The 72,089-nt window shown below is 36.8% G+C and overlaps 1 protein-coding gene and 1 pseudogene across 7 annotated transcripts; both read left to right on the top strand.

The window, feature by feature from the left end:
* The first annotated feature begins 6,236 nt into the window (after positions 1 to 6,236).
* Positions 6,237 to 7,501, top strand: LOC103552791 (E3 ubiquitin-protein ligase RNF220 pseudogene; annotated as a pseudogene).
* Positions 7,502 to 20,701: 13,200 nt separating this feature from the next.
* Positions 20,702 to 56,403, top strand: YTHDC1 (YTH N6-methyladenosine RNA binding protein C1). Of its 7 annotated transcripts, none has more exons than XM_070614766.1 (18): positions 20,738 to 21,138; positions 25,736 to 25,770; positions 31,651 to 31,752; positions 32,137 to 32,465; positions 32,588 to 33,020; positions 37,488 to 37,577; positions 38,047 to 38,100; positions 38,663 to 38,757; positions 40,249 to 40,357; positions 40,440 to 40,557; positions 46,144 to 46,228; positions 47,234 to 47,400; positions 49,911 to 49,993; positions 51,267 to 51,303; positions 51,400 to 51,439; positions 51,550 to 51,612; positions 53,093 to 53,227; positions 55,411 to 56,403. In XM_070614766.1, exons 4-18 carry the CDS (start codon positions 32,160 to 32,162, stop codon positions 55,633 to 55,635), a joined length of 2,040 nt encoding a protein of 679 aa, XP_070470867.1. In that variant the 5' UTR covers positions 20,738 to 21,138; positions 25,736 to 25,770; positions 31,651 to 31,752; positions 32,137 to 32,159; the 3' UTR covers positions 55,636 to 56,403. The 7 variants fall into 7 exon arrangements, with proteins under 7 accessions (XP_008521229.1, XP_008521228.1, XP_070470866.1 ...); XM_008523009.2 differs by having other exon boundaries at positions 51,376 to 51,439; XM_008523007.2 differs by lacking the exon at positions 25,736 to 25,770 and having other exon boundaries at positions 20,702 to 21,138.
* The last annotated feature ends 15,686 nt before the right edge of the window (positions 56,404 to 72,089 follow it).

Raw genomic sequence — 72,089 nt, 5'->3', positions numbered from 1 at the left:
TTGCTCTGCTAATTCTTGGGAAAGAAAGGGAAGGTGGGAGGGTGGCTTCAATCTTTTTCTGAACAATCTAGTGGTCTTCTGCTTGTTGTCCCCATTATTTAAAAGAGGAGAAGGGAACGGTGCAGAATTTTTTTCCCTCTGATACAAATTTGTGAAAGATGACGTGAGTGGAGCCATATTAAAATAGAGCAGGAGCAGCCATTTCAGAGGAATTGCCTTGCACACCTTGTTTTCTTTATCTTCCACTCTGGACCAAACCACCAACATTCCAAGAAGTCAGTAAGGACAAGAACACCCCGTTTGTAAGGACTGATGAAACTGGACTTTGCTGATGACCCCGCTAACCAATCTATGAAGTACAAACCTAGCCTTACCTCTTCCAGCACCCGTGAACTCTCCCTCAATACAACTTACCTCATCTTCCTCTTTTTCCCACGAAAACCCTGAGCCTTTCCATAATTGGGACACTATTTGGGTTTCTACCTGAGTCTGTGCTCCCTAAATTGCAATTCTCTAATCCCAAATAAACACTTTGCCTCTTAAACTGGTTTCTATTTTTGTAGGTTGACAAATTATTCCACTTCCCTTAACAGTGTTAAATTAAACAAGGATGCCGTTAGACTGAGGTGGCTCTAATGCTGCTTCAGCCTATGTAAGCAAACCCAAATCTGAGCCTGTAAATGCCTCAAGTTTACCAAAGAGAAAACTAAGGACAACCAATCACAAACAGCCAACTGAGCTTTAAGCTATAGCCAATCAAATAATTTCCTTGCTTTGCTTCCACATATGCTTTGCTTTCCCCTAGCTCCTCTTTGAGGAAGGCTCCTCACTACTTCTGGTTTGTCACCACACAAGTCGAATGGATTTTTGCTGAAATAAACTCTTAAAATGTTTAACATGCCTCAGTTTATCTCCTTAACAGCAGATAAAAGCAGCAGAGCCAACTTTAGTTTTAAATGATTCTTTCTAGCTTCATTTCACAAGCCTTCTGAGTCATCACATTTTCATTTGAAAACACGTTTGTTTGTAAATCTGAGAACACACCAATATGTTCTGTGTATGTTTGTGGTCACCTTTGAGATAAAGAACATGCAATGTGCATCAAAGGTAAGGTCAGTCATTCAGAAGAAGAAGTAAAAGACAGTTTCTGAAAATGCCCTTTTAAGGAAAATCTCTGTACCTTCCTCTCAAGTTTGCTGCAAACCTAAAACTGCTCTAAAAAAAATTGTCTTAAAAAAATATCTTTAAGAGACTTTTTACTTGGGTAAATTTGGATTTAAATTGTGCCAGACTTTCTGAAACAGCTTCTAAACCAAATTTCCAGGAACATTTTAGGAATTTTGTGAACTAAGTGAAACACAGATGTGCAGCCACTGCTTTTGTGCATGTGTGACTATGCATGCCTCTGAAGGACCCCAGCACAAGCTGTGCTCCTATAAATGAATGCTTCCATCCAAGCTGACTCACTCAACCAGAACAACCAGTTCACAGGCCAGTGCAAGTAGAGAAAGGTGTAATAAAAAGTGAGAAAGAATGAAAGAGATTTAAAAGCCGAGTAGTTAAATCTACACATAGTTAATCACTACATTTATTTTTCAAGAGCTATCTATCCTTTTGGAAAAAGAAAAAGAAGGCAGAAAGCAGAGTGAAGTTTGAAATTAATATGTGCAGGATTTCTGTAGGGTATCTAGTCTATCTTCCTTAATTCCATCTCAAGCCTTGATTTCCTCCCCTCCCTGTCTCCTCAGTTTTTTTCCCACAAATCTTTATTGAACATCTACTACATGGCAGGCACCGCCTGAGAAATTGGTTTTCATGCCAAAATAAGGAGTTTGAATTTGATCCTCTTGATCTGGAGTTCTCGAACTACACTGTGCATAAGATTCTTAAGGAAAATTTGTTGAAAATACAGATTCCCAGAGATCAGATTCAGGGGCTTGTTATTGGTCTGGGAATCTGCCATTTTAACCAGCATCTCAAATGATTCGAGGGAGTAAATAACATGATTGGATTTACATTTTAAAATAATAACTCTTTCAACCTCTGTGCATCTAGTAATTTGGTTTATGGGCAGCCTGGTGCTGCAAATTTTTCTCTCTTCTTAAGAACTCTGGAATCAGGCTCTGTTCTAATCCAGACTCTGTCATTTAGGAGCTATTGATGAAAATAACCTCTTTCTACTCTTTATCCTAATCCATAAGGGTATGTGGGAATCAGAATACCTACTTTAGAGAATTACTGTGCAGGTTTTAGCAAGTAAAGCATGGCACATAGCAGTAAGTGCTCAAAAAATGGAAGTTATTATTATTGGTGGTGGTGTTGGTAGTAGTTTTACCATGGCTTCATTTTTCAGAGGGAAGAGGAGTGGGACATAAAGTTTTGTCCAAAATAAGTGGTCAGGCTCTTAGGGCATGACTAGATAGATGATTGCTTCAAAAGAGAGAAGGGTTCTAACTGCTTGTATTATCTAGCAGTAAGGCAGAGATCATTGTGTTAGTAGTAATCATTTTATTTTACACTCTTCATGCTTTTACTTATGAAATCCCTGGGTAGAGTGTTCTGCCATTATTGTTGCTCTGAAATTTTCTTCTCATTGCGTATTTTAAAAGAACTAAAATTATCTGTTCTTGACAAGCATCTAAAAGATGTCATTAACAGAGAGAGGGAATATAGAAGAAGAATCAGGATTGTAAGGAAGATTAGTAGTTCAATTTGGGTCAATTTCTTCACCACTTATAGGTAGAGCCTTACACTCTTAAATGCTAAAATTTAATTGCATACATCATCTCATTGACTCTTCATAATAACTGATGCAGAGTTGGTGAGCCGAGGAGTTGAAAGAAAGATTTCTTAGACTCTCAAGATCTGGCAGTAATGCTCTTTTATTTAGAGAATAGTGTGGAATAGCATGGGGACAGGACCCATGGGCAGTCAGAGCTGCTGCCGCCGCCGCTTCTGCTGCCCCCGCTTGCATGGGGACAGGACCCATGGGCAGGCAGAGCCACTGCTGCTGCCTCGAGTTGAGGGTTAGGGCTAATTTTATAAGGCATAGATATGTGAGTCATCTCTTTACAAGACAAAGCAAAGAACATGAAAAAAAGTTAAAATGGTATCAGTGCAGGTGGGGTCTGCTCATTGGGTGATCTCATGACTTTTAGACAAGAATCAAATCAGCTTAAGTAAAGGTTAGAAAGGTTAGAAGCCACCACCCTAAATCAGTTACACGAGATTGCCAGACAGCAACCAGCTTAAGTTCTTGCCTTTCCCATTAAGAGTTTCTAGGGACAAGGTCATCTCCCTTCTTCTTCCTGGTACAGAGAGGGAGGCATCTTTTACAGATAGAGATTTACCTTACAAATGTAAATGTGTCCCAACAAGGGCAAGTTCCATTCCCCAGAGCCTCCCTCCCTGTCCCTGTTATCAAAAGCAATCAGCCCCAAACAGTCCCGATGCCAAAGAGACATATCCTGGGGTGGCCAATTTCAGGTCGCTACAAGGTCATCCCCCCCTTCCTTCACAAATGCAAATATCTCTCCAAGGGCAAGCAAATTCCAGTCCTCAGAGCCTGCTTCTCATCTGCAGTTTTTAAAAATTAACCAGCCTAAAATCCTCATCAATAACCATATGAGGAAGATATTAATATAATCTCCATTTTTAAAGATGAAGAAGTTGAAATTTAGGTTAACACATTTGGCCAAAGGAAAGTATGTGGAAGATCTCAAAACTAGAACCCAGAACTAATGGATCTTAAACCCTGTATTAATCTGCATACCACACTGTTCTCAGCTTCTCTGCTGTTCATGGGTCTTAAGTGGGTGTGGTACCCTGGGAAGACTAAGTAGGGCAACAAAGGTGACTCACAAAATTAGCTCTTAACTCTGTTCAGTTCTAGAGTTAAATACTTTTCTAAAGTCCGGAAGAAAAAAATAAAAGAAAACATTTTCAGAAACTGTCTTGTAGTTCTTCCTCCGAATGGCTGACCTTTGATCCACACTGCATATTCTTTATCCCAAATGTGTCTATAACAAATGCAGAACCTATTGGTGTGTTCTTAGGCTTACAAAAGTGTTTTCAAATGAAAATGTGATGACTCAATAGGCTTGTGAAATGAAGGTAAAAAAATCATTTAAAACTAAAAATGACTCTGCTGCTTCTATCTGGTATTAACAAAATAAACTGAAACATATTAAAAATTTTAAGAGTTTGTTTGAGCAGAAATCCATTTGACCTGGGTGGCGACAAACCGGAAGTGGTTAGGAGCCTTCCTCAAAGAAGAGCTAGAGGAAAGCAAAGCATATGTAGAAGCAAAGCAAGGAAATTATGTGATTGGCTATAGCCTAATGCTCAGTTGGCTGTTTGAGATTGGTTGTCCTCATGTTTCTCTTTGGTAAACTTGAGGCATTTGCAGGCTTAGATTTTGGTTTGCTTATGTAGGTCGACATGGCATTAGAGCCATCTCAGTCTGATGGTCTCCTTGTTTAATTAACTTAACAGGAGATAAGGTTATCTGTCCAAGTCAAAGGCTAAAATGCAGCCAGGGCTCAGGAAGAAATGCAGCTGAAAACTAGAATTCTGACAACCCAGAGGTGTATTTTCCCACCTCTCCTTTTCCCTTTACATTTCTTCTTTGTTCTTTACCAGAAGGTCAATCTTACCTGCTACTCAGTCCACATCATGGTCCAAAAAGTGATTATCTTCAAAAACTCACATGTTAGTTATAGCTTCAGCCATGCAGAGAAAATAATTCCCTGTCTGATTCCATTTCTAAATCCTGAGGGAAGTGACTTGGAACTTAGTCCTATTCCTACTTTATTCTCATCTGCTGTGGGCAGGAGATTCTACAACATTATACAAATATGGCTACTGGGAACATCTGAGGGGCAATTAAGAGCAGTGGAGTGCTTGAGGTGGTTCCAATACAATTGTTTCTTCTACAGCTTTTGATGTTCTAATCAAGTTATAAAAAAGCTGAGTGTGTACACTGGTTATCGTGATTAGAATTTAATTGTTCATGTAACTTCAAAGATACCCACATACAAGTGTATTACTTATGGCAAAATTTGTTCTTCAAATGATTGACGTGACATTTTTCTAATCTTATCATCAGTGGCAGTAAATCATAAGGTTAAGTGCACAGACCCTGAATCAGAAAAGGCAGCTTCAAACTCTAGTTCTGCAATATACTAGCCATGAGCTTCTATCTAGCAATCTGTAAAATGAGGGTTCAATGAGACTACACATAAGCACTTTTCACAGTGCTTGGAACTTAATAATTACTCAGTAAATATTGAATAACTACCTTAGGAACTTATTGTCCATGTATCTGTTTCCTTCAAATAATTTCCGTAACTCTCCACAAACATATACATCTATAAAACTCTCACCTATGTATTCTTATAGCCTTAATATAGTGGGTCTGCATTCAATTTAGATTTTGAAGTTAGAATCTCAAGTATTTACCAAAACAATGCATTTTTCATTCAGTTTTCCTGTTGGCATTCAACAAATATTTCTTGAACTGCTATCACCTGTTTAGTACTCAGGGAGAATAAAACAATAGATAGTATAAGGATCATACATTTCTCACTTTTCAAAAGATTTAAATAATTTTTTCTCATAAACACATTATAGGAAATTATATCATTTTGGCTCTCAAATCATATGCCTCCCAATTTTGATTCAAAAAATAGGATGGTGGTTTTAAAGGTAAGTTACTGCTTACCAAGAGATGATTGTGAGTTTGGAAAGATAGATATCATTTTGGATAGCTGTGTACATATGCAGCTCTAAGAAGAGCAAGTGTCATGGTACCACAGAGGAGGCAGTGGTCACTTGAGGCAGGCCAGACGATAGCTTAAAAAATACACATGTACAAATGAATAACATAGTTTTCCTTTATACAAGATATACATACTTATAAAACATTGATTAAAATTAAAGTCAATTAAAGAAAAGTAGAAAGATAACTTCATAGTTAGGAAGCGTGTTGGACTCCTTGTAGGGAGCAGTGAGGTACCCAATTCACAGCCTTTTAGGCAAGTGCTACAAAAAAATAAAGAACTGGAGGGCCAACATGGCCGCCGCCGCCGCTGGGAGCTGAGGTGCCGCCGCTGCCGGGCAGCTGGGGGGAATCCGCCCGCATCGCCCCCTTCGCCGGCCGGGCGGCCGCGGGGCCCGGAGCGCCGGAGGCCGGGGCTGGGGCGGCACCGCGCCGCGGCCACGGGGTCCCGTTAGAGCATCCCCCGGCGGCCATGCCGAGGGCCCGGAGCGGCCGGCGGAGCAGGGGGGCCGGCGGGAGGGAGGAAGTAGACGTCCCTGCGAGTGCGAGCCAACCGGCAGACCCGACTGAATGCTCGGATTGGGAAAATGAAACGGAGGAAGCAAGATGATGGGCAGAGGGAAGGTTCCTGCATGGCTGAGGATGATGCCATGGACATCGAGCATGAGAACAGCAACCGCTTTGAGGAGTATGAGTGGTGCGGCCAGAAGCGGATACGGGCCACCACTCTCCTGGAAGGTGGCTTCCGAGGCTCTGGCTTCGTCATGTGCAGCGGCAAAGAGAATCCGGACAGTGATGCTGACTTGGATGTGGATGGGGATGACACTCTGGAATATGGGTAACCACAATACACGGAGGCTGACGTCATCCCCTGCACAGGCGAGGAGCCTGGTGAAGCCAAGGAGAGAGAGGCACTCCGGGGCGCAGGTCTAAATGGCGGCCCTCCCAGCACACGCATCACACCTGAGTTCTCTAAATGGGCCAGTGATGAGATGCCATCTACCAGCAACGGTGAAAGCAGCAAGCAGGAGGCCATGCAGAAGACCTGCAAGAATAGCGACATCGAGAAAATCACCCAGGATTCAGCTGTGACCACGTTTGAGGCCCTGAAGGCTCAGGTCAGGGAACTTGAACGGCAGCTATCCCGTGGGGACCGTTACAAATGCCTCATCTGCATGGACTCATACTCGATGCCCCTAACGTCCATCCAGTGTTGGCATGTGCACTGCGAGGAGTGCTGGCTACAGACCCTGGGTGCCAAGAATCTCTGCCCTCGGTGCAACACCATCACAGCGCCCGGAGACCTGCGGAGAATCTACTTGTGAGCTAGCCACCCCAGGCAGGCCTGGCCTCCAGCAGCCTGCCTGCCCCGCCTCTGTGACGTGACCCTCCCCCTTGTACATACTTGCACACAGGTTCCCCGTGTACATACATGCACACACACGCGCACACTGGAGCCAGAGTGGAGGCTGAGGCCCAGGCCCTGCCTGCTGGCTCCCACCAAGACTGGGGACCATACCTGTTCCGGGTTCTGTTCTCATGGTGGGGCAGGGAGGTGGGGGTGGGGGGAGTAGCAGCAAGGCTCCTGAGATCCAGCCCCCAGACTGACAGACGGACAGACAGACATGCAAACACCAGACTGAAGCACATGTAATATAGACCGTGTATGTTTACAATGTTGTGTATAAATGGGACAACTCCTTGCCCTCTACCCCGTACCTTCCCCTTTGGTTGTATGATTTTCTTTTTTTTTAAGAACACCTGCAAGCAGGGCCTCCTTCAGGGCTAGCTGGGAGCTCGGCCCATCCACCTCTTGGGGTGCCTGCCTCGCCCTCTCCCATGGTGTCCCTTCCCTCTCCCATGTGCTCGGTGTTCAGTGGTGTATATTTCTTCTCCCAGACATGGGGCACATGCCCCACGGGACATGATCCTCTCCTTAGTCTTAGCTCCTGGGGCTCTTTATAAGGAGTTGGGGGAGGGGGGAGGCACAGGAAATGGGAACCGAGCTGTCGCAGGGGCTGAAATCGGGGCTGGGTGAGGGTGCTCTTGGTTGCCCAGCCTTCTGCCAAGAACCTTTCCTGGGATTAGAGCTGCTGTTCCCAGGGAGAAGTGTTGTCTCCCCAGCCCCTCCCGTGGGCCCCATGGTGTGATGCTGTGTCTGTATATTCTATACAAAGGTACTTGTCCTTTCCCTTTGTAAACTACGTTTGACATGGATTAAAGCAATATAAACAGCTAAAAATTAATAAACAAAGAACTGGAAGATAATTTAGGACACAAAAATAGCTCTGATTGTTTCACAAGTTTTACTGATCTAATTGGAACTCTAGCAAATACTTCTCAGAAGTGGGAATTTCTTATTTCCTTCTCCTGGAATTAATCCATCATTTTGGTGAATCAGCTTTGATTCATTTTTCATCTCAACTACCCTTTATGCCACTACAGCACTTTAGCCTTCTGCTCTTCACCCATTGCTTTTTTTTATTCATAGTCCCTAGCTTCTCTTTCTGTTTCTCTTCATTTCTGCCTACTTTACTATTTTTTTAAATTGAGATATAATTGACATATAACATTGTAATCGTTTTAGGTGTACATCATAATGATTTGATATATATGTATTGTGAAATGATCACCACAGTAAGTTTAGTTAACATCCATCACCACAGCTAGTTACAAATTATTTTTTCTTGTGATGAGAACTTTTAAGCTTTACTCTCTTAGTAACTTTCAAATATGCAATACAGTATTATTAACTATAGTCACCAGGCTGTGTATTATAACCTCAGGACTTATTTATCTTCAAACTGGAAGTTTGTATCTTTTGACCACCTTCCCCCATTTTGCCCACTCCTACACCTCCTGTCTTTGGCAATCACCAATCTCTTTTCTGTATTTATAAGTTCAGGGTTTTTTTTTTTAAGATTTCACATATAAGTAATACCATACAGTATTTGTCTTTCTCTGTATGACATCCCTCTTAGCATAGTGCCTTCAAGGTCCATTCATGTTTCACTAATGGCAGGATGTCCTTCTTTTTTATGGCTGAGTAATATTCATTGCACATAGACATAACATGTTTCTTTATCCATTCACCCATTATTGAACACTTATGTTTTTTCCATATCTTGGCTATTATAAATAATGCTGCAATGAACATGGGGGTGCAGACATCTTTTCAAGAAAGCGTTTTCATTTCCTTTGGTAAATACCCAGAAGTGGAATTGCATGATCATATGTTAGTTCTATTTTTAATTTTTTGAGGAACCTCTATACTGTTTTCCATAGTGGCTACACCAGTTTACATTCCCTCTAACAGTGCACAAGCGTTGTCTTTTCTGCATATCCACTCCAACACTTGTTATTTCTTGTTTATTTTTGCTTTTGTTGCCAAATCCAAAAAATGATTGCTAAGAGCGATGTCAAGGAGCTTACCCACTATGTTTTCTTCCAGGAATTTTATGGTTCAGGTTATTTTCAAGTCTTTAATACACTTTAAGTTGATTTTTGTGTATGACATAAGATAGGAGTCCAGTTTTATTCTTTTGCATGTCGATATCCAGTTTTCCCAACACCTTGTATTACAGAAACTACCCTTTCCCATGTTTTTTTTAGGGGTAACAAATGTTTATTCAGAAATGGATAAGTAACACATAGTCTCCTCCATCCCTTAATACCTCTTCCTCTCCTTCTGAACAAAAGAGACCCAGACGGGGAATGTAGGAGACTGGGAGGTGGAGAGGGACACAAGGATTGGCTCACCACCTTCCCTTCCCTGTTTCCCATGATGACAGCCTGTAGAGCAGGGGAAGCAAACAGGCTCCACCCCAAAATGTATCATATAGCTGACCAGAGGACAGTGTCCAGATGGCCAGGTGGCTGCAGCTGGGCTCAGTGAAACTGTGATAATTAGAAGAAAGGGCATGGAAATAGGAGGCAAGTGGGGAGGGTAAAGCCATGTAGGCAGGATATTTACCATCTCTACTCAAAGCAGAGTCCAAGCAGTGACTGACTGTCCCTAGTACGTGAGAAATCAGGTCCTACTGCCTTGTGGGTACTCTCTTGGGCCAAGAAGAGAAAAGTGTAAGAGGAATGTCTTCCAGCTGCTGAAAAGAACTGAGTTTGTACCCATTTAAAGGTGGGGACAGGAACAAAAGCAGCATTCTTTAAAGAATCAGAAAGTAGAGCACCATCAGGCACATTCATTGGACTTCCCAGCCCTGGGCAACCTCAGAGCTGGAGGACTAAGAAGGGTTCAAACCCTGGGTTCTCCCTGCTTGACAGATTTAACTCTGTGGAAACATGAGTTTCTGGGTTTTCTTCTTCACTAGGCTAGCCCCAAGCAGGTCATGAGAGGCTCTTAGTGCCTCAGGTCCCCTTTATATTTTAGGCTTCTGCCTTTCACAGCACTTGATAATGGTTTTGTAAAGCTCCCAGAATCCTGCTCCCCAACTCCCTCTAGCTCTGCCAGGCTGGATTCCCATTACAGTCCATACAAACCAGCAGCAGACTAAGAATGACACTGAAACAATGCTGTCCTGGTATTCAGGGGCTGCCCTGGGTTCAACAGGCCCTATCTCCAAATACAGTCACAGTAGGAGTTCCAGCTTCGACATATAAGTTTTGGGGAAACACAATTCAGTTCATAGCACTACCCTAGGCCAGAAGGAGCAAATGAAGGGAGGGGTTACCAGAACCCAGACATGATAGCTGTATAGATAATGTTGACTGCTAGGAATTGGGGCCAAGGAGAGAGGGACAAAGTCAACCTCTGGTAACCCTACATGGAGGGAGTCACAAAAATAAATAGTTCGATCCTTACTCTCTTCCTACCCTTAGATCTTCTGCTTGTGCCTCCCGTTGTCTGAACTCAACCAAAACCAAGGAAGGGAACCAATTGAGCAGTCTACACAGATCAGCTTTCTAAGGTACAGAGGAGGATGGAGAGTGTGAAAAATGAATCAGGACAGCCAGAGATAACAGCACAGCCTTGTACCAAGATGCTACCAAGAAAAAGAGAAGAGGAAAGGAGGAAAAACCCTAAAAGACTAAGCATTTGCTCAAAAGAAACTTACCTTCTCAGTAAAATAAAGATAACAATAATGCCTCATGGGGTTATTAGACAGATTAAGTCATGCAAAACATAGGCAGCACTCAGAGCAGAGTTGGCACAGAGTCAGTATTCAGTAAATGTCAGCTATCAGTATTACTGAAAAGTAAGGAGAACAACTTTGAATTCCGGAATTCTTTAAATATCCCAGGAGTAGATAATTATTTTTTTTAAAGCTGTGCAAAATTCTGTTCTTTTTTGGAGGTAGTTATATTTTGAAAGTCTGTTTCCTATTATGAGATTTAAACTGATATAATTGCTGTTAAAGGATGCAAGACTGCCTTCTGTGGTACACGTAAAAATGAAATGAAAACTTGACCTTGACATCTTAGTGCAGAAGAAAGGGTTCAGGTATCTGGTTTCAAATCAAAAGATTAATACATTTCCAAATTTTAAAATACCCTGCAATATTTAACAATTCCTATTTTTATTGATTTTTTAAAATTTAAAAATATATGCTGTTATAATAAATGTTTATTGAATTTCACTCATGAGCTGGTTGTGAAGTTTAAATGAGATAATATATTTTAAAAGGAAGTTTTGGGGCTGGCCTAGTGGCGTAGTGGTTAAGTTTGCATGCTCTGCTTCAGTGACCTGGGGTTCACAGTTTAAGATCCCTGGTGTGGACCTAGCACCGCTTGTCAAGCCACACTGTGGCGGCATCCCACATAAAATAGAGGAAGATTGGCACAGATGCTGGCTCAGAGCCAATCTTCCTCATAAAAGAAAAAAAAAGGAAGTTCTAAGTAAATGTACTAGTCAAATGTTAGTTAAAACTACCTAATGTGCTAAACTGTGCAAGTGGGAACTCAGTGCTACACCAAGGACTCTACTGCATTTCACTCAATAGTTAGTAATGTTTACTGTGGAACGTTTAGTGTAACCCTTCCTTATGCTTGGGAAGTTCTGGGAGAGCTTCAGGCAAGTCTATTATCAGAAAGGACCCAGTCTTACTAAGAAACAAACAGAAATTCAGTTAGATTCCAGAAGGTGATGCAGAATACGTATTTAAATATTTTTAATGATTCCCATCAAATTTTCCTTAAGTCACTATAAACCTACTTTAGGTGGGTTCAGGAAGTTCCCTTCTCTTAAGCTTTCCTTTGGACTCTCTTTTCTAGACTTCTGCTCTCCTCCTCAGGGTTTTGAATCTTTTGGTCTCTTCTTCTCTGGTCAGGCCAGAGAGACCCACTTGCCCTTGAAAGGCCTTGGTCCTTGACACATGTTCTTCAGAAGGCAGCAGCTATAGTACAAACAACCCCTCTAATTTTTTTTCTACTTTTGTTTCCAGCTCTATTGAGGTATAATTGACAAAAATTGTATATTAATATTAATTGTATAAAAAATTGTATGTTAAGGCATACAATGTGATATAGATAAACATTGTGAAATGATTACCACTATCAAGTTAATACATACTACATACATCCATCCCCTTACATAGTTATCTTTTTTTTTTAGTGTGGTGAGAACTCTTAAGATCTACGCTCTTAGCAAATTTCAAGTATACAATACCATACTATTAACTGTAGTCACAGTACTGTACATTAGACCTCCAGAATTATTCATCTTACAACTGAAAATTTGTAGCTCTCCTGCTAATACTGTGTTCTGTTATTATGCTAAACCTCTTGAAGTGTTATTTTATAAAGAGATCTCATTCTTATCAGGCATAGATGAAGATGCCAAAGGATATATTGTCAGGAACAACAAATCAGGTCCTACCACATTAGCTTATACATTAGCCTTCAGAGGCGGGCATTAAACAGAAGAGAGGCTGTGATGTGAAGGCAAGCTAGGCTTTATGCATCTGGAGGTCCAGATAAGCATCCCACTGAACGATACAGAGTCCTATCTTGTGTTCTCCTCTCACCCACATACACTTGGTTAGGAAATTCTCTTAAGTTTGAATCAAGCTCTTCAGAATGAGCAGAAACAAAGCCCCTAGTGGAGAAGGCCAAGGCACAGAGACTACAGGAGGATCAGTTTCTTTATTGGTTTGACCAATTATTTTAAGTAAATTGCATGGTGCACTAATGAGTTCTATTTAGAAATTACACTGAAATTCTTCATATGTAATTTAAAAAATTAAATATTTTAAAGACACTGAAGACAGTAATGTAATCCCCATGTACTCACTAATGTTATCTCTTTGCCATGTGTTTCAGGTCTTTTTCATCTTTAAATAAATAAAGCACATTTGATGGAAGTTGAAGTCCTCTTTGTGTCCCTTCTCAGTTCTATTCCTTGCTCCCTTCTCAGAAATAAACACTGTTTTGAAGATAACTTCAAAATTATTCTTGTTTTCCAAAATTGTTTTGGCTATCCGAGGTCCTTTTCATTTCCCTACAAATTTAAGTTCACCTTGTCAATTTCTATAAGAAAGCCCCCTGGGATTTGATTGGGATTGCATTGAATCTATAGATCAATTTAGGGAGAACTGACATCAAAATTGAATCATTCAATGCATGATGAGTATCTCTTTATTTATTTAGCTCTTTAATTTCTCTCAACATCATTTTATAGTTTTCAGTATTCCTATTTTGTTTTTTAGGATATTGTAAACATTTTAAATTTCATTTTCCAGTTGTTAATTGCTATATTTAGGAATACAATGTTATTAGTGGCTTAAAAACAACTTTAGGTATTTATTATCTCTCATAGTTTCAGGAGTTTCAGACCCATTCAGCTGGGCAGTTCTGGCTCATGAAGTTGCAGTCAGGTGTTGATTAAGGCTGCAGGCATAGGAAGGCTGATGATCTTGAACTTGTGTAGATTGTATATTTACCCTTTTTAGGTGCAGATCTGTGGAAAGCCCAACTTGTTTCTTAATTCTAACATGCAAGACTCAGCTTCCAAAGTTTGTTTCCACTGTGAATCTTGCTTGGCCTTGGTTTTAGTCTTTGTTTGAGTGGGTCATGATGAGACTTTACCTTAGGCCTTTCTGGTGTCTGAGCTGGATATCTGGGGTGTTACGAGGTATTACTGAGGCCTCCCCTAGAAGGGCTCAATCTCCAAAGTTACCTGCCACTGGTCTTTCCCTAGCTTTGCTTGTCCTCTGGTATCTCTGTTCTGACATCAATCCAGTAGTAACTGAAATCTGGTAATCAATCCTTTCCTGATTCTTCTTTGCATATGTATAGCTCTGGGGTACTTTTTATTGATACCTAAATTCTGTTAATCTCAATTCACAATTCATTACCATCAGTTTAAAAGGAGCTTCTCCCTTCAGAAGCTATATTGTATTTTTAGAATAATATTGTGATAATCTCTGAGGTCTGGAGAGAATTTTTGGCTGTATGTTTTTAGTTTACCTACTTTACTCAGGAAATCATCTGCATCCATAGCTAAGCCAAAAATCCATCTACAGTCTTTTATTACTACATTTTCTGGCTAAGTTCACCAACAACAATTGATAGAACAATCCATCTCTCCTGAAGTAAAGAAATAATAAAAATAACAATAGCTCCAGTTTATTGAACATTTAACTGTCTTTTTTTAACCCCATTTGAACATTATAACAACTGTTTGAAAATAATTTCTAAATTTCTATTCATAAAGACACTAAAGATTAGAGGTTAATTTCTCTAAGACTTCATGCTAGTGAGTGGCAGAGCCAGAATTTATACTGGCTCATTATGACTGCAGAGCCTGTGTTCTTCATAACTACACAATAGTTTACTTGAATAGACCAATGTTCAACAGATCTAGAGTTCAATACTTTATAACCCCTACAACCTTTCCTTTTTATTAACATAACTGAAATGAAAATCACATTTTTTAAACAGTTGTGCTCTTGTTTTCACATAACCTTATTTTTAATTTTTTTATTATTATTTTTATTTTGGTGAGGAAGATTGGCCCTGAGCTAACATCTGTTGCCAATCCTCCTCTTTTTGCTTGAGGAAGATTGTTCCTGAGCTAAGGTATGTGCCAATCTTCCTCTATTTTATATGTGAGATGCTGCCACAGCATGGCTTGATGAGCAGTGTGTAGGTCTGTGCCTGGGATCTGAACCCAGGACCTCCAGGCTGCCAAAACAGAGCTCATGAACTCAACCACTATGCCACCAGGACGGTCCTGTTACATAATCTTATTTTAATAACAAAGATTTAAATATAGGATTCCATTTACATTAAAGATTATTTTCAATTACTTCTGAGTTCTGATAGGATAAATATGGATTAGGGAAAATGACATTTTGATGTCTTCTCAGTCTTCTTGGCGAGTTTCTCTTGCTCTGCTTTTCTTTAAAATTATTAAAGAAAATTTCAAATATAAAATTTAAAAATTAGAGAGGAGAGTATGTCTATCTATGTATGCATCACCTATCTTCAACTCATGAGCCAACTTGTTACACATATAACCCCCACCCATATTCCCCTGCCCTATACCAGTTTATTTTGAAACAAATCCTAGACCCTATATCACTTCATCTGCAAACACTCTTATATGTACCATGAAATTACAAGAATTCGTTTTTTAACTTATTACAACTAAAAAAGTTAACAGCAATTCCTTCAAAACCATCAGATAGTCACTCAGTGTTCAAAGTTTGCTGATACATATACGTGCATGAGTGTTTGTGTGTGTGTATGCATGTATTCAAGCCAGTATCCAAACAAGGACCATGGTATTAGTTTCACAGGGCTGTTGTAAGAAGGTACCAGAAACTAGGTGGCTTAAAACAACAGAAATGTATTGTCTCACAGTTCTAGAGGCTAGAAGTATGAAGTCAAGGTGTGAACAGGACCATACTCCTTCTGAAACCTGTAGGGGACAATCTTTCTTTGCCTCTCCTAACTTCTAGTTTTAGCTGGTAATCCTTGGTGTTCCTTGGCTGCATCACTCCAATCTCTGCCTGCATTGTCACATGGGTGGTATTTTCCTTGTGCACCTCTATCTCTGTCTCAGTGTCTCTTCTCTTTTCTTATAAGGACACCAGTCATACTAGATTAAGGGCCCACCCTACTTGACTATGACCTTATCTCAATTAGTTACATATGAAACTACCATATATCTGAATAAGGTTACATTCTGAGGTTCTGCAGGTTAGGTCTTCAACATATTATTTTGGGGGATACAATTCAACCTATGACATCCATGTGAGGCAACTGGTTTATATTTCTCATAAATTTATTTTAATGTATAGATTACTTACCCCAAAGTCCTTCTTCCCTCCTTCCTTGCAACTTATTTTTGAAGACACCTACTTGTTTATCCTATAGTGTTCCCTATTGTCTGGATTTTGCTAATGGTATTTGTGTGGGATTACTTGACATATTCATCTGTGCTTTGCCTGTGCCTCAGAGCATGATTTCTCAGCATGAGCGCTATTGACATGCGGGTCAGATAGTTCTTTGTATTGGGGATGGGGAGGCTTTCCTCTGCCTTATAGGATGTTTAACAGCACCCCTGGCCTCCATCCACTACGTACTAGTAGCTTTCTCTCTGTTGTGGCAACCACAAATTTCTCCCAACATTGCCAAATGTCCCCGGGGGCAGAATCACCCCTGTTGAGAACTACTGACAAAAGTCTATGAGATCTAGGTTTAATTTTTTGGCAAGACTACTTCATAGATAGTGTTATGTCCTTCCATTGGGAGGAACATAACAGCTGATTGTCTTTTTGTTACGTTAAGTAGCAGCCATTAATAATCATTGCCTTGATCTGTTCATTTCTTTTCTTTCTTTTTTTTTCTTTTGGTGAGGAAGATTGGCCCTGAACTAACATCTGTTGCCAATATTCCTCTATTTTGTATATGGGACTCGGCCAAAGCATGGCTTGATGAGCAGTGTGTAGGTCCGCGCTGGGGATCCAAACCTGTGAACCCTGGGCCGCTGAAGTGGAGCACACAAATTTAACCACTATGCCACTGGGCCTGCTCTGTTCATTTCATTAAAGGTTGTAAAATGGTAATGTCCTAGTTCTATCATTGTTTCCCACTGGCTATGTATTAGCTGGAATACTTCTATAAAGATAAATTTCCCTTCAACTGCTTGCTTGGTAACCCTTAGATACAGTTCTAATTGGAAAGACAAGATGAACAGTGATTTCTCTTTGTTTATCAGTTTTCAGAATAATGAACTGGTTCCCTAGCATCATCCAAAGGGGACTGATGAGTTATTTTGGACTGTTATGAATTTATGGATTTAAATATATTTTATATGTTTCAGTCCAATGCAGTTTTATCTTTACAGTGCTCAAAATGTCCATATTTGGTCAGTGGGAGCCACTTTAGTTAGCAACTCTAATAAGTCATTTTGAGGGGACCCTAGCATTCTTTGATTTCTGCTTTCTGGTATGACAAAATGTTCTAAGTTCATATTATATATTTGCTATCCCTATATTGATATTCTCTAAGATTCTGGGCTGAGTCTCCTTTACACCTCACTCTACGTAACCTTCCTAGGACAACAGAATCCAATTACCATTTTTTTTTCTTTGAATCCACACACTTGATAGATATACACTTCAATCAGTAATACTGGCCAAAGGTAAAGCAACTGAGAGGGCTGGTGGAGGCCAAGTCTCACTGGAAATTGCATGCCCTCATTAAAGGCATTAAATTCAATAAAAGCACACAAACATGGTGCTGGTTCAAAGAAAGTCTTAAAGGGTCAGCAGGCACCAGTGTGCAACCTGTACTATATGATCTGGTTCTGGCCTGATTTAATATTGAATATTATGAAAAATATGTTTCAGAGACTCTATTTTGTTGTCTTCCTCTGAGAGCTGCTGATCACCGTGAACTTTTGTGGGCTTGGTTTTACATTTTACAGGTGGAGATGCATGGAAAGCCCAAGATATTTTCCATTCCTACTCTCCAGCGGGCTCAACCTTGAAATTTTGTCTCTCTGCAAATCTTGTATTGCTATTGTATTAGTCCGGGTCCTGATTAGGCCCTGACTCCTAAGATGTGGCCTGCCCCTCAAACATTGTCTCAGTCACTTGCCCTCTCATTGTCTGGGGTCCAGCTCATTGGCATTCTCCTTAGATCCTTGACCACATCAAGGCCTCTTTCTCCCTCACAACATTTGTATGTGACGTTCTCTGCCTGGAGAACTCTTACCTCCACCTTTTATAGATATCAGTCTCAATTTCACCTCCTCAGAGAGGCCTTTACTGGTTTTTCTAAGTAAAATGTCCCTCTGCCTCGCCATAGTAGCCTCTCATTTATTTCATAGCATTCATCATGAATTTCATTAAATTCATCATCATTTGTTTACTTACATCTTGTCTCCTTAACTAGAAGATAGACTCCAACTCCTTGAAGAGAGAAACCAGATCCTATACCATATATATATTTTAACTCTGGCCAGTAACAATATTCAGGACCGAAGAGGAATTTAATAAATACTAGTTGACTGAATAAATAAGTGAGTAGAACATTACAGTACAATGCTTTACTTGATACAGCCTCTTCTTACCTAATCATTGAATATTGACTCAAATTGAACCATGGGCAGCTTTGCCACCTAGGACCTTTTTTTACATGAATACTATCCTTTGACCGATTACCCTTGCCCTTTTTCCCTTTCACCTAGGCTAATAGTTTTTTAGTTCTCAACTAGGTTTTATTTTCCCTTTTTCAGAAAGGGAACCCCCTTACTGTACCCCTCCATCAGTCTGAGTGACATGCCCCTAAGGATTCCAGTAACATCCTGAGTTTACTCTACATGAAGCAGTGTTATCAATGGGGTGGGGACTGGAGCCACATTGCCTGGATTTGAGCCATGTAATTTACTGCTACTTGTGACTTCGGGCACTTTAATTTCATATTACTTCACTTTCCCTTTATGTAAAATAGAGCTAGTAATCTAATCAGATTTTTTTTTTTCTGCTTTATCTCCCCCAACCCGCCCCTGTACACAGTTGTATATCTTAGTTGCATGTCCTTTTAGTTGTGGGATGTGGGACGCTGCCTCAGCGTGGCCTGACGAGCGGTGCCATGTCCACGCCCAGGATCCGAACCCTGGGCCGCCACAGTGGAGTGCATGAACTTAACCACTCGGCCACGGAGCCGGCCACTCTAATCAGATTTTTGAAAGATACAATCAGATCACGTTGGTCAAGTGCTCAGAACAATACCTGGCACACACAGTAAGAACACATAATTTTAACTATTATTCTTAAATGACATCAACACAAATAATCCATAATCAACCTACAAAACAAATTGGGGTGAGTTTATTATATGACCCAGTCTGAGGACTATATAGCCCAGGAGCATGCCTTTAACAAGGAAGGAAGTACTCCAAAAATGCAACGTGTACAGAATGGTTAAATACCATCTTGGAACAAGGAACATAATCAAATAAGACAGGAATATCTATTTTACTACAATAACAAGCTATTTTGCTACCATAGCAGGTAAGCGGTAACAAGATGAACACAGCAGGTCACAAGATGTACACAGTAGGTCAGTTTCACCCTAGTTTCTGGAAAGAAATGCTGATCTATAAAGAAATGCTGATATAGGGGGAGGTATACATCCCTATCTTTAAAGGCATCATTCTTTGCTTTGTAAACGTTTAAAGCAGATGTACAATGCATGCTTGACAGGTCAAGACAGGCCTTATCTGGATAAACAAGGTCAGGCCAAATTAGTTTTAAACCAAATGGCTTCCTCATAAACCTCTGTCTCTGTCTCTGTGTGTGTGTGTGTGTGTGTATATATATATATGTATATATATATACTTTTCTTATTGCTTTTCATTTATTCAGCAACAATTTCCTGTTGTCTCTTCCCTATATTAAAAATTCCTTAAAGACAGAAATACTATCCTGTTCAACCTTGATTACTAAGCATCTGGTAGCTTGGTTTTAAATTTACTTGTTTTTCCTTCTCTCTTTTCCCTGCAAGTCCTCCAAACGGCTCCAAACATCTCTTTTTTTGCTTTTCCGCTGCTTAAAATCTTCTCACTGCCTTTAGTTGGGTCTCAATTTGTTACCAACGTCATCAAGCACCAAGAAACTCTAGACAGTCTTCCTCTGAACGTGCCATTAGTTTGTTTTTATGTAAGAACGTTACCTTTTTTCCCTTCAGATTTTCTTTCCTGTGTTAACTCAATTATAAAGTACTGAAGCAAAATTACATTTTTATTCCTTTGGACAATAAACTCTACGCAAGTTTCCTTGCAGATTTTACCATATTATTAAAGTAATTTTTGGCCACTTCAGTAGTTTCGATTTCTCAAGACTCCGTTTAATCAACTGTGTATCGAGGGCCTCTACAAATGTTTAAATCAAATTTTCTATCATGTGAATTATAAACCTACATTAGAATACAATATAATTCCTTTCCCCAATTAAAAACAAAACTACCAGGCTTTGTGAGGGTGAGCTAATTGCATGCTGCGCTGCCTTTAGGTAAGCCGGCACACCAACTAAGAAAGTACATCTGGTACCCGGAATAGAAAGCGGGCGAGCTAGCTGCATCCTGCGCTGCCTTTGGGTAAGCCTAGGACATCACCAACTAAGAAAGTACATCTGGTACCCCGAATAGAAAGTAGTGACTGCAAAGTGACCAGCCCCGACTCGTCCTAAATGTCTCCGATTTCCAGAAGTGAATCACGAGTTCCGCAGAGAGACACGAAGCACCTCCGCCCCAGGTTAAGTCCGCCAATAGGGGCTTCAAGTGAGAAAACTGCGCCACCTGGCTTGCACACAGCGCAGCATCTCCCCGTAAACAACTCCGGCCACACAATCTCTGGAAACGAGACTCTATCCACTGACTTCCGGGCTGCGGGGGGCGGGGCGACGTGCTGACGTTACGTCACGTTCCCTTGCTCGTCCCGCTTCCCCGCCCCTCTCCGCACTGTGACGTTCCCAGGGAGGAACGAAGCGTAAACAGCGCAGGGCATTTCGGGAGCGGGATTGTTTCACGCAGGAAGCGGGCTCCATTTTAGCGCCGCCCGCCGTCGCCATCTGTTTCCCTTCCCTCCACTTTCCCCCTCCGGTCCCCAAGCCCCAACGGGAAGGCTGAGCCTAGGCCGCCGGAGGTTGGAGGGAAGGGGAAAAGGGAGAAGGGGAAGAAGCAGGGAGGAAAAGGGTGAGTCGAGAAGGGTGACTGGTCGAGGCCTAGGAGCGAAGCGCGCAGCCCGGCGGACGGACTGACGGACGCCCTCGAACTACTGCTGCCGCGGCTGCGGCGCCGGCGCGAGTCGCGTCGAAGCGGCGGCGGCGGCGGCGGCGGCAGCAGTGGAAACAGGAGGGGAGCAATGGCGGCCGACAGCCGGGAGGAGAAAGGTTAGTGCGGAGAAAGGTGACGGGCGGAGGCGGGGCTCGGGAGTGGGTCGATGGAACCGCGGTCGTCGTTGCGGGGTGGGGGTTGGGGGGTTAGCGTGCTCCGCGCGGCGCCTGCTCCCCCCACCGACAGCTTGAGCTCGGTGGAAGAGACCAGGCCTGCCTTTATGTCCTCGATCTCCCTGTGACCTAACATTTATCTCGCCTAGGGTTTTTCTTTGATCCTAGTTCCCCTCTTCACTTTCCGTTTAGCTGCCCTGGGCGCGGCTGAGACAAGGCCTGTTCTGAGTTGCAGGCCTTTAGGTTTATTTGCTGGTAAGATTATGCGGATGTAATGCGTATTTTCAGAACAACGTTTTCTGCTAGGTGAAATGTCGAAAACTCTGAATGCCACGATCAAAACTGGTAGTCTGGTAAGTGAGCATACTAAGAAGTGGTATAGGTGGACTATTAATCTTGAGAAATATCTACTGGTATCTTCTGGCTGTTCCTGTAAAATAGGCAAAGTGACAGGAATTGCCCGTTTGGTTCCTCAAATACTTAGTTTGGAAAACATGTTTGAAAAGAGAATTATACGAATTAGGCCTGGCAAAAAAAAATCCTGGTCACTATTTTGATAAAAACACATTGTACATAGTTCCCAAAGAATACATCTAGGAACAAATGGGTGTAATTTTTAGAGAGTTGGAGGGATAAAATTACAGTGAAATATAGGAAGAACTGATGTTGCCAGAATGGAATGTCATGTCTTTTGAAATACCGACCTCCCGGGCATAGAGATGTTACTGTAGATCCTGGATCAATACTTGTCTGCAGAGTGGTCTGGCTTAGATAGTGCCTTAAGGTCTTTTCCAAGTTTAAGATTACCATGATAGTTTTGGAAAGGGTATAGTTAATAAAAATATGGCACAGCTGCTGCCCTTTATTTCACAGATCTACTTTTCTGTGTGGCTAATTAATTTGGGGTGGGAATTTGTTAAATGAGCTCTAGAGTCAAGTTGCATTAAGCCTGTGATCTTCTGTTCAATTTTTCTCCTAAAAGGAAAGAAGATGCTTTCATGCTTCAATAAACTGCTCTAGGATAGGGATGAGCTTGGGAAGTGGAGTGTGTGGGAATATGTTTAAGATATTGCTCCTATTTTAAAGCAGTTCAATGATAAGGTTATAGTAGTTTAATTTTCCTTCCTTAAATGCATCCTAAAAAGTACCCTCTGTCCTTTTTTTTTGAGAAATCTGAAAGGAATATGAGCATAGGATTGCATGGTGTTAGTGAATAAAAGAAGCTGTTTTTGATTAGTAATAATGTTATTAAGGTAGATAATTTTAGTCAATAAGAATTCAGTCAACATTTGATTGTGTCAGAATGTAATCTCTGAGCTCTGTGTATAGGAGTAGGTGATGGTTGTAGTGTGTGAGATGCCCCAAATATAAAATGAGTAAAATTCAGCACTCCTCGAGAATTCGTTGTCTGTTAAGATGAACATAGTTTTAACTCAGTAGTAGGGTAGACACAATAATGTACATTGAGGCAGAAAAGTAGATGTTTTAAAAATTTTGTTATAGAAATGGATTTAGTGATGAAAATGCAGTTCAAATACATAAAGTTTATTACTATCATTGAGAAGTAGTAATGCCACCTATTAGCAATACTTAGGATAAGTTGTCCAGCTTTTGAAAGGCCTTGATTTGTGTACTTTTTGAAAAACTTAATTTCCATAATTGAAGTTGTCTGTTTTAAAACTTCTGATATAAGTGTTTGTCTTTATGGTTTAGATCAAAGATTGTCTCTTAGTTTACTGGGAAGGCTAGCAAATACAAACCTACTGGAATTGCTTATTTAATTTTAGAATGGCAAGATTTCTAGAATAACCCACTTAGCAAATAAGGAAGCTTGAGTCACACAGCTAGAATAATAGCCAGAATTAATAGCAATACTTGACTCTTCTCATATTTGAACAAGGAAAAGTGGGAAGCTAAGTACTTATTGTCATCAGTTATCTTGTATGAAACGTTAGGAAATTGCAAAGATAAGCCCTCTAGGAATCTTAGACGTGTCACAAACTTCAGGTACCTTTTTAAATGATTCCATAAATGGTGTAAGATCTCGATCAGAAACAAGTTTAAATGGCAGGAATTTCCTATTCATCACAGAACAGTTAAAACACTTTTGGTCATAGAGTTTTTAGATTATTGGACTTTGCACATTAGCTGTGTAATAAACAAGCATTAACTTCTATAATGCTTCTGTAATACCCATACCTGGAAGCTGAAGCCTATATAACTGGGCAAGTTGCCAGCTTGCTGATTCCTGTGGTGGTTATTTGTCTAAAAAGTGGATTTGAAAGACTTTGGAATGTTGGTGGTGTTAACTGATGTTAAATACTTTTTTTCTATATGCAGACATATGCATCTTTTTTTAATTATAAACACCTTGTATAAGTTTTATTTCTTAAGCTCTTAGAAAGTTGTCTTTGAAGAACAGTTATAAAGGTTTAATAAATCCAAAATGTGGATAATGAGTTACCACTTTCAGAAGTAGCATGTTTGCAACATTACCAGACTGAAAGCTCCGTGAAGGCCCCGGAGTATGTCTGTCTTGTTTGTCAGGTTTCTTGTGTACAGTAATTGTGTCTCAGTGTCTTGAATAAATGATTTGCAAGGTTGTAAATCATTAGCCCAAGCTTGGACTTCATTAATAACTGACTAGTTATGTGACATTTACTATTGATATGCAAAGCTGAGAGTTTCTCAGTTTACATTATATGTGTACACACACACGCACACATGCAGGCAAGTACATGTAAATGTCTACACACACATACGTATATACATACTGTAGCCCTCACTATAGTAAGTCCTTGGGATAAGATTGACTTTTTTTGGTCCACTTTAGTTAGGACTCTCTAAGCATGGAGTATGTATTGATATTCAAATGTATTTGTTTTACTCATAATAGAAGTAGTATTAAAAAAATTAAAAATGCTGTCCTTACACTTCAATTATATGCTTTTTGGAAGACAAGAAATTTGAATGGGATGGGAAATCCAGCTCTCTACACTTCATTTAGAGGAATGACAGTTTTGAATGACGAAAAAGTAACTGGAGAGACTGGTCTAGTGTAAAATGTAATAGAAGGGGAGGTTCCAGGAATTCTTGCTTCATGGCCGAACTCCCCTAAAACTATATTAAGTGAATGTAAACGTATAACGTACTTCAGTGCCATGTGTTGGAAAACAAAATGTGTAGTATATTTAACTGTCCGGTTTTCTTTCTTTAAATTCTCTTGGTCTTAGTCTGATTTTGGACCCCAAAAGAACTAGTACTTTGTATTTCCTCACCTAGAAGCTTACTGGGTCCATAAATGGACTGTTTCAGATAAAGGTTAATTTTCTAGACCAATAATGCTAGGATTAAGGTTTATGGACTTCTTGGGCCAGGAATTTTGAGATGAAAGTGTGATTTTGGTATATTGGAAAGATTTTAGTCTGTCACTTTAATTCTGTGGGCTTTATTTTGGAATTCTTGTTATGTACATAACCTTCTAAAGGTTAAACTACTTTGAAAGCCAGTTAGATTTTTAAGTTCCTGTGTTTATCTAAAACAAACAAAAATCCCCCCTGCAAGCATCAGAATAAGCCTTAGGCCTGGCCCCATGGCCTAGTGGTTAAGTTGGGTGAGCTCAGCTTTGGCGTCGCTTTAGCGGCCTGGGTTCAGTTCCCCGGCACAGACCTACACCATTCAGCGGCAGCCATGCTGTGGCAGCGACCCACATACAAAATAGAGATTGGCACAGAGGTTAGCTCAGGACAAATCTTTCTCAGCAAAAAAACCCAAAAAATCCCCCAAGCCTTGTTACTTCTAACATCTTGTCAGTTTTTGAACAGGCTGTAAAAACAATGATGTTTTGATTTCCTTGTTTTTCCTCCTATACCTCTGTCTCTGTACCTTTTTCTTAAAGCTCAGTTTGCTGGTAGTTTGTGTTGATAACTAAGATGTGCTAGTTTGCACCAGTGATGATAATGAAGTCTATATGTATCATATGTTGTGAATGCAAAACATTCACAGATGATTGCACTTCCACAGAGGAATCCAGCAAGCAGCAGCCTGTTTTGTTTTGTTTTTAGTTGAGGCGACGTTTAAAAGTCAGACAGTTTCAAAAAAAAATCTGAATTTGGGAATCATCTTGAAAATTTGGAAGATCCGAACAATATGGTGCTTGCATTCTGTCAAAGGCGGTTAATCCACTGTAGTTGAGTAGGCTTGTCCTCTTAAGCATTCCTACTCTTTCACAAAGTATCGTATATGCTAAAACTGGAGTTTGGTGTCCCTGTGCCTCCGCGTCTATTGAACTGAACCTTCAGTTTATTTGTAGTTATTTAACATCAGAGTTACTCAGGAGTGACAGCCTTATATGCATACTAGGGTCAGGTAGGTAAAGTACTTGCTTAATACAAAGGTAATTGTATTAGGTTAAAAAAAAGGGCGAGCAAACATGTCCTTTGTTCAGGCAGAATTAGTAAATACACTCATTTACCAGGTATAAACCTAGATTGTCTCATGCGAAACCTTGACATGTGTTACCTTCTCTGTGTCTTAACAGAAGTCTATCAAGACTGCTCCAGCTGTTTTTTTCAGGTGAGATCTGGGCCCCTTATCATCAAAGAGTCCTTTAAAAAAAATGTAGGGTCTGGATTTTTATATTGGAGTTTTCAAAAACAAAGCGTCCAAGAGCTAGATTCATCCTATAGGCTGTTAGTGTATAAGTTTTGAATGGTTCAAACTTTAGCTGTAAATGGGAATACTGTTAAATGAAACAGTTTGTGTTTCATTTGAGCTAATTCTTTACACTGATGCATTGTGTAAAAATTCATTTTGTTGTGGCATCTTAAACACAATTTTAGAGGTTTTAAAATGATTTTTAAAGACTAGTTGGTATAGTTCTTTATGTAGACTTAGCAAAAAACACTTAATGTGAAGTGCTTTATCTCACAGAAATACAGCGTTAGAGTTATTTTTACAGTACATGAATTGTATGTTTGTAGAAATTTTCCTAACTTGGCAGTTGCTAACCTTTGTTGGTTTTACTGTTAATATTGTTAGGTTGGGGTGCTGATGTCAAACTACTATAAAGTAATTGAATATATACATACATATGTCTGTACAGAATAATGTTAAATTTCAGGACAGAGAGAGCAATTTAAAACATTCATTGAGGTAGTTTAAAGAAAGTTACCCTAGAAAACTAGGGGTTATTACTTTATCTCTTAAACAGAGAATTATTTCTTTCCAAAAAGGATATGCCTATGATGATTCGTTTCTTTTTTTTTTAAGATTTTATTTTTTCCTTTTTCTCCCCAAAGCCCCCCAGTACATAGTTATATATTCTTCGTTGTGGGTCCTTCTAGTTGTGGCATGTGGGACGCTGCCTCAGCATGGTTTGATGAGCAGTGCCATGTCTGCGCCCAGGATTCAAACCAATGAAACACTGGGCCGCCAGCAGCGGAGCGTGCGAACTTAACCACTGGGCCATGGGGCCAGCCCCAATGATTAGTTTTTTAACAGCAGTTGCTTCTGAGAATTTTTAAATAATCATTCCTTTCTTTATAAGTAATACATTCTAAATTGAAAAAATGAATTAAAATATATACAGAGTGTACTTTTACTAGCTAATGAAAGAGGTGGTCAGAGGAAGCAGCGTAAGTTAGCTTTATATTATAACCCAATACTGTAAACTCTCACCTTTTTAAATCAGGTTTTGGTTTTCAAAAATACACCTTACGTTTATAATTAAAATCCTTAAGTTTAAACAAAACTAAGTAGACAGTGTAGTTTTGAAAACATCTACCAAGTGTTTGACGCTTCTCTCAATGGTAGGTGGAGTCTTTGTCTCCTTAGTTTGAACCTAGGTAGACTTTTGTGATTGCCTCTGAATAAAATACTCTGGCAGTGTTGCTGAGCTACTCTCTGGCCCTTTCTCTGTTGGGACATACATCTTTAGAGCCCTGAACGACCATGTAAGAGGTCTGTGTGCTCTGAAGCTGCCGTGATGGAGAGTGACCATGGAAAGAAACGCCCTAGAAGCACCAGCTGTTTTGATTCTTCCCAGCCTAGGTACCAGCCAGACAGGTGAATGAGCAAGCCTTCACGTGATTCTGGCCCTAGCTGCCATCTAACTTGCAGCCACATGAGAGACCCTCCTTGAGGTCCAGAGCCATTAGCAATAATAACAAATGATTGTGTTATTTTAAGCCACCACGTTTTGAGGTGGTGTGTTATGTACAGCAGTAGATAATTAGAACATGTAAATATTTGTCTTAGTGAAAAAGGAGGATTTTGTTTTGTGTTCTGGACCAGACTTTGTATATCATGTGTCCTGATCGTTAACAAAAGGTTTGTGGCAGGCAGGATTTATTAGACTCTAATAGTGATAGGGAAAGGGTTATAGGTTGAAAAATTCATCAGGAGATTCAAATAACTGCCCTCTTTCCTTCCCAAAACACTGATCTTTTTTATTCCAAACGCCTCTTATCAGAAGGGAAGAAACTGGAGCTCGGGCTGGGACTTTCCCAAGGATACTTAGCTCTTAATAGCTGACCTGGATTTTCTTACTTCCAAGTCTAAATGTCTTTCTCCTATGTGTTATATTGCAATAAATCTATAAGTGGTTTCAGTGATGGAGAAAAGTTACCTAAAAGGTGGTCATTTATATTGGGTCAGCAAACTTTTTGTAGACGGCCAGTGGTAAATAATATTTTAGGCTTTGTGGGCCTCATAAGGCCTTTGTCATATATTCTTTTTGGCTTTTTTTTTTTTTAAAGATTTTATTTTTTCCTTTTTCTCCCCAAAGCCCCCTGGTACATAGTTGTGTATTCTTCGTTGTGGGTTCTTCTAGTTGTGGCATGTGGGACGCTGCCTCAGCGTGGTCTGATGAGCAGTGCCATGTCTGCGCCCAGGATTCGAACTAACGAAACACTGGGCTGCCTGCAGCGGAGCGCACAAACTTAACCACTCGACCACGTGGCCAGCCCCATCTTTTTGGCTTCTTTTTGGAAATACAACCTTAAAAATGCAGAAACCATCCTTATCTTGTGGGTCATCAAAAACAGGCCATGGGCTGAGTTTGTCTTGCGGGTGTTAGTTTGCCAATATTGTGATAAAACCAGTTAGGTTACTGGTGTCATGGACTATAACATGGATAAGAATGTATAGACCATCAAGTTAGGATGTTATGGTTGATCTTAAATTTAAGATGCTATGATGTTGGTAATACAAAGCTTTCTGGTGTGCTAATTTGAAATTTTTAATTTTCAAATTACGCAAGCTTTTTAATAGATTGCGTTTTTGTTGTTTCCTTAAACTTTGTTTAAAGGTGGTTTTAATGTTCCCCATCTCATTCAACCCTAGATCTAGAAAGCCTAAGCTAGACTTCTATCCGTCTGTTTCTAGACAGGTGAATTTGGTTAACTTAAACTTCTGAGCTTGTGTCTTTTTCTGCAAAGTAATGGGTGATAAAAAATACCTTATGTGTTTCATATGATGCATATATACTATATATGTCAAAGTGATAAAATGTTTAAAAAGAAAACATTGTTTAATATTTGTTTTGTTAAAAATTTGTAGCTGCTTTCTAAACCTGCAACCAATCTCTGAATTTGACTAATATAATTATTTGTTAAAGCTTTTTTAAGTAATAATACCCTTTTTTATAGGGAAACCATGATTTAGGCATGTCTGAAATTTAAATTGATTTAAATTAACCTGCACAATTCTTTCATTCTGTGTTAGATTTACCACGTAAAATATATAATTTCCTGTGAATGTTCAGGCTTTTGGGTTGATTTTTCTAATTAAGGACTAGTGATTTCATGAAAAGATTTGTGTAGCACTATATTTGCTTAATTAGCTATTTTGTTGTGATAGTTTTTTTTCTTTTGGTTTCTATGAATATATTTGATTTTGTCAGGATCTGTTAGACCCACTGTTTTACTGACTAGAGAGCTTTGATCCAACAATCATTAAGTATGTGGATGTTTTTCTATCGGATTATATGATTTTATTTTTTGTTTATAATAGGGAGTCTAAAAATTGTTTGCCACCATTCAGATCTTGAGCAAATTTCCTCTTTAGTGAAAACATGAGTCCAGAAGATGAGATTTCTGGTTGGCATATCTTGATTTTAAATAACATTTAAAAAAATAAGTAAAAAAGATAAAAACAATCTTTATAGTATGTGTTCAGTTTAGAAGAATGATAAAGTACCAATAAACATTATTGCTACCCAAAGAAATAAGTTGCTGTTCCAGTCATACTTAATTTTGAGATTTTCTTAAATAGCGACTGTATCTGACTCCTAATACAGAAGATGTTACCTTTACACATGCTAAGTAACCTTGCTTTCCTCCTCATTATGCCAACGTTAAACTATTTTAGTTCTCTTTAGTCACTGATTTCTATTCCCCTTTGGGGAAATTTGAATCCCATCTAACCTTTTTTTTTTTTTTAAAGATTTTATTTTTTTCCTTTTTCTCCCCAAAGCCCCCCAGTGCATAGTTGTATATTCTTCTTTGTGGGTCCTTCTAGTTGTGGCATGTGGGATGCTGCCTCAGCGTGGTTTGATGAGCAGTGCTATGTCTGCGCCCAGGATTCGAACCAATGAAACACTGGTCCGCCTGCAGTGGAGCACGCGAACTTAACCACTCGACCACAGGGCCAGCCCCCATCTAACCTGTTTTTTAAACATCGGCTTAATAGCCTTTGCTGTACTTTGAGTGGGCTTCGGTTTTTGGCTGGAGCAATAAATACAATTGTCTTATCTCATTGGTTTTAATGACTTTGTACTTCCCTTTGCTTCTCCTTAAATTTGGAAAGATATTTTTGATGCCAGAATACTTAGTGTTCAACACATTTACCATGAGCTGTAGTGCATTATAAAGAAAAAAGAATGAGTTTAAAGTAGTAAATATTTGTATGTATTTCTAAGACTTATTTTGTCATATTAGGGTGGGGTGACAAAACTGAGTTCTTCGTTTTCATGATCATTGAATATGTTAATTATAGTCAGTAGTTCTCTTCTGAACAAGTCACTCTTTTATAGTCCATACCAGCAGCCTCAAACTTTTTTTTTTAAGATGTGCTTTTTGGTGAGGAAGATCGGCCCTAAGCTAACATCTGTTACCAGCCTTGCTCTTTTTTACCCCCGCCCCGAAGCTCCAGTACTTAGTTGTATATCCTAGTTGTAAGTCATTCTAGTTCTTCTGTGTGGGATGCTGCCACAGCATGGCTTGATGGGTGATGTATAGGTCTGTGCCCACGATCCAAAACAGTGAACCCCAGACCACTGAAGCCATTTGCATGAACTTAGCTGTTTGGCTATGGGACAGACCCCTCAAACATTTTTGATAATGTAGCACATCAATTATTTTTTTCTTTTAACTTTCTTTTGACATTAATTCAGACAAACATGTAGCTATAAGAATAGTACAAAGGATTTCCTTTTACTTTTCAACCACATTCCACAAATGTTAACATTTTACCACATTTGTCTCTCTCTCATTCTTTCTCTCTCTCTCAGTGTGTATATATGGATATATGCACGTAGACACACTTTTTTCCTGAACCGTTTGTCAGTTGCAGACATGATGCTTCTTTGCCCCTGAATACTTAAGTATGTATTTCCTAAAAATTAGGATTTTCTTTTGCCTAACTATAGTACTGTCAAAATCACAAAATTAACATCGATATTTATTATAATCTACAGACTCTTAGTTTCGCTAGTTTTCCCAGTTATTTCTCAGATCACATGCTATATTCAGTTATCGTTCTTTAATCTGGAGTGGTTCTTTAGTGTTTGTAATTTAATGACATTGACATTTTTTAGATGCCCCTTAATTTGGGTTTGTTTGATGTTTCCTCATGTATAGGTTCTTATTTTGCGTTTTGCATAGGAATATCACAGAATTGTTGTTCTATTCTTAGTGGATCATACCAGGAGGTCCATTATGTTGATTTGAGCCACTACTGGTGATATAAACTTTGATTATTTGGTTACTGGAGTCTGCCTGGTTTCTCCACTGTAAAGTTATTTTTCCCTTGGTAATCAGTAAGTATCTTGTGGGGAGTACACAGTCCTTGATAAATGTATATTTATTTATAAGTTATACACATGTATTTCTACACTAATTCATTGTGCACATTTTAAAGCAGTTATAAAAATTAGACATTAAAGGATAAGATACAAATATAGATGTCCTGACATTTTCTTTTTGTACCCCAGTGTATCCTTTCGTATCCTGTGGGGTGTATACTCCTGGCTTTGTAGACCAGAGCTCTGTATGTATCATGTCTTTTACCTTGTATGGTTATTTATAGGAATTATTCTTGTGTCTTGATCCTGAAGTAAAAGCTCCTTGAGGGTTATGTTTTCATACTTCTGTCGCCTCAACATAGTAAGTACCCAAAAGTAAATGCTTAATGATAATGATTTTTTCCTATTACTTTTAATTTTCTTGCTTTCAGATGGAGAACTCAATGTTCTAGATGATATTTTGACTGAAGTACCAGAACAAGATGATGAACTGTATAATCCAGAGAGTGAACAAGATAAAAATGAGAAAAAGGGTATGTAAGATTTCTATTATTTTTGTTGAAATAACAGTGTAAATAGAGATTTAATTTCTTAAGAATGTGACTTTGCTTTTGTACTTGTTCCTTGAGGCAGTTAACACCAAAAGCACAATCGTGACAAGCTGGTACTCAATTCCGTATGAGTAAGAGTAATTTGTTTTTTCAAATGTGTTGAGACATCTCAAAAACATGAGTTTATTCCAGTATTTGAAAGTTATGTTTTCTTTGTTCTTAACTTTGGAGTAAAAGTATTTCAGAAGACATTTTGAAGAAATGAGGGTTTTTCCCTCTTTGATATATGTTATCTGTTAATCTTTAGTGAAATAAATGGAATATGCAAACACTTTTATGTGTCTCTTTTTAAATTTTATTTTTAAGGATCAAAAAGAAAAAGTGATCGAATGGAATCTACTGACACCAAGCGACAAAAGCCTTCTGTTCATTCAAGACAGTTGCTTTCTAAGCCATTGAGCTCATCAGTTAGCAATAACAAAAGAATAGTTAGTACAAAAGGAAAGTCGGTCACAGAATATAAAAATGAGGACTATCAAAGATCTGAAAGAAACAAACGTCTAGAAGCTGATCGGAAGATCCGTCTGTCAAGCAGTGCCTCCAGAGAACCTTATAAGAGTCAACCTGAAAAAACTTGTCTCCGGAAAAGGGATCCTGAAAGGAGGGCCAAATCTCCTACACCAGATGCTTCTGAGGTAGTAAATGTTATTGCGGATATAAAATGGAAAGCAGTTGTTTTTGAGGCTTTAGAACTATTTATTCACTGTGACCTTGTCTGTTATATGACTGCTGATTTCCCTTTTTCTTTAAACATCAGAGAATTGGGCTTGAAGTGGATAGACGTGCAAGCAGATCCAGCCAATCTTCTAAGGAAGAAGTGAACTCTGAAGAATATGGCTCTGACCATGAGACTGGCAGCAGTGGTTCTTCTGATGAGCAAGGCAACAACACGGAGAATGAGGAGGAAGGGGTGGAAGATGTGGAGGAAGATGAAGAGGTAGAGGAAGATGCAGAGGAAGATGAAGAGGTGGATGAAGATGGAGAGGAGGAGGAGGAGGAAGAAGAGGAAGAGGAGGAGGAGGAAGAAGAGGAAGAGGAGGAGGAAGAAGAAGAATATGAACAGGATGAGAGAGACCAGAAGGAAGAGGGAAATGATTATGACACTCGAAGTGAGGCTAGCGACTCTGATTCTGAGTCTGTGTCCTTCACAGATGGGTCTGTCAGATCTGGTTCAGGCACAGATGGATCAGGTATTACTTTTTATATGTGAAAGTTTGTCTTTTAAAAAAAAATTGACCAAGTTGGTTTTATTCTTGAATGTGTTTAAATTAAATGATAAAATTTTCGAGGAGATGAGGATATTAATAATGACTGTTGTGTGATTTTTTTAATTACATGCTTTTGAATATTATAAATACATTTGAATAAGATTTACGTATGTTAGTAAAGGTATTTCCCAGCTGCAAATTGTGTTATTAATGAACACAAGTCGGATTATTTCTCTGTAAGGAAATGTATTTCGGGCTTTAATGTTGTAAGTTCTTAGATTTTCATACTAGTCAACAACAGCTTATTTAAACACTGATATACTTGAACTATACAGTATTTGTATGGAATCTGTCTGCTAGGTATTAGAATATTGCCATGTTAAATGCCTCTAGATCTACGTCATGTAGTAATAGAAATCAAACTTTTATTTATTTTTCTCTTGGGAGCACAAACTTTTTTTCTAATTCTGTATCTGTGGACTGACGAGTGCAGGATCCCCAGAGGGCTGGGTGTAAAGGATGGAAAATGAGAGTCTAAAATTCTTGGGGAGAGGTTGGGTAAGAGCCATCTTAGGTCATTCCTTCAATACTACATGCCCTACCACTTTATCCGTGTCAGATCATGCAATGTAAGTGTAGGAATGGTAGGTAGTTGCAGTCATTCGGCTAAGAGGGCCCTCTTTTAGGAGGAAATTCAGAGGGTACAGCAAGGAGAGGTCAGGGTTCTTAAAGATTCCTGATCTCTATATGGTGATCATACTCTCATGGCTGTTTTATGTAAAGGTGCAGCCAGATCTGCTACATAAGGAAAATATACTAAACATTGGAATACAAGAAAAACCCTATTCTTTTGATATATAGGATAGTTAGAATTTCATTATTATAGAATTTTATCATTTCAGTAGTACATTGTTAGTGCATCATATTCTTGATATAGTGTAGAGGATAGAGCACATGGCCAGCTGTTTTCCAGTGATTGACAACTGCAGTGCTTTCAACCTTTTGCTCACTAGAGTTCTAGATTTGGGAGGTTAGGTTTTTGAAGGGAGTTAAAGAGTTAAACTGATAGATGAGTTAATTGGGTTTGATATAAAAACTTTTGGAATCTTCTACTCTCCCATCATACTTCTTGCGAACTGATGGGATATTTTTTATAATTTATAATGGATAGAGAATAAAAATTGCATTGGCAATATGAATAATATTCATTATTGTGGAGAGTGTGAAACTTCCATAGGGAGATAGGGAACATTTTATTGTAAGAATCTTTTTTTTGGCATCCATGTTAGGAACACTATTTCTTAGACTTGAATGTTTGTCTTAAGTCAAACAAGGGAGACTTAAATGGATAGGACCTAACATAATTTGCATCTTTAATAAGCTCCTTAGATGATGCTGATACTGTAGCAAGGTACTTGATAATACTTCAGATTTTTATGGATAAGACACTTTAGTTTGAATGGTAGCCAATAGTTTTATAAAACCTTGATATCAAAACTGTTAATAGAAGAGGTTTATTGTTTTAAAAGAGATACCTGGAACTCTTACTTTCCTTATTGAGGAAGATTTGTGGATTTTCCTTGGAAGATCCCTTATGTAGAACATGCTTTAGAGACTGTGGTATGCAGGAAATTATTTTTGTTAGAGTAGTTTCTTTTTATTTTTGTTAGTGCCATGGAGTCACTTCCGACTCATTGGGACCCTCTGTACAGCAGAGCAGAACCTTGCCCAGTCTTTTTTGTACCGTCCTCTCATTTTCCCTCACCATGTCTGCTGCTATTCATAGGGTTTTCGTGGCCAGTTGGTTTTTGGAAGTGAGTGGTTTTTCTTTCTAGTCTCTGTTAGTCTGAAAGCTCCGCTGACACCTGTCCACCATGATTGACCCTGCTGGTATTTGAAATACTGGTGGCATAGTTTTCAGCATCACAGCAACACATAGCCACCACAGTATGACAACCAACAGGTGAGTGCTGTGGTTCTCTGACTGGGAAACGAACCTGGGCCACAGCTGTGAGAGTGCCGAATCTTAACTACTAGACTGCCTTCTGTTTATGATAATGTATATTTATAATGTGTAAAAGAAAAAGGGTGGATTTGGAATTCCTTGATTAGATGTCAGTTTTTAAATAAAGAGATCACAGTTTAGTTTCTGTCGTGAATTTTCTAGATTCCAGTTTATTTTACCTTATTTTTTTCTCAGAATTTTCAGTAACTTCCATACAAAACTGACACATTTTGTTGTTTGTTTAACAGTTATTTGTTTAGATGACTTTCATTGTTCTTTTGACCTGAGAATAATAGTTGGAAGACAGGATCATAAACTTAAGAGCAGTGGGAATTATATGTACAAAAAAGATGAAAAATCCTTGGAGAATTCTCATGGTAATGCTAGATTTAACATTATATAAAAATACTTGGGCAGGAGCTTTCTTCTGCTCCTGTTACTTTTCCTGCATCATCTTAGAGATCCTTTTAATACTTTGAAACCGTAAGATACCATTTTTAAACAGCAGCAAGAGATGTATTGTCCTTAGTGATCAATTCATAGTGCTTAGGCTCCTAGGTAGTCAAAGAGGAAAAATTAAAGATGGTAGAATTTTTGAAAGAAATAATTTAAAAAATTTAACAAAGTTTTATTTTTCTAATCTCTTTCATGTGGGTGTTGTATTCATTGATTCAGGAAATCCAGTTCCTGCTGTGTGCCAGGCACTATACAGGAATTTGTAGTCAGTGAGCAAAACAGACATGTATGAGAAGGAGATTTGGAACTTGATAAAATCTCCTATTTCTCATCTATTTGAGTGAGGTTCTTAGTCATTTTATACCAAGAGGCTTTAGTATATTCACTTTGAAGTCTTATAGTTTGCCTTGAGGGAAAGGATTTTAAAACTTTTGAAAGTCAGGTATCATTATTGAAAGCCAGAAAGCCTGGAAATAAGTGCTTTTCTCCATGGTTGGTTATTTGAAATATCATGCCCCCATGGTTTCTAGCTTTAAATAGGCTTGACTCTGTAATTGTGCCACTATGTGTTGCTTTGCTCTTCCCTTTTAGCTCTCTAAGTTAGGAAAAAATCAGCATTATTTACAAACTACTTCTTCAATATAGAAATATTTAAATATGGAGAAGCAGTAGTAAGTTACAAAGACAAAGATGCTTAAACTAAAAGAAAAGGAACTTATCATGTTCTTGGAGTTTTCCATCTTTAAACTAGTTAGACGTAGAATCCACTTTCAAGAATAGTAGTAAGATCTTTTAGAATTTGCTCAATAAAAATAGAGCTCAGGGCTTGTACTTTCAACTTAGAGGACTTTCATTTGAAACTAGGTTCTACCAGGAATTGAGGAATCCTGGCCAAGTTGCCTAACCACCCCTCTAAGTTGAGGTTCCCTTTCTCTAAATAAGAATAATGGCATGTATCTCATGAGCTTGTGACGAGGGTTAAGAGAGATAATTTATTTAAAGTTGTTAAAATAGTTAACTGTATTTATAGAATCCTTATATAGATTGTATGCAAGATTGTTGATTATTCTTTTTTAGCTGTTATTTTTATAAAAGTAAGTACATGCATTTTCTGCCTTCATATTCCTTCCTATCTCCTAGTTGAAAAGTAAAGGAGCTTATAATGGTATATATTAAAACCAATAAACAGAGCCAGGAGAACTTAATTCCATTTAGTTCTTGTTGTTGTGCCTATAAAGTTCCAAATTATGCTTGAAATGGTTCTTACTTGACAGCTAATGCAAACCTTTTCTGTCTACTGAGGATTCCCAGTTATTTTATAGAAATGCATAGGCTATCATTAAGATTTTAGGAATAAACTTTAAATTGAATTTGAAAAAAGGAGCAGTAATCCAGCAAGGAAATGGTCAGGAAGAAGAAATTGAAGACACAAAAGCACGCAGTGGCAAGCAGAATGAAATCACTAATTTGGTACAGTGTATTTTTGGGTTTTTTTTTTTTTTTTTTTTTACAGTTGAAAAGCTTTGGGTTCTGGGGTTCATCAGACATCTAAGATAGAATCAGAGTTCGAATGCATGAAGAATTATAGTATACTGTTTAAAAAGAGTACTTAGAACAGTGGTACCTGATGCATAGAAGGGAACATGGTGAATTTTATTGAAAGAAAAGTGCTTTGCAGGTTTTTTCCTCCTCTCCTGGAAAACTATTCAAGACCACCTTTATAACATAGGATAAATAGTTCTCAGTTGTGGCCATGTGTTTTTATTTGATTGAAATTGGCTGGAGAAACAACGTGTCCTTAGTCTTTGAAGGGTGTCTTTGAAATGGAACCCATTTTTCTCAGGAAATTGAGGGATCAGGAGAGAGATTAGCAATGACTGATGCTTGGAGATGATGCAAAAATCAGACACATAATGATACATTCTTGTTTGGTTACCTGTTGTAATGTTTTGTAATGTTTTAAAACATCTTGTTTGAATTCTTTTTAGATGAGAAAAAGAAGGAAAGGAAGAGAGCTAGAGGCATATCTCCAATTGTTTTTGATAGAAGTGGAAGCTCTGCATCGGAGTCATATGCAGGTATTCTCATTTCACTTTTATTTGTGATCGTTATCTGACTGATTCTAATATAATCTACAGAAAGTATGTGGAGGCTGTAGTTTAGTGTGAACTTGTTGATGTCCATTAGTATTGATTTTTGGCATGTTTCAGTGTAATAATTCTAGAGGAAACTAAGCTTTTTCTTATTATTTTAATCCTGTTCTGTTACTGCTTAAGTGGAATTTCACTTTTTTTTTCCTGGAAGATGATGATTCAGTGACTAGTTTTCTGAGTGGGAAACTGTTCAAATATACATATTAAAAAAAAAATCCAAACAACCCCAAAAAACAAAACACTCGTACACATTGAGAAGTATTTTTTTGTGTGTGTGGGTGCGCCAGGAAGAATAATTTGTCTTGAATGAGAACTTTATGTGACAAGACTGTAGAAATTTTGTCTTATCTCTATTAAAGCTCAATCTGAACAAATGTACTTTGGCTAAATACAGGTTCAGAAAAGAAGCATGAGAAATTATCATCTTCCGTTCGTGCTGTCCGAAAAGGTATCATTTAAATTTGAAATTGTTTTCATTGCATGCTGCATAAAGTCATTATTTTGCCTTATTGGTTCTCCATTAATAGTTGGTTTTAATGTAGTAATGTTCTGATATATTACATTAAGAAATGTATTATTAATGTAGTTTTACATAGCGCTCCATGTTCACTTCTTACTGCTTATCTTGTGGAACAACAGCAAACATCTCAGGATATTTTACAGTTTTTGGATATAATGTATGGCATATACTTTTTAATAGTATAATGGTCTATTATGAGTCTGTGAATAATATAAAAGAAGTATATAAAATTTGTAGCTATTTTCATACTTAAATATGCATCTGATATATCGGAACATCACTAGATTAGGTTTACCTTTTGGCAAAATGCTGGTGTCTTTTTTTAGTTTTGCTTTATTATGTGTTGTGGCTTAGCTTTCCAGGTTGAATGGGTGATTATGAATTTTAAAAGTTTAGCTGGGTTGTGGAGGGCTAATTTCAGTTAGTGTAACTTATGCTCCTTTGTGTGGTAATGGCCTCTGGTTAATCATCTTGGATTTCTTTTTTTCAGATCAAACCAGTAAACTCAAATATGTCCTACAGGATGCAAGATTTTTTCTCATAAAAAGTAATAACCATGAGAATGTCTCTCTTGCCAAAGCTAAGGTATCAGCATCAGTTCTGTTGAAACTATTCTAATCTTGAAAATTTTAAATGGGAAAGTGGACTTGAATATCTTGAGTAGCATAAGTTACTGTGATTTTCATTAAAGCTGGGAAGATCCATAGCCCAGTTGCCACTCAGGGTCTGTTTTGTGGCTGGTTAGACACCCTAATAGTAATTTGAGTTTTCTTTTAAATTTTTAAAAGAAATATTAGAAGCCAAAGTCTTTGATATTGAAAATATATATATTTTATTTTTTGTGCTGTAAAAGTTGTGTTTCTGTTTATTTTTGTGTTTCTGCATTCACTTGCTAATTTATTGTACTAACACATTTTTTAAGTTTTAGTTAACCAATTTTTGTATTATATTGATGCTTCTTTTACACCTTCAGATCTTCTTGAAAAGAAATTGTTCCTTTATGGAAAGTTTATTTTTAGAATTAAGATCACTTGGATTTAGAAGAAAAGGGGAGTCAGCTTAAAGGTCTACCTCAGGCTTAGCAAAAATATGACCCTTTGCTGTAGGATGTTGTAAGATATTAATTTCCTTTTTTATATTTTTGTTACAGAAGTACATGTTTGTTACACTGACTATTATCTCTTTCTTTTCTTGGTTTGAAATGAATAATTTACAGTTTCGACTGACTTTTAGAAAGTTAAAACTAAAGTTAAACATTTTTGTAACCATATTTCTGTCAGTATTACTATCCTGTATTTTTAACTTGAGGATTACCCATCAAACTTTACAAATGGAAGGCATAACTTACTAACTGTCTAGTATAAGTTTATTCTGTTCTGCAGCTGGATGTAGGCAGAAGTATTTAAGCACTTACTGTGAAGGGTATCTAGTTTGTATGAGCACATTGAACTGAATTAGAGCTTCTGCCTTACTTTACCCTTCTATCTCTTAATCTTTCATGAACAAAGAATTGGTTAAAGTGCTTCAGAAGTTAATAACTGTATTCCAGCTCTATGTAAAACACAGGCCTCTTCAGTCAAACTATTGATACATAAAAATTTCAACTAAAATATAAAGAATGAGAAACGCTACAAACTTGACAGAAAATCTTGACTATGGATTTACCAATGCAATAATTTTTAATTATTTGGTTAGGCACGATTTTTCAAGAAGAAAAATGTTCTACATGTTGTGATTCACCTTCACATGACATGTTTTTACCACAGTAAATGGTTGTGATACTAAAATAATTACAAGTGACTTTTTATTATATAGAATTGTAGCCCATAAGATTTGAACTCCCTGTGTGTTTACTAGTTGTTTTAATGATTTTTTTAAGGTTGATGATTTTCTTTATAATTTTCCTGAGTTTTTAATAAATTATTACATTGTTTGACAGCTGATAAATAAGGCCCTCATTCCAGCTTACTTGAATTTAAAGTATAATACTATCATTAGCCTTGGTCTTTGGAAATATAATTGGAAACATGAAAGATTTCCATAGAGTTCAGTCTGATCTTTACGTCATTTGTATAGGGTGTGTGGTCCACACTGCCTGTAAATGAGAAGAAATTAAATGCTGCATTCAGATCTGCAAGGAGTGTTATCTTAATATTTTCTGTCAGAGAAAGTGGAAAATTTCAAGGTAAGAATAAAAATAATTTGGATATATAAAAACATTGATTATGTTAGCATCTATATATTATGTTGTGATTTGATTTCTTTAGGATTTGCAAGACTTTCCTCAGAATCACATCATGGTGGATCTCCTATACATTGGGTACTTCCAGCAGGAATGAATGCTAAAATGCTGGGAGGTGTCTTTAAAATTGACTGGATTTGCAGGTAAATTATGCACTTCAGTGTAGATAATTAAAGTTGCCCTTGTTTTGAATGGGCTACCAGCTGGGAATAGTGTTAAAATTCCACAGTTGTTTAGTTTTATTGTTCTTAATTTTTTTGATCTCATTCTTAGGATGATTTGGATTTATGAAATTTAAGAATGTTAAAGTAAAAATAACATCGATGTACTTAGCTTATGTTGTTCACTATATAGGATGCAAAGGGCAAAGGTTTATTTAGTGAAGAGTTTTATGTATTTCATTTGTTCTCTGTATTAGTAATAAAGCAGTAAATTTGTGATGAATTAGACAATTGCTTGGAATGTTACCTGGCATGTATTTGTAATTTTAGTGATTTAACATGTCATTTAGTGACTGTAAAATGGGAAAATAGTCTGATTTGGCTAATATTTCGGAATTGACTAGTTGTGAACAAGTAGTGTTTTTTAAGGAAGTTAGCAAACCATGTTTAGTTGGCATTGTGATCTTCTGAAACTGGAGTAATTAAGATGTGAATATTCTAGAAAAGCAGACTTGTTTTAAGTACTGAGTTATTAGCACTATTTTTATATCCTTACTTTACCTTATTTATTTTACTTTATTTTAAACCCTTAGCGAATGATTGTACATTGTTAAAAAATTGATTAAAGAAGTCAATGTAGGTTGATACAAACTTTATTTAGCACTATGAGATAGTTTCCTGTGGAGAACTGCAAAATGGAGCAGAAGGCAGAAAGCTTTTATAGGATAAAGAATAAAGAACAAGAAAGAGACAAATAGGAAATATCTAATTGGTTGGGGCCACATAGGCACTCTTGTTTTAGGTGAGAAAGCCCCAAGTTGGCTTGGTGTTGGGAATTGGCTGACTGGATAAATTGCGTTTCTGGTCAAGCAAAGACTTTACAGGGACTTGAGAGCTCTCTAAGTTTTGGTTTCCTGACGTGGCACCCTGGGCGAGAGTGGCTTTATCTTGGACCTAGAAAGTGAGTTCAACAACATAAAAAACTAATTATTTAAATGAACTTTATATAGCATGCACAGATCTACTACTTATAAAATTTATTTTAGTTAAATAAAAATTACCTGCAAGGGTCCATATGGATTTTTTATAAGTTGTGAGTTGGCTTAGGTGTTAGATTTTGGTGGGGATGAAGGATTTGGATAAGAATAAGAAGGAAAAATGCTATTCATATTCAGGAAGGCAGGCTAGCACAAGGAAGAGTATGGAAACAAACCATAGGGTGGAGGGGGAGGTGAGGGTGGGATAGCGAGCCACTTTTTTAATGAAGGGCATAGTTAGTAAAGAGAACAAAAGGCAAAGGTGAATAGTAATGTGGACCAGCCTAAGGATTTAAACATTTACTGTGGGACAGTGAGGAACTATGAAGATCAATGGCCAGTGATACAGTGGAAATAGTATATATTAGGTTAATTGTCAATAGAGTAGCAAAAAGCTATATGTATAAAAATTATCTTTACTCATCCTGTCATTACTTTCTGTAGCAAAAAATTAGAAACAGTCTAAATTCTCTCATAGGAAATGTGTTAAGTAAGTTATAGTTTGTCACTTAGATATAGTATGCAGACGTAATAGTCCAACACAACATGGGAAGCTATATAACATTTGAAAATGCATATTGTTGAAATGTGATATAGTGATGAGACTGTAGGTGATAGCCCCCTACTCCATTGCACCCAGAGTTTTTAAATGTAAATTTGTAGTTCTTTAGAAATTAAAGTTGTAATTAAGTTATAATAAGTTAAAGTTATAAAATTTAAAAATCTGGTGGCAGTTTATAGAGAAAACAAAGTGCTGATTATTTCTTAGCAGAGATTGACATTTGTTTTAGTTTTTGGATGGAAAACTGTAAAGGCCACAGGAGAAGTTTTTTAGTTTGTGGTTTTATGACTAGAAACGGTGTCACTGGAAAGTATTTGGAAATGATGCTTTCTTAGGAATAGGAGAAAAAAATAATTACCCAGTTATAGACTGGTTGCAGCATATTTTGTTTTGAATGTTACGTGTTCTATTAACCTTTATTTTCAAATTATTGATAAGATGATTTGTTTAATTTTAGGAGATGGGTGGAATTTATTCATAAATTATTCTCTTCGTATTCCTCTTCATTGACTTATTGGCTATTTTACTAACTTATTTGAATGTATATACCAAGAGAAGAGGTAAAAATCAAAATAGTCCATCCTACTATCATTTCATGCAAAATTTTGGACAGTAAAGTTGTTACTGTATTTAAGTTTTAGGTTTACCCAGAAAGACTATTCTTAAATAAACTAACTTTAATTTTTTAATACTTACAAGTTATAGAACATTCAAGAGTAATTTTACAATACTTAAGAGTTCTTAAAGACATGTGATATATATTATATTGATATTTCCTTGGGTAAGTCACTTGAACTCTAAGTTTTCTGTATAAAATGAGAATTACTTTCGACTCAGAGTTAAGAGACTTAAACTTTAAGTATAAATGCTAAGGACTTTGCTGTCAGTAATAATAACATATAAATATAAATATTTTTCTTTTCAGGTATGGTAGTTACTAGACTTTTATTTAAGCTCCCTTTGGATTTAGTAATGACTAGACTTAAGTTTCTTTAGTGTGCTCCCTGGATCACTTGCCATCAGTACTATCTGATTGTTAACATGCAGAATTCTGAGACCCACCTTAAACCTGTTGAATTCCTAATAGTTCACTTATTTTGTAGGCACACTGAAGTTTAAGACCAGATGATGCATGTTAGTGGATAGGAGAGGAGGCATAAAAAGTGTCTTATTTAGGTTGCTCCTGGGAGTTAGCTCAAAATAAGGCTAGAAGCTAAGAAATGTCATTCATCCAGAATTAAATCTACTCACTCTAAATTTTATACTCACTGCTTTCACGTCCATCCCAAAGAACCCATTTTTCTTTCCTTTAAAGGTTTCTCCATATTTCTTTTAATTTTGATAACCAAACCACTATCCAGTACATAAGAGCTTTAGTTTTCTGTTCTGTTGTTAAATTTGCCTATTCATCAAAGCCCTTAAATCTGAGAGTCATTCCCCTTATCTTTAGAGTGCTCACAGTAAAGATAGCCATCTGTAGGCTTCTTCATTGCACGTCTCTTCAAGAGGTAACTATTAGGTTGGCGGTTCTTTAATTGTAATGACCACAGACCTGCAGTTGATACCACAGACCTGCAGTTGATGACCACAGACCTGCAGGTTCTCTTAACTTATTCTGAGCCCTGTTTTGGCTAAGGCCTCACAGTTCTCTGTGATATCCTGGCTGGGAGTAACTAATTTATCAGAACAGTGGGCATATGTTTGTAGTATCTGGTTAGAACCAATGCCACCAAAGAATCTCAACCCTAAATGACTCTACCAGCTGGATAGATGCCTTTATTTTGGACCTTGGGTATTCCATTGCTAATATTTAAATATCACTGATAACTTTGCAATAATAATTTGTAACCTTCCAGTATTTTGGTGGCTCTAGCTTATTTATTCCTTTCCTGTTACTGATTTTTATCTGGCAATTTAGAGGAAAAATCTCAGGAAGTATTAAAATACAAAGAATTGTTAGCTAGAGATCTGTCTCTGGATATTCTAGGCTTTTGGTATGGACTTGTTCTAGCTTAATGATAGTCGTTTTATTATTATTATTTTTTTGTCTGTGACAGCCTGGGAAGGAAAAAACATATATGTATATACGTTCTTGAACCACTCTTGCTGTGTGAAGTAAGATGTGTGTTAGTCTAAGAATCCAAGCCTTTTAGTAATACCTAGTGGACATTTTCCATCACTCACTGTCTACTTCTCCCATACATTCACATCACTCCCACAACAGAGCATGCCACCTTTTACTTTAACGTTAGGTATATTTCTCTTTTCCTGTAAATCAAAATTTCTTCTGAGATTTAAAAAAGTTATATGAAATTCAAACCTTCAGTATTCGTCTTAAAGAAAATTCCTTTAAGATTAGAATAAATGGTTTTATAGTTTGTCCACTGGAGCAAATTACTTGCTTCTGTTTTTCCCTCTCTATTATGTCTTTGCTCAACCCTTCTCATTGCTTCAGATGTGACCCTGCTTTACCTCCCTACGTAGGACTATTCCTGGATCATGTTTCCTTCAGACTTATCCCATATGCCACTTCTTCTAGGAAACTTTCTATTTTTATTTCTCTCCAAAATGGATATGACCATTCATATTAAAAACAAAACAAAACTTCTGTAGCTATTTACCCATTCTTTTACAAAATAATAGTCTGGGCTGGCTTGTTCTTCTTTGATAGCTTGTGAAAGAAAGATTAGTAATATAAGCAGCTCTTTATCTTATTCATCTGTGTATATCCGTTGGCTGAGCAGTTTTATTTGTGTCATAGATATAAATAGTTCTTTAATTAAAGCATTTATTTAATTGGGCATTAATCACTTTATGCACAAATAGGTAAAACCTTACTGAATGCTGTTAATTTTTGATGATTATTTGACAGCTAACCAGTATTTATTATGTGTCATGTTTGCTTTCAGCATTGTGCTAGGTTGGTAAAGAACTATGAAAAATACTTCCTTAAGTTGGTGAGGCCATTTTACCATATGGCTCAGAGAGCTTAGAGCCAGGGTTTGTTTAGATTATATAGATACTGCACTGTAGTGTAAGTGGAGGGCATAATTAATACATGCAAATATATGAGTTTTATAAGTAAACATTTGTATTGTCAAGAGCCATTCCATAGGTGGTGGGGAATATTGCCTTATTGAAAAGGGGAGGACCCTTAAATCTGAGAAAGCAGTCCTGAACCAAGGTTAGGGGACACTTATTTTCATTTGGTGTTAACTGCCTAGTTAAGGGTCAGCTCTTTGTTGATCACTTAATAAAAGATAGAATGCTTGGACCGTCCTGGTGGTGTAGTGGTTAGGTTCACGCACTCTCCTTCAGCAACCCGGGGAACACAGGTTCAGTTGCCCGGTGCGGACCTACACACTGCTAATCAAGCCATGCTGTGGTGATGTCCCACATACAAAAGAGGAAGATTGGCGTAGATGTTAGGTCGGCAACAGTCTTCTTCAAGCACAAAGAGGAAGATTGGCCCTGTGCTAACATCTGTTACCAATCTTCCTCACCAAAAAAAACCCAAAAAGCAAACCACAATTCTTTTGAGTACACAGAAGCAAGAGATATGCTGAACATTTTATATGTCATTTCATTTGCAGACTACCTAAAACAAGTATGAACTAGGTGGTAATAACCTTGTTTATAAGATGAAGAAACGCAAGCTCAGAGAAGTTATAGAGAGAGAGGTAGCTGGGATTTAAACTTCAGCTGCTTTGGTTTCCAAGCTCACGTTCTTGAGTACTATATTATGTAGCTTCACACTGGAGAATGTGGAAAGGGTGTGTGTTTAAAGGGGTTCCCTCTTTGGGGAATAAGCTCTCCAGTCTAAGTGCTTCTTTAAATTTTAGTCACATTTAAATCATGATTAACATAGGAATTTACTACTGAAGTAGTGTAAAGAATTTACTACTGAAGTAGTATAAGGTCCTTAAAGGATTCTGTAAAAGAATATAATTGATATTACTTTGTATTTAGGCGTGAATTACCCTTCACTAAGTCGGCTCATCTCACCAATCCTTGGAATGAACATAAACCAGTAAAGATTGGGCGTGATGGACAGGTTTGTTTTTTAATTGACTTTTTGAAAAAACACATTAATCAGCCCTTTTATTGGTCTTTATTGAAGGACATTTTAAAACCATTTCTGAAAGAATTTGTGTGAAAGTTTAAGGGAAAAAATTCTTATTTTAAGTTCATGATTACTGTGATTATGACTCATTAATAAGATCTCCATTAATGTTGAAAGATAGATGGCTTTATACAGTACTTTCATTAATACAACTGAAGGAAAAGTTTTTGAACAGAATTGACCTGATTTTAAATGGTTTTTCATTATATTACTACTGTTTAACAGATTCTGCACTTGTATAATGTATTTTGGAAATGCCCTTGAGCAACTTTACTAAAGTTTTTTGAATAACAAGAAGCTTTATGAAAAGAAGATAAGTGTATGTACTCAGATTTTCAAGTCCTGCAAATGAAATTGAGTGCAGTGATTTAAAATAAACCCAAACCTTTGACCATCATAGTTTCTATGTGTAATTTTGAACCAGAAGTTATGTTTTCATTGCTCATAAGTGAACATGTTGCTAATTAAAAACAAAATTTAATTTTAAAAAGTTGATAGTCTGCCTTGTTTAATCTAATGTATTTCAGTTCATTTAGCAGCTCATAATTATGAAAGTTGTTGGCACACACTAACATACGTTGTTCTTCCAGTGTATTAAGATGGATGACTGTGTCCTGATATTTTTGTATTTCGCACAAAGAAATATTCCTCCTTTGCAGAGGGCAGTTGTCACAGAGTTTTAAGGAACCGCATTTGTGTATTTTACTTTGGAGATTCTACACTTTTAGTTTTTAGCTTTATATAAATAACATGAAACAATTTTGAAAGGTTTTTTCCAAAACCTTTCAAGGAAGTTGATTGGAATCCCATGTGATCCTTACCCTTGGGAAGGAAACCTCCAAGTCAGTCTGTTTTTGTTCTTGTACACCAGGAAAATAGAAGTCTGTTGAAAGTTTCTCCTGTTTCATCTTGTAAATTCGTACTTTCTTACTATAGGAAATTGAACTCGAATGTGGAACCCAGCTTTGTCTTCTATTTCCCCCCGATGAAAGTATTGACTTATATCAGGTCATTCATAAAATGCGTCACAAGAGAAGAATGCATTCTCAGCCCCGATCAAGAGGACGTCCATCCCGTCGAGAACCAGTCCGGGATGTGGGAAGGTTAGAAACGTTCTTTGGACTGATAATAGGCACATGTATCAGAATAACATGATGGAGGAATGTGATTCGTCAAAAGTTTGTCCTGCGGTAAAGAAGAAAGAGAAAATCCTCAAATCAAGCTGCATGGACTAGTTTGTGGCTTCATTGAGGATTTCACATGGTCACCTTGGTCTCAGTCATTTTTCAAGAGGAGAATGGGGATCTTTCCTTATGCAGAAAAAGTGCTAAAAAGTGATAACCAGATTAGATTAGATAATATTGTGATAATACAATGTATACAATTGAAATGAGGTGGGCCTTTGTTGCTAAGAACAGGCTAGAAAGGAGGAAGAGGAGGAATTCTTTATTTGCCAAAATTGTTAATATTTTGTAAAAAGCCTTTTCTTTCAGGTGTGTCTCTGGATAAGCCTTGTCAGATATGGGACTTTTATAAAGGATCACTAATATTTTTTCAGAAGATGACGCCTCATTTAGAGGATAAAATATTTTAAGTTATTTTGATATTCAAGAGGAGCATTATTGGGACTATTTGAGATTTTATCACCGTGATGTGTTAATCCCATTGCCAAATATTCTCTAACATGTACCCAGTGAATTCACACATCTTGCTGAGCTTCTGAAAACAATAGGTTCTTTCCAAAGGGGATCAAGTGGCCTTGGGAGACCCGGCAACAAACCAAAAAGAAGGGCTGTTGCTGTGTCTGTTTACAACTTTTCCAGATGCTGGCAGTACCTGTGGACTTAAAAGTGTTTTTTAGAGGATCGCCATGGTTATTGATCACTACTTTATGAACTTAAACATCATTTTCCAGGAAAAGGGGGTTTAACTTGTTACAGAATTGGAGAAGTCTTTGCAAAGGACTGATTTATGCCCTTCTACCCAACACCTTCCCTTGTATAGATTTGCATACAGCTAAATCTAAAATTTCTGCTAAAGACTCTTGGATGTATGGTTGATGGGATGAAACCTTTGGTTAAGTTTCCTTTCAGTGGAAACATCCTGTGGTAGGTACAGATAATCCAACAAGAGTCCCCATTTCTTTGAGCTTAAAAAGGACACTGTCGAGTAGGTAGGAGGAAACCTGGCAGAGCACCCTTATTTTTGGCCTAAAAGGACTGAGCACCAAGATGTCATTTGAAGTTTTAAGCTAAGAGGTTTCCAGTGCAATACAGTACATACGAGTGAAGTTTTTACCTCAGTTTTGCAATGGACTGCAAACTATACTTATTACACCACTACACCTTCTCTCAAGCCTGCCAGGGCCTCCATATATGTATGTGGCTTACAGCTTAAAGTCAGTAGTTGGACTACTATATGAACTGTTACTATCATGTTTTATACCGGTCGTAAATGCACTCCCCAAACTACAAGAAAGCGGTATGTTTATTTTTTAAACCAGCTTTTAATTTTCTTAGTCTTATTTATTGTAGATACAACTGTTTTTATTCTGTCGGGGGGCTTGGGATTATTGCACTTTGCACTTTTAGTGAGTTTGTGTTACAAAAGTTAATGAAAGTAGTTGATGTTCAGAGAAATAGCTGGAAAACTAGTGATGCCAGGTTATTACAGAGTTTTTATTTGACATTAAGGGTAAAAGATATATTACCCAAAAAACTTGAGCTTTTTGTTTTTATTTTCTGTAGCTCTTTATTAAATGCTAAGTAAAATGAAGTGTATTTAATGATGTATTACATTGCTGAGATATATGGAAGACAGTAAAGAGCAGCCCTCTGCATATAGTAAAATTTCATCTTCTAAAGAATACACTTTGAACTTGTTTTATGAACTCTGTTAAAACTCTGCCCCATTACTTGCTATTTTTATTTTAAGGCATTGTCTGTGGAAAAAATTCCCTTAATTCCTAAATGTTATTAACTATAGAAGTTAGTTTTTCAAAGTATTAAGATTTTCAAAACTTTCCTGTAAAGTCACTTTTAATTATCAAATTTTCTGTATGACTGTGTGAAAAGTATAATTTTGTGTGAAGCAGAAGAAAAATAAGAAATTCTTAGTTTTGTTTAGACTGACCCTAAAATGACATTAGCAACTTTAAATATGTAGATTTTAGAATTACCTATTGTGTAATGGTGATACACAATTTTTTTCCTTTCTTATTCACCTGATTTTGAGATTTTATTTGAGAAAATGTTTTAATTGTTAAACTGGATATATACATTAGTTTGAGGGCAGCTCAGTTACTTTTGTTTAGAATACTAAAATGTGATTTATGTATTTTCAGCAGATTCTTTTTTCCATTTGTCTTTTCATAGCATGAGAATTGCATAGACTATCTAGTTTCGGCAATACATTTAAGGATTGGTTTATAGTAACTAATTTGAGAAATTAAAATTTAGAAATTTTAAGATTATTTGCTCACCAAAATTTAGGGTGTTATTTTAAAGAAAATAATGGGCTATTCTTTATACTTAGTTCTGTCAGAAACTCTTGCTTTGCTGTTTGTTCTCCCAGCAGTTTTTGGTTTAATTTCTAATGTGTCTAATTTGTGTAGGCGTCGACCAGAAGATTATGATATTCATAACAGCAGAAAGAAACCAAGGATTGACTATGCCCCTGAGTTTCACCAGAGACCAGGTTAATATTTTATAATCCTGCAGATATTTGACTTAAAATTATAAAAACAAACAAACAAAACACAGAAACTTCTATCATAATCCTGTGGTTTTAAAAGTGAGAAAATTTAGGATGTGGCTACTTAAACCTTAGGAAGTTAACAGTTCTCACATAGTAATTGCTTTGTTAAGTAACTTCCTCCACTTTGTTAAGGTTGTCTGATCTACTTTAGTGTGACTCATTATCATAATTTGTTAATTACCTGAAGTTACTAATTTATAAATTACTGCACCAACAGGAACTGCACATGTGTTTTAAGATTAAATGTAGATAGAGAAAGCAGTGATCTTATACTCTATTGTGCTTTTTATTCCCTATGATACTTACTATTTCATGTGTATAGCTTTAATTAGAAACTCAAATTATGCTATATTTTTCTAAATAATGTTTGACTTCATGTTTTTAGAGAGGAATGGGAAATACTTGGTTTGTAATTTAAAAGCAGCTAAGTTAGTCTTTCCCTTACTGGAATTAAAAAAGGCAAACTGCATCTAAGAGAAGATATTTATTAAAACAGTGATAACACTTATAAAATATTAGACAGTTTGGAAATAGGTGTTAGTGAGCATTACAGCAGTATTACATAAGTGGCTTGATAATCGGCCTCATTCTTCTTCAAAATGGGTATTCCAGAGAGTGAAATTAGTTTTCCCCCAGTAACATGGCTAAAGTGTTTTACATTTTATTTGTGGAGTCCTTACTAAAAGAAGGGGGAAAGACTGTTTCTCTTACCATATGGTTCTTTCATTTAACATGTATGCATCTTCATTTTTGCAGTTTTGTTTTTCTCCCCATTAAGTTTGCATATTTTAAAACTATCTATGGTTGACTTAACAAGGCTTGTGTGTACCATCCAGGTGGAAGGTAGACATTTGTTTTAAGGAAGTCCTATTACAGTGTCCTCAAGATAATTCCTCTGCCGTTACCTTCCTTATGGTGTAGGGTGAAGAAATTTTCTATCTAGTGAGAATTGGGATGTGGATTTAGAAGATCCATATGAAAACCTCTCTAGCACTTTGTAATTCTGTGATAACAGTAAGTTATTTAGTTACTTCCTAGATTCTCATGTAATCTGAGAAGAAAATCCGAAAATGGAATATACAATAATAGCATCACTTAATAGCATCACTGTATTTCATGGGAAGAATTGAAATGAGTGGTAAGGAAGGTCTAATTATAATGCCATAATAAAAAATATAAATTTGATTTACTAAAATGCTTGATGTTTGAACAGGGTATTTAAAGGATCCACGATACCAGGAAGTAGACAGGTAAGTTGGGTTCACTCTTGCTTAGTTTTGAATTACATTCTTGGAACTAGTTTATGAATTACCTGAATTTAGTTTCACAAATCTTATTCCCAACAGACGATTTTCAGGAGTTCGCCGAGATGTATTTTTAAACGGGGTAAGCATTGTATTTTATATTTTTAATGTACATAAAATCAGGATCTGATTTATTTTGTAAGCCTGAGTTGGATTTTTATTTGCTATTGACATTATCATCTTTCATTTTAGTCCTACAATGATTATGTGAGGGAATTTCATAACATGGGACCACCACCACCTTGGCAAGGAATGGTTTGTATTCTGTTTTTGCAAGTTATTTAACTTCATTTGTAGTTCCATATATTGAGTGCTTGCTTGGAATATGATTGTTACACTTACCCATTAAGGGACTTAAGTTACATATCTTTGGTGATAAATAATTACATGCTATTTTAAAACTAAAGACTAATGAGTAATTTGATTTGTGTTAATAGGGCAGGCTTACTTGATAGGTGTTATGGTTAAGTATTATAGTGGTTGTTAGTGCAAACTCTGCCTGCTTTTACGTACCTTCACTTCTCAACTCTGTGACCTTTGGCAAGTTTCATAATGTATTTTTTAGTTTTCCTTATCTTTAAAACTCAACAGGCATTCCTTCATTCTTTGGCTCATCAAACCAATATTTAGTACCTACTCTGTTCAAGGCACTGTTTACTCTGGGTATACATTGGTGAATGAAATGGACATTATTCCTGTCCTTGTATGGCTTAAAGTTTAATGGAATAAACCTCGTGGGATTGTCAAGAAGCTAAATTTACAAAATACGTGTAAAGTTGAGCATAGTGCCTGATCCTGATACTCAGTAAATTCTGTATAGAAAATAAAGTTAATTAAACTGTTCCTAATTTTAATTTTTTCCTTTAAGCAAGCTGGATATTCTTAGGGTATATTTTAAGGTATTGAGGATAGCTGAAGCATTATATTCCTAAGAAATAAAAAGCTTGGAAGTTTTAGTAGTTCTTATTGTTTCTTATCTTTTTTTCCTTAAATTTTAAATGCTGCCTATAATATGGCCCCTTCGTCTGACTTTTGTTTCACTTAAGGTACTGTATACAGATAGATGAATTTATAAGGTTTCTTTCCTTTAGATTCTGTAAAATTAAAAAAAATCAAAATATTTAATAATGTCTTGGCACTAACTAGGGAAGTAACCTTTGATTTGCCCCTATTCATTTTATAACGGCATTTAAAAGTTCATTAGCTCCTGGAGGTTTTTTTTTTTTTTTTTAAAGAGTAGATTTTTGCATAGTGGTTAAGATGACTGATTCTAGAGCCAGGATGCCTGATGTTGTGTCCCAGTTCCACCCCTTTAGTAGTGTAATCCTAAATTACTTAACCAGTTGATGCCTCATTTTCCACTTTTTTAAACTAGGAATGATAATACTTATCTCATAGGTTTGCTGTGAGAATTAAATAAGATGTGTAAATTGTTTAGGACAGTGCCTATCTCATAGTAAGCACTGTGTGAGGGTTATTTCTATTAGTATTTAAATGATATGGTATAAAAGTATAAACATGTTATTTTAAAAGATGTGTGATTAGAGAGTTTATAATGCACATATTTTCAACAAGTAAATAAAGAGGGTATTTTGAAGAACCTTAATGCCATCAAAGTAAATGGCTAGTACAGATTATTGTTTGGGATGGGTGATTTGGGTAGGGGAATTCTAAGAATGATTTGTTTACAGAGCTATTTGGGTAGATGCTTACGGAAGTGGTTTTCTTTTTTTAGGCTCCTTATCCTGGAATGGAACAACCTCCACACCATCCTTACTATCAGCACCATGCTCCACCTCCTCAAGCTCATCCTCCTTACTCAGGACATCATCCAGTACCACATGAAGCAAGATACAGAGATAAACGAGTAGTAAGTGCATGAGAAGGCAAAAGTGTGAGGGAGCTACTAAGAATTCTGTAAACAGTTTGAATGTGGGTGTTGCCAGATTATGTTGAATGGTGGACTATTTAATATTCTTTGTGCAAACTATTTTGGAGTAGTTTACAACCTATTTTTTGTTAAGAAATGGCTGATCTCTTTGGATTATCTAAATAGACATATTTCTTTTACTGATCAAACACAAACTGCTTAAGTTGAGGCAACTCCTACATGTAACTCTTAGGTGTAATGTCCTAGGGATATAGTAAATTAGGATATTTTCTTTCTGTCCTGAGGTCTTCAGTTATAACTGTGTAATTAGTATTGCAAATAGATATTTCTAAGCTTTCTGTATATTCTGGCTGGCTCAGTTAATTTTCATAGGACAGGTGGTGATAATCTCCAATCCCATTTAGTCATCTATTTCTGTTTATACCACATTTTGTTAAAATTAGTAACCAAGTGAATTGTTTCACTTCCTCTCTATCTGTGATTCTTAGGATGATGCTAGCACATGACAAACAGATGTTAAGAAATGAAGCAGAACAGTAATTGTCCTTTAGTAATTACTGGTTCTAATAATTCGATAAGATCCATATGAAAGCTTTTTTTGCTCACTTCAAAACAGGTTGAATGAAAGACTATAGTTTGAAGTTTCTGGGTTTTCATTATACTAGTTGGGCTGAGATTGTTTATTAAATGGTATTTATTTATTTCCTTGATACTTTTATTTTTAAAAGTGAAATTGTTTTCTGGCACTTGCTGACATAATTCCTTTGTATATAAATTTGATAGCTTTAGAAAGGTAGTTTGGTTGTTAAAGTAAGATAACACAATTTGGGATTCCCAACCCTGCCCTCCCTTGACATAATGAGTTTGTGCTGGGCCAAGTAAACATCCTTTTATCTTCCGACTTAGGTGAAGAGCATGTATATTTGAGATAGCCAGTTGGAGCAGTAGTTTCCTAGCCTGTCTTTGAGATACTTTTATGTGATGCCATTTATTTCCTATCCTGGTAAAGATGTTAATCTTTCAAAATGAAATCACATTAGGACCTTTAATAATTCAGTAAAACAATTTCTGATCCTAACTGACAAACAGACTTTAGTAGTTTTTTTTTTCAGTCACACAAGAAGAAATATACAGCCTGTGTACGATGAAATCTTAGTTAACTAGATCAGTTGTGATGTTTTCAAAAATTCCTTTTTTTAAATGATTGCATGATTTTCAAAATGGGAAGTCTTTCTAAGATTCTCTTACCAAAGTATACTTGTCCTTTTTAACAAGTTCTGCTGTTTCATGCACCTTTAGAGTGTGTGTGTGTGTGTGTGTATGTGTGTATATATATGTATATATTCCATGGTTATGTAATAATCACATATTCACTGTATGTGAAAGATAGTGTGCTATTGTGTTTCAGACCTTAAAGTCTATATTTAAGCTGACTTTTGAAAAGAGACCAATTTCTAGTTCAGAAGTAAAGGTGAGTTGAGAACTAAAAGTAGAAAGCTAGAGCAGGGGTCAAGCTAAGAAGTAGCCACAGTAACTTGCTACCTCACTTAGTTGCTCATAGTACTCTTTCTTGTCCTTTTCAGCCTTTTGTATATTATTAGCTCTGTGTGGAATAGACTTCACAGTCTTACCGAAGTACATATTTTCTTAAAATTCTATCAAATTCCATAAATTGTTTGTCATTTTTTGAAAGAAAATCTGGACTGTAAATTCCTTATTTCACCATAAGAGGGCAGAGTTGGTTCAAGTTAGTTTGTAGAATCAAAGGATGAAAAGAAAGTAGAGTTCACCTCTTGCAGAAAAACATTGATGACATTTAGCATAATTGGCAGCATGTATGCATGATGCAACATTGATGGTCATCACTAGGAGATTACTTTGGCCTAAATCTTATTAAAGGAATTGGATGGAAAAGTTACTGAAGTTACGTAGGAAACTACATGAAATTATTTTTAACTGATATTTGGATAATGTCTGTTGTCGGTTATCTAGTAAGACATCAAAATCCTTTTTTTGAACAATGTCAAAATTACATTTTATAAATTAATACATTAGCGCATTTCTCTAGATTGTTTCTCTCTACCAGACAATAATTACAATATAGCCACTCATAGATTCCATTTGATTTTTAACATACCTAACCTATTTCTTACCTTTTCTAGCATGATTATGATATGAGGGTGGATGATTTCCTTCGTCGCACACAAGCTGTTGTCAGTGGTCGGAGAAGTAGACCCCGTGAAAGAGATCGGGAACGAGAGCGAGACCGCCCTAGAGATAACAGAAGAGACAGAGAGCGAGATAGAGGACGTGATAGAGAGAGAGAGAGAGAGCGATTATGTGATCGGGACAGAGACCGAGGGGAGAGAGGTCGATATAGAAGATAATGCGCTTTTGGAAGCACTGATTGTTTAAAGATAAAAAATCTTGTATTTTTTTTTGTGTGTGTTTACAAGTAGTAAATTTATTTTCAGCTGTCTACTTAACGTTCATTGTGTAGAAGGATTTATTATGACCCTTTTTGTTCCAAGCATGCAGTATATTAAGAACTGGAAAAACTCAAATCCTCCAAAAATGCAATTGACAGTTTGAGTTGACCTTTTTATTGGGGCAGAATGGAACAGTCCAAGAATGTAGATATTGATTCATTCTCCTTAAATGTTTATCTACTTATAGTATGTTCATCCTAGTTATTTTTTGTTTTCTTTTTTCCCTTTGGATCTTGATTGATGACTACCATTATATTTTGCTTCGATGTGTTTCTAAATATAGTTGCACACGGTTCTGTAAAAAATGCTGCTATCAAGTATGCAAATATTGAAGTATGATGGTTTGACTGTATGGCAGTGTTGTAGCAGCCTCTTGGTTTCTCCCTCCCTCTTTTTTTTAATCTTAAAAAGTCACTTTTTATTTTTCTTCAGTCTTCAATGATGAGAGCAATATGAAGAAGACATTGCTATCTAATTTTTAATCTTTTTAAATAAAAAATTCCTATGTTCAGTAGCATGGTTGATGCTATTGTTTAGCCTTCCCCTCCAAACTGTATACATTGGCTTGGAATGTTCACAACTTGCGTGTGTGGCAGCAGAAGATAATTCCCGTATTCTACATTGCTACTGTTTTGTATAAAATAAATTGGTAAAGATTGACACTTACCTGCTGTATTTCTTTCTTGTCTGGATGCAAGTTTGTTTTCTTCTGCATTAGCTGACATAAAAGAATGCTTTGTGTTTAGGAATTGTAGGAATCTCATTTGCCTTTTTTGCATATTTTAGCAGAAATGATTGAGGCCAGTTACATTGAAAGCTTCTATTTCTAACCTAAGAACTAGTGGGTACACAGTGGAGTTATGTTGCTATTTTGCTTAAGTATTTATTCATCTGATAAGATTTTTGGACCTACTCTGGTCACAGTATTGTTTTCTTTTTCATATTTTCTATTGTCTTCATTTTCAATAAGTGAAGATGGTTTCTGTTTTACTTTTAAAATCCACTTTACAGTTTAACCCTCTTATAGTTAGTTACATATTTTAAGTTAACCTTCAGCCCCTCCCAGGGTAACAAGCTGTATAAAATACAGCCACACAAGACAACAGTTTATGAAAGACTTTTGTGTTTTGCATTTCAGTTTCTTGAGTTATACAGTAGTCCTCCCTTATTTGTGGTTTTGCTTTCTGCGGTTTCAGTTACCTGCAGTCCAAAAATACTAAATGAAAACTTCCAGAAATAAACAATTTATAAGTTTTAAATTGTACACTGTTCTGAATAGCATGATAAAATCTGGTGGTGTCCTGCCTGGGACGTGAATCATCCCAGCACATCTATGCTTTATAAGCTACCCATTAGTTACTTAGTAGCTGTCTTGGTTGTCACATCTACTGTCATGGTATCACAGTGCCTGTGTTCCACTAAGCCTCATTTTATTTCATGGCCCCAAAGCACAAGAGCCGCGATGCTGGCCATTTTGGATATGCCAAAGAGAAGCTGTAAAGTGCTTCCTTTAAGTGAAAAGGTGGAAGTTCTTGACTTAATAAGGGAAGACAAAAAATTGTATGCTGAGGTTGCTAAAACTTACAGTAACTTTTATTACAGCATATTGTTATAATTGTTCTGTTGTGGTTAATTTCTTACTATGCCTCATTTATAAAGTAAACTTTATCATAAGTGTGTATGTATAGGAAAATTCAGTATAATCGGGTTCAGTACTATCTCAGTTTCAGGCATCCACTGGGGTCTTGGAACGTATCCCCTGTGGATAAGGGGGGACTACTGTACCTGAATTTTGGCCTTTATTAAGTTGAATATATATCCACCTGAGCTATTTCAATATGTGACCACTTTTTTCTTGTTTTCATACAGTATCATAGTTATAATAGAACTCTGTACCGAATCATGATCACAGTTTTAAAGTTAGTCTATATTGGGGGAACACAGGAACTTCACTCTTGAAGGATATTTAAAATGATCAGTTTACTGCTTTCATATTCTCACCACATTTAGAATATTTTTTCATGCATTCACAATTAGTTTTATTTACCTATTTCAAAAATAAGCCCTAGGGATTTATTTTAAATCTGTGCAGTGTGGTAGAGAGGGAATAACATTTAACAGGGTGTTAGGAAACCTGTGTTCTAGTTTAAGCATTGCCTTTAGTAAAACTAAATCAGTAGGTAATGTAAGATAAATCATTTTACTGACGTTTTGTTTGTATTCATCAGTAAGTTATACAAGTTAATTTCTAAAGTTTTTTTTCAAGTTCGTAAACTCTGAAGAATTTCTGAGATGGAGAAGAATCACCGAAAATGTTACTTTGAGAACCAGTTGTACAAAACTGGTAGGTATTACTAAAGTCACTTTCCTGAAATAGTAATAATCAGAAATTATAGATTATGTTGAGTACTTAGTATGTAAAGACACTTTGTGCTTACGTGCTGACTTGTTTCATCACCATATAACGTACTCCCTGTTTTTTTTTTTTTTTTTTAAAGATTTTATTTTTCCTTTTTCTCCCCAAAGCCCCCCAGTACATAGTTGTATATTCTTCGTTGTGGATCCTTCTAGTTGTGGCATGTGGGACGCCGCCTCAGCATGGTCTGATGAGCAGTGCCATGTCCGCGCCCAGGATTCGAACTAACGAAACACTGGGCCGCCTGCAGCGGAGCGTGCGAACTTAATCACTCGGCCACGGGGCCAGCCCCGTCGTACTCCCTGTTTTTATAGTTGGGGAGACAGGCCCAGAGATGCTAATAACTTGTCCAAGATTACGAAGGTAGTAACGATGGAGCTGAGATTCCACTTAGATTTTTAGCCAGTTTGGTGTTTCAGAAGAAGCCACCTCATCTCTTTTCGAAAAAATACAAGTTAATGTTTAAAACGGTGGTGCTAGGTTCTACTAAGGATAGAAAGCGTATTTCCTTCAAAGCTTCCCTTTTAAGAGGTTTTCCTAAAGCGTTTAATCACTTTTGATGTTAACCTATGCTTTGTATTTTGGGTGTTAAAAAGTTTAGTATCCAGTTAATAATCTATTCTAAAAAGCTCAACACTTAGTTGAGTTCTTACTAAGTATCAGGCATTATTCTATATGCTTGGATTAGCTCATTTAATTCTCATAATAACTGGTTTCTCCCCTCTTGATTTTTTTGGATGAAAAAAGTGACAGAAGAACTTGGTGTAAAATTTTGCATGATAATTTTTTTTTCTATTCAGAGGAATCAAAATATTAGACATGTAAAGTTGAAATTTTTGACTATTTGAAGACATTTATGACAGTCTGCCTTAATGTGAAAGGGGTAATTTCTTCCATGTACTCTACAATGTTGATTCTAAATCTATACATCAGCAACATGTGCAAGTCAAAAATTTTAAGTTTAGGAATCCAGTTGGGTTTTATTGGCTAAAATAAAAATTCAAGGGAGTGAAATTGAATTCAGGTATCTCACTTCTCTTTTGGATTTGCTTTCCTCTGTGGTGGTTTTATTCTCAGGGATAGTCTTAAGTGTTCTAAAAATGGCCATCACCATCTGCAGGTTTCCATTATTCATATGGTTCTCAATGTCAGCAGGAAACAGCCATTTTTCCACCACGTTTCCATATCAGTTCTACAAAAGGACTGTGACTAGCCATGCTAGCCTGGAGCCAGCTCCAATCCTATTTGTGTGTCCAGGGAAATGGAGTTCTTTGACTAGCTAGCATGGGAGGCAGGAGAGGCAGGGAATTTTATGGTCGGCTCCATTGGAAGTAAATCAGGAGGGACAGTTCCCAAATGACATGGACAAAGTAACAAATGTTTGATAAATCTATGGTCTCATAGAGCTAACATCTAAATGTCTGACTTCTCGCTCAGAATATTTTGTCATAGGCATAGCTTCCTTCTGCTTCTGGCTATCTATCTGTTCTGTAGAATACCTTGGTCACTCTTCTGCAAGGACCTGCATTTTGCTTTGTCATACCTTTAAAAATTATCCTAAGGCATGTGGGATGTACGGAGTAAGAAGAAGGAAATGTGAATTGTTGCCAGCATTTCACTGGCTATCCTGGAGTTCCCTGACTCCAAGGTAAGGGTGATTGACACACAGCGATCATTTTGTCTTGACTAAAAATTTTGTTTGGATAGAAAGTATTCTTAATGCTATTTGATACACATTAAAAATTGAGGCATGTGTGACACCATCGGCCCTTACTTTTAGATCTCAAGTCCTTTGTAGTAGGAATAGAAATCTTAGACTTAAACGATTGATAGTATTCTGTCCTCTAATATGGGTCATTGGATAAGCGTCTCCTTTCCTTCTTTCTAAATCTTACACTTTGTTTCTCTTTCAGTTTTTTCTCTCTCTGTCCTAAACTTGTCTGTGGCATCTGAAAGACTCTTCAACCCTAATAATAATATTCAGGGTATAACAGGTCAGTAAACAACTGTTCCAGATCTTGATTTCCACTGAGGTCACTCAAAAGAACTTTGTTTTTAAATTGTGTGTCCCGGAGACCGGAGGCTACAGTAAGCTTCACAGAGTTTCCAAGGGGCTCAGTGATTACGGAATGTGAGCTGAGTTTTTGGCTGGAAATGTTAAATCATTTGGCAAATGACTGGCTTCTAGAATGCGAAAATGCCTTTACTTATAGTGGTTTTCAGGAGTAGATGAGAATTTTGGTACAAAATTAAGTAGTTTTAATGGAAACATCCTATTTGGATTAAAGAGGTATTTCTTTTATTGCAGAAGTAATCGTGTTTTTCCTCTGTGTAACTTGTGAGAGTTTTTAACTGAAATCTATGGAGATAGAATATTATTGGGATTAATGTCAATCTCAGAAGACTCAATTTGTTCTTATTTTTGTGTTTAGAACTATTTAAATGCACATAAAATATTTATACAAACTTCCTTTTGGGCCTAAAAATTTTTTGTGTTGTATTTCAAGTGTACATCATTATATTTTGACTTTATAGACTACATCCTGCTTAGGATGGCTGCTTTTACCACCAAAAGTCTAGTTGCCATCTGTTGTTATACAAATGTACCCTTTTGCCTCTTTTGCTCTCTCCCACCCCACTTCCGCTCCCCTCTGGGAGTGGAATCTGTGTATCTGTGTATCTGTGAATCTCTGTGTCTGTGTGTTTGTTTGTTGTTGTTTTCTTATCTTCCACATATGATTGAAATCATAATGTATTTGGCTTTCTCCTTCCAACATACTTTACTTACCTTAAAACCCTCAAGGTCCAACCATGTTGTCACAAATGGGAAAATTTCATCTTTTTTTTTATGGCTGAGTAGTATTCAATTTTATACATACACTACATCTTTATCCAGTCATCCATTGATGAGCATTAGGTAGTTTCCAAGTCTTGGCTATTGTGAATAATGCTGCAGTGAACATAAGGGTGCATATATCTTTTCAGATTAGTGTTTTTGTTTTCTTTGCATAAATACCCAAAAGCGAAATAGCTAGATCATATGATATTTCTATTTTTAATTTTTTGAGGAATCTCCATACTGTTTTCCATAGTGGCTGCACCAGTTTACATTCCCACCAGCAGTGTATAAGGGTTCCCTTTTCTCCACATCGTCTCCAATACTTGTTACTACTTGTCTTTTTAGTAATAGCCATTATGACGAGTGTGAGGTTATATCTCATTGGGCTTTTGATTTGCATTTCCCTAATAATTAGTGATGACCGTCTTTTCATGTTCCTGTTGGTTTTCTGTATATCTTCTTTAGAAATATATCTGTTGAGATCGTGTGCCCATCTTTTAATTGGTTTGTTCACTTTTTGTTTTTGTTATATGAGTACTTTATATATTTTGAATATTACCCTCTTAATGGATAAATAATTTGCAAGTATCTTTTCCCAATTGGTAAACTGTCTTTTCATTTTATTGATAGCTTCTTTTGCCCTAATGAACCTTTTCAGTTTGATGTAGTCCTGTTTATTTTTTCTTTTGTTTACTTTTCCTGGGGAGACATATTCAAAAAGATACTACTAAGACCAATGTCAAAGAGTGTACTGTCTATGTTTTCTTCTAGGAGTTTTATAGTTTCAGGTCTTAATTCAAGTCTAATCCATTTTGAGTTGATTTTTGTGTTTGGTGTAAGATAGTCGGTCTACTTTCATTCTTTTGCACGTGGCTGTCCAGTTTTCCATTTATGGAAGAGACTTTCTTCATTGTATGTTCTTGGTTCTTTCGTTGAAGATTAACTGTCCGTAGATGTATGGTTTTATTTCTGGGCTTTCAATTCTGTTCCAATGGTCTGTGTCCCTGTTTTTGTGCCAGTACCATGCTGTTTTGATTACTATAGCTTTGTAGTATATAAATCAGGGATTGTGATGCCTCCAGCTGTGTTCTTTTTTCTCAGGATTGGTTTGGCTATTTGGAGTCTTTTAGGATTCTTTGGTCTATTTCCGTGAAAAATGTCATTTGGACTTTGATAGGGATTATATTCAATCTGTAGATTGCTTTAGGTAGTGTGGACATTGTATCTGTTTAGTTCTTCTAATTCATGAACATGGAATATCCTTTCACTCAACGTGCCCTGATGAGCAGTGCCATGTCCACGCCCAGGATCTGAGCCAGTGAAACCCTGGGCTGCCATAGCGGAGCGCACGGACTTAACCGCTGGGCCATGGGGCCGGTCCCTCTTTGATTTCTTTTAACAATATTTTATAGTTTTCAGTGTGCAGGTCTTGTACCTCTTCGGCTAAATTTATTCCTAGGTTTTTTATTCATTTTGTTGTGATTGTAAATGAGATTGTATTCTTGATTTCTTTTTCTGCTATTTTTGTTATTAGCATACAGAAATGCCTCTGATTTTTATATGTTAATTTTGTGCCCTGTAACTTCACTGTATTCTTTATTTATAATAGTTTTTTGATGGATTAGGATTTAGGATTTTCTACATATAAAATCATGTCACCTGCAAATAGTGATAGTTTCACTTCTTCCTTTCCAATTTGGATCCTCTTCTTTCCTTTTCTTCCCTAATTGCTCTGGCTAGGACTTCCAATTCTATATGGAATAAGGGTGGTGAAAGTGAGCATCCTTGTCTTGTTTCTGTTCTTAGAGTGATAGCTTTCAGTTTTTCACCATTGAGTGTGATGTTGGCTGTGGGTTTGTCATATATAGTTTATGTTGAGGTACTTGCCTTCTACACCCATTTTATACAGAGTTTTTTTTTATCACAAATAGATGCTGAATCTTGTCAAATGCTTTATCTGCATTTATTGAGGTGATCATGTGATTTTTATTCTTCATTTGTTAATGTGGTGTATTACGTTGATTGAGGATGGTGAACCAACCCTACATCCCTAGAATAAATCCCGCTTGATTGTAGTGTATGATCCTTTTAATGTATTGTTGTATTCTATTTGCCAATATTCTGTTGAGGACTTTTGGATTGATGTTCCTTAGTGATATTGGCCTGTAGTTTTCTTTTTTGTGTTGTCCTTGTCTGGTTTTGGTATCAGGGTAACGTTGACTCTGTAAAATGAGTTAGGAAGGTTTGAGTAGGATAGATAATAAGTTTTCTTTGAATGTTTGGTTGTTTGGTAGAATTCACCAAAGAAGCTATCTGGTCCTGGACTTTTGTTTTTTAGGAGGTTTTTGATTACTGTTTTGATCTTTCTAGTGATCAGTCTACTCACGTTCTCTGTTTCTTATTGATTCAGTTTTGGAAGGTTGTATAATTCTAAAGATTTATCTATTTCTTCTAGGTCATCCAATTTGTTGGCATATATCTTTTCATAGTATTCTTCTATAATCCTTTGTGTTTCTGTGGTATCTGTTTTAATTTCTTCTGTTTTGTTTCTGGTTTTATTTGTGCCTTCTCTCATCTTTTTAGTGAATCTAGCTGAAGGTTTGTCAATTTTATCTTTTCAAAGAACTAGGTCTTAGTTTCATTGATCTTTTCTATTGTCTTTTTAGTCTCTGTTTCATTTATTTTTGCTCAGATTTTTATTATTTCCTTCCTTCTACTGATTTTGGGCTTCATTTGTTCTCTTTCTAGTTCCCTTAGGTGTTATTTTAGATTGTTTATTTGAGGTTTTTCTCATTCCTTTAGGTAGGCCCGTATTGCTATAAACTTCTCTCTTAGTACCGCTTTTTCTGTATCATACATTTTTGTGTGTTGTATTTTCATTTTCATTTGTCTCCAGGTATTTTTTAATTTCTCCTTTGATTTTGTCACTGACCCAATACTTGTAGTATTTTGTTCAATCTCCACATATTTGTGACTTTCCAGTTTTTTTCTTGTAGTTGATTTCTAGTTTCATAATGTTGTGGTCAGAAAAGATGCTTGATATTATTTTAATCTTCTTAAATTTATTGAGACTTGTTTTGTGACTTAATATGTGTTCTCTCCTGGAGAATGTTTCATGTGCATTATAAAAGAATGTGTATTCTGCAATTTTTGGATGGAATTTTCTGTATGTATCTACTAAGTCCATCTGGTCTAATGTGTCTTTTAAGGTCAGTGTTTCCTTATTGATCTTCTGTTTGTATGATCTAGCCTTTGATGTAAGCAGGGTGTTAACATCCCCTACTATTATTGTGTTACTGTCAATTTCTTCTTCTATGTGTGTTAATATTTGCTTTATGTATTTAGGTGCTCTTATGTTGGGTGCATAGATACGTACAAGTGTTACATATATGCAGGTGTTTACAAGTGATATTTATAAGTGTTCCCTATTCCATTATGTAGTGCCCTCTGTCTTTTGTTTCAGTCTTTGGTTTAAAGCCTATTTTGTCTGATAGGAGTATTGCTACCCCAGCTTTCTTTTCATTTCCATTTGCATGAAATGTCTTTTTTCATCTCTTTACTTTCAGTTTGTGAGTGTCTTAGGGTCTGAAGTGTCTCTCTTGTAAGCAGAATATAGATGGGTCTTGTTTTTTAATGCAATCAGCCACCCTCTGTCTTTTGATTGTAGCATTTAGTCCATTGACATTTAAAGTAATTATTGATAGGTATGTACTTATTGCCATTTTGTTACTTTTTTGTTTTTTGTAGTTCATATCTGTTTGCCTCTTGCTCTTTTCCCTTGTGAATTTAATGACTTTCTTTAGTGTTATGTTTAGGTTCCTTTCTCTTTATTTTTTTGTCTATTTATTACAGGTTTTGGTTTGTAGTTACCATGAGGTCATATATGATAACCTATTAAATAGCATTCTATGTTAAGTTGATGATCTCATAAATTTGACCTCATATTAAAAGCCCTACACTTTTACTCCCCTCCCCACATACTATGTTTTTTACATCATATTTTACCTTTTTAAATTTTTTCCATCCCTTAACCTCTTATCATAGATATAGATTATTTTAGATGAGTTTTAATCCCCATTTGTCATATTTTTTTTTTTTTTAAAGATTTCATTTTTTCCATTTTCTCCCCAAAGCCCCCCGGTACATAGTTGTGTATTCTTCGTTGTGGGTTCTTCTAGTTGTGGCATGTGGGACGCTGCCTCAGCGTGGCTTGACGAGCAGTGCCATGTCCGCGCCCAGGATTCGAACCAATGACACACTGGGCCGCCTGCAGCGGAGCGCGCGAACTTAACCACTCGGCCACGGGGCCAGCCCCCCCATTTGTCATATTTTAAAATCGGAAACTCGTGTTCTGTTTTCTAGAAAAACTCATGCAAGAACTGAGGGTCTTCTCATACTTTGTAAGCAAACATCTTTAAAAACATACATTGTTTGATAGCAGGTGTTTTTCATTACTGCCATGGGGTTACACAGTTTGAAATAATTTGAGAACAGACTCCACTGACTCCTCTTTATTTATTAGTAAATTCTAAATAAAGGTTATAGTGAATGTTATTGATTTCCCGTATAGACTCCATTCATTTTTTTATTTATCCTAACAATTCTTCAATTATCACTCAAGTATCCCACTCAAGTTCATGCCTGAACCCATGTGATTCAGGAATAGCTGGCCCCATCCTTAGGGATTTTGATTGGCATGAGTTATCCCATTCCCTCAGGAACTCTTAAATCAATGGCATGGCATTCCATTTGCCAGGACTTGGCTTAGAACTCAGCAATTTACCATTTGTAGGCCATTGGGATGCCCTGGGGGTTTTTCCGAGGACTTATGGGAAAGAGGTTTACTTACTTTTAGGAGAGAGTCAATGGAAGAGATACTTTTTCACTTCACTAAGTTATGTGAATTTGAAGCCTGGGACTGTTATTACTATTTTACCAGCTTTAGGGAACTGGTTTAAGGATAAATCCAAGAAACGACAAAGCTGGAAGCATCTTGCATGATGGAATAGGGCAGAACTTTTTGTAATCTTTGAGGAACTTTTCTGCTTAACTTGGTGTTAACACAAAGACCCTGTAAGTATAGTCAAGGTTTTACAGAAACAGGAAAAAATCATTGGGAAGAGGTCATAGATCTGAATAAAACAGGGTGTGCAGGATCAAGAGGGACAAACAGATCTTGATAAAGTACACTGCAGCTCACTAAGAGGTCACATAGGAATATGTTTTGCAATGAACTCATCAAACCCAAGTGTTAATGCAGGGGAAATTTACTCAGAGCACACTGGAGTTGCATGGTAAAAATTCGATAGAGAAGGAAAAGGTAAAATGGGAGAACTTTTATGACGTCACACTTAATCTTCACATCACCTCTCTCTGGTGAGCCATGTTGTTTTAACTCAATAGCCCACAATCTTGTAAGCCGAGGAAGGAAGAGCTTATTTCTCCTCTGTGTTTGGGAATGTGTTTCTTGTTGCAACCTGGGAAAGTAGCAGTCCAGATGGGATACTGATTAGAAATGAATGAAAAAAAATCAAACTGGTCTTTACAACATTATTTATTTATTTTGAGGAAGATTAGCCTTGAGCTAACATCTGCTGCCAATCCTCCTCTATTTGCTGAGGAAGACTGGCCCTGAGCTAACATCCGTGCCCATCTTCCTCTACTTTTTATATGTGGGATGCCTACCACAGCATGGCTTGCTGAGCTGTGCCATGTCCACACCAGGGATCCGAACCAGCGAACCCCAGGCTGCTGAAGCGGAACATGTGAACTTAACCACGGCACCACCAGGCTGACCCCACACATTTGTTTTTTAAATTTTAATTTGTGTTAATCTATGTTTTTATTGAGACGTGATTTACATATATTAGTGTCAGATATATAACAATGATTCGATATTTGTATATATTGTGAAATGATTACCACAATAAATCTAGTTAACATCTGTCATCACACATAGTTACACAATTTTTATAACTGGAAATTTATACTTTTTGACCCCCTTCATCCATTTTGCCAACCCCCCACTCTGGTAACTACCAATCTGTTCTCTGTATTTATGAGCTTTTTTTTAATCCATGTATAAGTGAGGACATACAGTATTTGTCTTTCTCTATTTCACTTATTTCACTTAGCATAATGCCCATGCATTAGCGTAATGACCATCCATGTTGTCATGAATGACACATGAAAACATGCTCAAAAAATGAAATAAGATTTCATTCTTTTTTATGGCTGAATAACATTCCATTGTGTATATATTCCACATTTTCTTCATCTATCCAGACATCAGTGGACACTTATGTTGTTTGCATATCTTGACTATTGTAAATAAAGTAGCAGTGAACACACAGAACATGCATGTATCTTTTCAAATTAGTGTTTTCTTTAGATAGATACCCAGAAGTGGAATTGCTGGATCGTATGGTAGTTCTATTTTTAAGTTTTTGAGGAAACTTCATGCTATTTTTCATGGTGGCTGCACCTATTTACATTCCTGCTAACAGCGCACAGAGGTTCTCTTTTCTCCACATCCTCACCAACACTTGTTTCTTTGTCTTTTAGTAATAGCCATCCTGCTTAATAGGTGTCAAGTGATGTCTTGTGGTGGTTTTGATTTGCATTTCCCTGATGATTAATGATGTTGAGCATCTTTTCATGTGCCTATTGGTCATCTGTATGTCTTTGAAAAAACATCATTCAGATCTGACCATTTTCCACTCAGATTGTTTTTTTGATATTGAGTTGTATGAGTGCTTTATGTATTTTGGATATTAACCCCTTATCAGATATATGATTTGCAAAATATTTTCTCCCATTTAGTAGGTTGCCTTTTCATTTTGTTGGTGATTTTCTTTGCTGTGCGGAAGCTTTTTAGTTTGATGAAGTCCCGCTTGTTTATTTTTGCTTTTGTTGCCTTCGCTTTTGCTGTCATCCAAAAAATCATCACCAGGACGGATGTCAAGGAGCTTAGTGTCTATGTTTTTTCTAGTAGTTTTATGATTTCAGGTCTTAAGTTCAAGTCTTTAATCCATTTTGAGTTAACTTCTGTGTATGGTGTAAAATAGTGATCCAGTTTCATTCTTTTGCATATGGCTGTCTAGTTTTCCCAACATTATTTATTGAAGAGACTGTCCTTTCTCCACTGCATATTCTTGGCTCCTTTGTTGTAAGTTAATTGACTATAAATACATGAGTTTATTTCTCAACTCTCTCTTCTGTTCCATTGATATATGTGTGTTTTTATGCCAATATTATACTGTTTTGATTACTATAGCTTTGTAATATAGTTTGAAATCAGGAGGCATGATGCCTCCAGCCTTGTTCTTCTTTTTCAAGATTGCTTTGGCAAATAGGGGTCTTTTGTTGTTCCATGAAATTTTAGGATTGTTCTAGTTCTGTGAAAATGCCATTGGAATTTTGATAGAGATTGCGTTGAATCAATAGTTTGCTTTGGGTAGTATGAACATTTTAGTAATATTAATTCTCCCAATTCATGATCATGGAGTATCCTTTCACTTCTTTGTGTCGCCTTCAGTTTTTTTCATCCATATCTTATAGTGTTCTCTGTATAGGTCTTTTACCTCCTTGGTTAAATTTATTGCTAGGAGTTTTATTCTTTTTGATACAATTATAAATGGGATTGTTTTCTTAATTTCTTTGATGGTTTATTATTAGTATATAGAAAAACAACAAATTTTTGTATATTGATTTTATATCCTACAACTTTACTGATTTATTAGTTCTAACAGTTCCCTGAGAGCACTTAGAAGTGTGTGCCAACATTTTAAGATTTGCAAATGAATCTCTTTCACAAAAGGTCTGGGTGCTTTTCAAATGGCTGTTTCTGTGCTGGGCCCTGTGGTGAGTGAGTCTGAGCACTAGCCCTTTAAGAATGATTTCTCACTTTCTACAGCACTTTGGCTCTCCTGGAGGAGAGCCTCATTGATTTTTAAAGCCAGATGTTTTAGGAGCATGTCTCTTAGGTGCAGATCTTAAAAGTTGGCGTGCCCGATTTGGGGAAGTGCCCGATTTGGGGAATGAACCCTTTGCTCCTCTGGGAGAAGCTCTGGGTTCGTGAGTTCCCTGCCAGTTGTGGTTCTCTGCACTGAGAGGTGGGGTTTATGGTGAGATTGGGTCTCAGCCTCTCCTACCCACTTTGATGTGGCCTCTCTCATTTGCCTGATGTGAAGGAGTTGTTCAGATGGTTTTCAGGCCTTTTTCAGAGGAAATTGTTCCATATGTAGCTGTAGATTCTGTGTGTCCCTGGGAGGAGGCGAGTTCAGGATCTTCCTGTGTCACCATCTTGAACCACCTCCTCAAAAAAAATTTATATCCAGTCTTCTTAGAGCTTCCATTAAAAATGGAGAGAAAATATGAACTAACACAGATTTTGAAATTATGTTCAATACAACATGTCAGTAAATTTACATTAATTAAATTCAATGAAAATATATTAAACATTTCCAATGGGACACTTTTGGAGATATGTACATATATGGAAATGTCTTAAGACCTTAAACAGCTCATATAAACTCTTGGACCATCAACTTAAAATAAGGAGGTCTGGGTTTCAAGAGAAATCAGCGTGGTCACCTGAAGAATGCAGTGGTCCAGTAGGACTCAGTGGGACCCTGTGGTACCAAGTGCCAGTTCAGTGTAGATTCTGGGTGGTCTCCAGTGGGTTTCTCTGAAATCCTGCTGACTACACCAAGAAATGTTGATGCAAATAATCCATAAACAACCTATAAATAAAAATTGGTGTGAGTTTATTATGAGCCAACCCTGAGGACCATATATCCTGGGAAAGTCCTTTCACAAAGGAATGGAGCACTGCAAAAAGTAGGAGTGTATAGCGCGGTTCTATACTGTCAAAGAGCATGTATCATATATGATTGAAATGTCCGTTTTACAATAGTCACAAGATTGCTTTGCCAGCACAGCAATTTGGTGAACATGGTGAGTTGGCAGTCTCAAGGTGGTGGGTTGTCACAACATGAGCACAGCAGGTCAGCAGTCAATTCTTAGTTTAGAGAGAGATGCTTATCCTTATGGATATGCCAGTATGGGGGAAGTTACATCCTTATCTTTCAGGGCATTGTTCTTTGGGACATAGTAAATACTTAAAGTAGATATACAATGCATGCTCAGCAGCCACGTCAGGCCCTTTTGGAAAAAACAAGTTCAGGCCAAATTAGTTTTCTGTTTTACACCAAATGGCTTCCTCATATATTCCAATATCCTATTGCTTGTCATTTATTTATCAGAGATAAAATACGTATTCAAGGAGAATGTGAGTATGAATTCAGATAAATTAGGATTTGGGGAAATGCATGAGTTTTAGAGGTGCTATATAAGAGGCATGATGGAACATAGAATAGGAGTATAGTTGAAAGTGAAGTCAAAAGCTATGTTAGAGCCAGATTGGAATTATTTGCTGAGGTTTGGTTTCTTCATATAAAGTGATGCTTTGGGAAATTATAAAAGTACTATAATTATCTATTGAAATTACAACAGTAATACCTCCTTAAACAAATATTAAATTAAAAGATACATAAAACATGATAGTTTCACTTTTCAATCTAATCTGATTTATATGGATAGCATGTTATCAGTTGGATGTTTATTACCCAGGCTTTTTTCTATGTTTACCTAATAACTTGTACACGTCGTTTTAAAATTATTATTTTAGAAAAAATATATACCTATTTATGCAGATAACATTTTTCCACTTAACGGTGTATCATGAACATAGGTCTGAGTTAGTGCATATTGACTACATTTTTTTCTTTTTAATTGCTTCATCTTTTTTAATGTATGGATGCACCAAAATGTCTTTATCTGTTTACCTATTCTTGGGCAGTTAGAGAAGTCCTAAATGTTACTATTACAAATGTGCTATAATGAAAATTCTCATATATATTTTAACACTTATACTATTTTTTGTTAATATAGGGAAGGATCTTGAAATAATATTGTTTGGTCATTTTGCATTTTGATAGGTATTGTCAAATTGTTCTCCAAATAGCTGTATAATTTACTTGAACAGTTTATGAGACTTGCCCATTTACTGTATACTCTTATTAGCACCAGAGATGATAGAGCCCTTAAATTCCTCCAGTCTGACAGGAGAAAACACTATTTCATTTTTGTATTAATTTGCATTTCTTTAATTATTTATAAATTTAAAGATCTTTTTGTAAATTCATTTAACTATTTATATTTTCCTGGCAATTGCCTTTTACTATTCTCTGCTCATATATCTATGAGTTTACCTTTTTATTATACTTTATACATATGAGTAATATACATATGAATATTAATTAATGGCTTCTGATGTGTGTTGTCAATGTTCTCTACTAATGATAGGTTGTCTTTTTATTTTGTTTATGGTATCTTTCTTCATATAAAAGGTTAGATCTTTTATACGGTTAAGCATGTAAATCGTTTATTAATGGATTCCTGATTTTGTCCTGTTTTCATTTCAAGTTTCTGAAAAGTGTTCAATATAGTTTTAAAATTTTTTATTTTTTGAGTTCATAATAGTTTACATCAATGTGAGATTTCAGTTGTACATTATTTCTTGACTGTCACCACATAAGTGCTCCCCTCCACCCCCTGTGCCCACCTCCCACCCCCCTTCCCTTGGTAACCATTAAACTGTTTTCTTTGTCCATGTATTTGTTTATATTCCACATGTGAGTGAAATCATTTGGTGTTTGGCTTTCTCAGACTGGCTTACTTCACTTAGCATAATTCCCTCCATGTCCTTCCATGTCATTGCAAATGGGATGAATTTGCCTTTTTTATGGCTGAGTAGTATTCCATTGTATATTTATACCACATCTTCTTTATCCAATCATCAGTCGACGGGCACTTGGGTTGTTTCTGTGTCTTAGCTATTGTGAATAGTGCTGCAAAGAACATGGGATGCATATGCTACTTTGGATTGTTGACTTCAAGTTGTTGGGGTAGATACCCAATAGCGGGATAGCTGGCTCCTAGGGTAGTTCTATTTTTAGTTTTTCAAGGAATCTTCCTGCTATTTTCCATAGTGGCTGCATCAGTTTGTATTCCCACCAGCAGTATATGAGGGTT

This window comes from Equus przewalskii, chromosome 3 (assembly GCF_037783145.1).
Source record: "Equus przewalskii isolate Varuska chromosome 3, EquPr2, whole genome shotgun sequence".
In the NCBI taxonomy this organism is placed as follows: Eukaryota; Metazoa; Chordata; class Mammalia; order Perissodactyla; family Equidae; genus Equus; species Equus przewalskii.
Note: the sequence above shows the minus strand (reverse complement) of the source record. Positions and strands in the feature narration are given on the sequence as shown.

Excerpts from the sequence above, each read along its gene's own strand:
- YTHDC1 (XM_008523006.2), top strand. The coding sequence starts at position 21,111 with ATGGCGGCCGACAGCCGGGAGGAGAAAG. Across the intron at positions 33,021-37,487 it reads TTCAGGCACAGATGGATCAG|ATGAGAAAAAGAAGGAAAGG; the intron begins GTATTACTTTTT and ends AATTCTTTTTAG. Across the intron at positions 38,758-40,248 it reads TCTCTCTTGCCAAAGCTAAG|GGTGTGTGGTCCACACTGCC; the intron begins GTATCAGCATCA and ends TCATTTGTATAG.